This window comes from Canis lupus, chromosome 27 (genome assembly GCF_011100685.1).
Source record: "Canis lupus familiaris isolate Mischka breed German Shepherd chromosome 27, alternate assembly UU_Cfam_GSD_1.0, whole genome shotgun sequence".
Classification (NCBI taxonomy): domain Eukaryota; kingdom Metazoa; phylum Chordata; class Mammalia; order Carnivora; family Canidae; genus Canis; species Canis lupus.
Genome location: NC_049248.1, coordinates 45,645,797 through 45,699,597, shown reverse-complemented (window position 1 = coordinate 45,699,597; position 53,801 = coordinate 45,645,797). Strand labels below are relative to the sequence as shown.

General features: G+C 51.3%; 3 protein-coding genes, 3 long non-coding RNA genes and 1 other non-coding gene across 8 annotated transcripts; 3 read left to right on the top strand and 4 right to left on the bottom strand.

Annotated features, from left to right (window-relative positions):
• Positions 1-3,638: 3,638 nt before the first annotated feature.
• On the bottom strand, positions 3,639-23,387 carry COPZ1 (COPI coat complex subunit zeta 1). Its single transcript, XM_038577851.1, has 9 exons — positions 23,296-23,387; positions 12,776-12,844; positions 11,364-11,445; positions 10,650-10,741; positions 8,679-8,734; positions 7,292-7,369; positions 7,086-7,137; positions 5,857-5,895; positions 3,639-5,045 (listed from the first exon to the last, which is right to left on the bottom strand). The coding sequence occupies exons 1-9, from the start codon at positions 23,311-23,313 to the stop codon at positions 4,998-5,000; spliced, it is 534 nt and encodes a 177-aa protein (XP_038433779.1). The 5' UTR covers positions 23,314-23,387; the 3' UTR covers positions 3,639-4,997.
• On the top strand, positions 4,530-8,937 carry LOC119877655. The gene is made up of 2 exons (XR_005380199.1): positions 4,530-8,576; positions 8,657-8,937. It is a non-coding gene; the product is annotated as an uncharacterized LOC119877655 (long non-coding RNA).
• Positions 15,670-15,730, bottom strand: MIR148B (microRNA mir-148b). The gene has a single exon (NR_049296.1). It is a non-coding gene; the product is annotated as a microRNA mir-148b (primary transcript).
• LOC119866353 lies at positions 21,429-22,975 on the bottom strand. Its single transcript, XR_005380198.1, has 2 exons — positions 22,461-22,975; positions 21,429-21,681 (listed from the first exon to the last, which is right to left on the bottom strand). It is a non-coding gene; the product is annotated as an uncharacterized LOC119866353 (long non-coding RNA).
• A 1,863-nt stretch (positions 23,388-25,250) lies between the features above and the next one.
• Positions 25,251-26,161, bottom strand: LOC119866339 (elongin-C-like). Its single transcript, XM_038577932.1, has 2 exons — positions 26,032-26,161; positions 25,251-25,411 (listed from the first exon to the last, which is right to left on the bottom strand). Exons 1-2 carry the CDS (start codon positions 26,159-26,161, stop codon positions 25,251-25,253), a joined length of 291 nt encoding a protein of 96 aa, XP_038433860.1.
• Positions 26,162-29,363: 3,202 nt separating this feature from the next.
• On the top strand, positions 29,364-40,284 carry LOC111092795. 2 transcript variants are annotated; one of them, XR_005379683.1, is made up of 4 exons: positions 29,364-29,425; positions 39,180-39,271; positions 39,800-39,958; positions 40,084-40,284. It is a non-coding gene; the product is annotated as an uncharacterized LOC111092795 (long non-coding RNA). The 2 variants fall into 2 exon arrangements; XR_005379684.1 differs by lacking the exons at positions 29,364-29,425; positions 39,180-39,271 and adding an exon at positions 39,531-39,654.
• Positions 40,285-44,723: 4,439 nt separating this feature from the next.
• NFE2 (nuclear factor, erythroid 2) lies at positions 44,724-50,892 on the top strand. Its single transcript, XM_038577849.1, is given in 4 exon segments — positions 44,724-46,677; positions 48,135-48,302; positions 49,630-50,022; positions 50,024-50,892. Coding segments are annotated over 3 exon segments (1,122 nt in total). The 5' UTR covers positions 44,724-46,677; positions 48,135-48,188; the 3' UTR covers positions 50,639-50,892.
• The last annotated feature ends 2,909 nt before the right edge of the window (positions 50,893-53,801 follow it).

Here is a 53,801-nt window from a genome sequence, read left to right as displayed (position 1 = left end):
ACCTCCCTTCCCCAGGCTCCCTTCAGGACCCTGAAGTCACCTCGAGGCCGCCCTCCATCTCCTAAGTGTCTCCTAAGTGTCGGGGCCGGGGCCGGGTCCGGAGCGAGCGAGGTCGAGGTCACGGTGAGAAAAGTTGGGGACCCAGGCTTCCAGCTGCCCGGTGTCCGGCCCAGCGCCCCCCCCCCCCCCCGCCACCCCAGGGAGGTCAGCCAGGGCCCTCAGCCCCACTCCGACCATAAATCCTGTCTTTGTCTCCCCCTCGGAGCCGGCCCCAGGCGGCTGGGGGTCAGCGGCGGGGAGGGGTCAGGCCGCAGCGGGGAGGGGAGCCCGAGGGAGGGGAGCCCGAGGAGACGGGGGAGAGGACGGACAGGGGCAGCTGGTGGGCAGGGGGTGGGCAGGGGTGGGCAGGGGGTGGGCGGGCTCCGCATCCTTCAGATCCCCACTGCACATTCCTGCAGGGCGGCACTGCGGGGCGGGACTCCTAAGACCAGGACACCTTGGGAAGGACCTCTGGGAGTCAGGAATCCTGGGGGGTGGGTAGGGGTGGGGGTGCCGGAGGAAGGGAGCGCAGAAAGACATGGGGGAATGGGCCTATTCCGAGAATCAAACTCCTGCCCACCAGACCCCCTGTGCGTGTGCACGGGGACACACTCGGGCACGGGACACACTCGGGCCACATCCCAGGTTCGGGGAGGGCAGGAGGGAGCCCCGCAGAGCCCCTCCCCAGCGGCCTTCCTGCTGGGACGTCCCTTCTCCATCTCTCCGTCCTTTGCTGTCCCCAGGCTTGCGGCTCCCTCCTCCGAGTTTCTCTCCCTCTCCAGCCGCTTCTGGCGGCCTCTGCTAACCCTCGGCCTCGGTCTCTCGTCTCTTCTTCTCCCTCGGTTCCTCCATCTACGCCCCCCCCTTCCTTGAACTCTCCATCTCTCCTGCTCCTCAGCCCAACCACGTCCTGCTCCCTCGGCGGCCACCGGAGCCTCAGGGTGACACCCGGAGCCTCAGGGTGACAGGAAGGAGAAAGAGGCTCTGAATGGGCCCCTGCTTTGCTGGGCGGCCTGGGGCCATGCTGTGTTCCAGTATGGGCTGTAGGGGGGCAGGGGAGCCAGGCAACCAGGACAAAAGCTCAACCAAGGGAGGAGAGCTGAAGGGATGGAAGAGAAAAGACAGAAGAGCAAACAGTAGGGACGCCTGCGTGGCTCAGTGGTTGAGCCTTGGCCTTCGCCCTGGGCTGGTCCTGGGGTCCTGGGATCGAGTCCTGCGTCGGGCTCCCTGCATGGGGCCCGCTGCTCCCTCTTCTCCCTCTGCCTGTGTCTCTGCCTGTCTCTCTCTCTCTGTGTGTCTCTCATGAATAAATAACATCTTAAAAAAAAAAAGAAAAAGAAAAGAACAAGCAGTAAAGAGGGGAGGGTAAGGACTAAAGGTTCCCTTTAAGCATATTTTGGGTCGGCCTGAATGGGAGGAGCTGAGGGGCATCTCCTGAGTCAGAGAGAGAACCCTCCGGCAACAGGGCCCGGAGACTCAGCCAGAGAAACAGAGATGTGGTGCCCGCCAGGCAGCCGGTTCTGGGCTCTCTGGCTTACCGAGGGCTCACGGGCTCACGGACCTCTCTCCTGCCTGCAGGCCCGCAGGCCGTCGTCGTGGAGTGCCGGGTCCCTCCCCACTCTCCTCCTCCTCCCCCAACACCCGCCCTGCCACCAGTGCGAATGACATCAGCTCTGGCTGCCACTGTCCTCAGCCCTGCTGATGTACTCTTCCATGGGTGAAAGCGAGGCCCACCGGCCCTGCTCCACCCATTCATTCTCTCGTCCAGGAGCTGGGGCTTAGACATCCCAGCACCCCGGGGTGGAGTAGGACGGGCTGTACCAGGAAGCCATCTGCAGGACTTGGTGGGGAAAAAGGGGAGGGCCTGGGCACCAGGGGGAGGGATTGGGGCTGGAAGGGGGCACTTGGGGAAGAGGGGCTGCGGCACTAAATCACACTGTGGGGGGGCTCTCTCTGGCTGAGCTCAGTGGGGTGGGTAAAGGATAGACATTTGAGGAGGGGGAAAGAAGAATGGGGGATCGCCACATCTGGCAGGCAGGTGTCTGGCACCGTTCAGGCTGCAGTCACTTTCCCAGCCAAAGGGGAGGACGTGGAGACGGGAGGAGGGGCTTCCCAGGGCCCCCTGGGGAAGAGGGAAAAGCTTGCAAACACACACCCAGAGGCCCAGAGTCAGATGGAGACCGATGGAGGGAGATCATCAGACCCTGCTCCCCAGTCTGTGCTTCAGTCGGTCCCGGAGAAGGGAGAAGGGATTAGGGTTTGTCCCTAGTCCTGAAAGAAACCCGCTGGCCAGAGAGCTGGACAGGCCAGGGCACCCGAGTTCCCCTCCTCACGGGAAACAGAGGCAGGAAGGGCCAAAGCAGGCGAGGCCGAGGCCGGGGAAACCAGCTCAGAGGATTTCAAGTTTGAGAGCTGCTGAGAACTGGGCTCTCCACGCCGACCCCAGCCGCTCTCACGCGGACGTGCCCTCCCGCAACCGGGGTCGGGGCTGGGTGATGCAGGAAGACTAGGGTGGTGGGGCCGGACGCCGCTTCCCGTGGCCGGCAGGCTAAAACCGGGGTGCCTGGCCCTCCTCCAAACCCCTGCACCCCAACTTTCAGAGCAGACGACGGGGTGATAACCCAAGCGTCTTTTTTTTTCTACCTGCTAAGGGGGATTCCGGGCACAGGTTCCCCACAGGTGCTGAGCTCTACTGCCGGGTTCTCCTACAGCGGGGAGGGCTGGACAACCCGGGTTCGGTCTTGATGCTGGAGAGGCTCTTCCCAACCCCAGTACCTTCCTTCCCTCATCCTCTCCGGAGGCCCTAACATGGTGTCTCCTGCCTTCTCCCGGGACTGCGGCCCCATGCGGGGCCGGAGGGGGGCCGGGGAGGAGACCCTTGGCGACTGCAGCGCAGAGGAGGGCTCCCCGCACCGCCCCTCCTCCCCTCCTCCCCTCCTCCCTGCCGGGCCGGGCCGGGGCCGGGCCGGGCCGGGGAGAACGCCAAGGCCCTCCGGTCGCCGCGGCAACCACAAGCCCCGCGAAATCCATCTTGTGAGCTCAGCGCCCATTAGGATGCAGGGCCAGGCTCCGCGCCAGCCCAGCCACATTCATTTGCGCGCGCAGAGGGGAGGCGGGCGGGCGCCGGCCGCGGCGGGGGCGCTTATTTACACGCGGCCTGACCTTCCGCAGCGCGCCCGGCCCGGCCCGATAAATAACGGCCGCGCGGGGCGGAGGGGAGGCGGGGGGGGGGGGGGGCGCGGGGGGCGCGGGACGGGCAGGGCGCGGGCCCCACGCAGGTGCGCGTCTCCGGGTTACTAATGGCCGAGGCGGGAGCCGGCAGCTGGCTTTGGGGGCGGCGGGGGGCGGTCGGTTCCCCGGGACTCCCACCGCGCGAACGGCACCCCCGCCCCACCCCTGGCGCCGATTTCCAGGCGAGGGGACGGAGAGATGCCAAGGAGGCAAACAGCCCCGTAAATTAGGGACGGGGGTGGAATGCTGGGGAGTCTCCGAGGCAGGAGGGAAGAAATATTGTAAGACGGGGAGTGATGGGGGGGCAGAGGAGTGGAAGCAGCTGCCAAAAAGAGAGGAAGAGGAACAGAAACATCACACAAAGGCAGTTTGGAAAAAGAAATCGGTTTTATTCCTCTTTGCACAGAGCAGGATGTGAAGGTGGCTCTCTGCGGACTCCAGACCTCTCCCACCCAAAAATGCCCCCTCCAATATGCCCCGTTACTCGCCCCACCTCAGTCTTGGAGAACTGGCAGGTAGTGGGTGGGACGGAAGGCTGAAGTCTCAGGAAGGATTTTTTGAGACATTTTTGTGGGAAGTTTTGGGTCAAGGGGAAAGATTAGACCCAAGAGTGGGTGTTCCAGCCTCCATCTTCCCGGGGAAATCCAAATCCCAAAGGTTTTCTCAAGAAAGGCACCTCTCTCAGCGGCCTAGGGAGGGAAAGAGCCCAGACCTACTGCCTGGATGTAAGGCTGAGGCACAGAGGAGGAAGGCCCGAGGCAGGGGAAGTGCATGTGGGGAAGCCGGGGGCCAGAGCCCAGAGGCCAGAGGCCCAGTCATAAATCCGTCCCCCGCCCCAGCTCTGAGCAAAAACTCTCCTTCCCAAGACTAAAATGGAGTTTTAGGTCGGGGGACTGGCTTTGCTCCAGGGCACAGAGGGGATGAGCCAGGCCGGGATCCCACAGGTCAATCCCACGGGTCGTGACGCTGGAGAGTCGAGGGAGTGGGCCAGGGGACAGACACCGCAGTGAACACTCACAAACCACAGTGGCTCTGAAGCTATGAGCCAGGATCAGGGTAAAGAATGCAGCTGCGACTGAAATACAGAATTTTATAAGCCCTATCCAATAAAATGTAAATCCCTGCGTCTTCCACTCTGTCCCCTGCCCATGAGAAAACCAGCAATCTTTTTTTTTCCAAGGCTGGAGGACAGGGCAGTAAGAAGGAATGGGAGGAAATGCTGAGGCCACTAAGTGGGGCTGTGGCTGAGCTGGGATATGCCACCCCCCACTCATCCTATAGAAAAGAATTCTCTCTCCCCCTCCCCTTGCTAACATATGGGCTGCTGGGAAAAAGGCCCAGTAAAGGCAAAGGGAGGAAAACACTCAGCACATTCTTTCTCCTGCTTTGATCTCAAGTGTAACTGCAGCAAAGGGCACAGGAGTTGAGAAGAAAATATGGGGGGTAGGAGAGCATGAGAGCAAAATCTGGTGTAAAAAGGAAAAGGGTGCTTCCCTTACCCTACGCTTGAATCTGCTGGGAGCTTTACTCCCAGACTGCAAAAACAGTGAGACAGAAGAGGAAGTATACGTGGGGGTTTGGGGAGCAATCACAGACAGAATGGAGATTTAAGGATCCCTTGTGATCCCCGAGATGACCCTGAGAGCATCAGTTGGGGGACTGGATGAGAAGTCACAGCAGACGTGTGGATTTTTTGAGGGGGTGAGGAGCCGGGAACAGTGAGGTCTTCACCGAAGGAGTGACCACTTGATCTGTTCTTTGGCTGACTGCAGCACCTGCAGGGACAAGGGCGGCAGTGAGGGGCTTGCCTGGGGCAGGGCAAGGTCAGAGACCGGGGCTCTCCTTCCCCTCACTTGCCTTCCCTGTCCTTAGGAGAATGGCAAATACAAAATCCCCAAGGGTAGAGGGATGGGAAGAAGCTCTCTAAGGCCCTAGAGGGTTGTCAGTTTGGGAAATTCCAAAAAAACTCAAATCCACTGGGGGGATGAAGAGAGAAGAGGTATACCTGGGAGGAAAGAAAAAAACTGGGGGTTACTGGACATATGTTAGAAAGGAGGGGTTACCACATCCAGATGGACTTCTTGGTGAGAATTCCAAATAGATAGAAAACAGAATCCCTCCCTTGCCTCCCGCATCAGGTAGGCAATCTATCCATTAAGGAGCAGGATGGATCTGCAAACCTGCTTATTCTAGGATATGCATTTCCAGCTTAGCCTCATTTGAATAATAAGAAAAGAGAGAGAGAGAGAGTGTGTGTGTGTGTGTGTGCACGCGCGCACGCACACAGACCATCTGTTTAAGGCAAGCCTCTGCTGGGGAATAAATCACTGAATGAGGCATCAGGCAGGGAGGGTTTGAAGGGTACAGAGCAAGGCTGACAGCCACTGCTCACAGCAAAGTGGGATAGGAGTTGGGTGGGCAGGGCGTGTTGGCTGGATAAGGCCCAGTCCTCTGGAATACTAGGGAGCCAAGAAAGATGGATCTTCAGTCTCTAGACTCATTCAGACTTGGGCTGGGATGGAATGCTACTCCAGCCTCTTTAGTGGCCCCATCCATCCTGGAGAGGAAGAAAGGAGAAAGTCCTACCTGAGACACGGTCTGCTCCGTGAGGGGGACATCTTCACCCTACGGCACAGAGAGACAAACATTTAGCACGGGAGAAAGCTGGAGTAAGACCTGACCGGAGTCAGTAGTGGAGAAGGAAAAGGTGGTCCTTTCAACTGTAGCAGGAGGCAGATGCCTGACTTCTGAGTCCCTTCTAGGTAGTAGAGCCACAGTTTTCTTGGCCAGAGGGACTGTGAGCAGGAAAGGGTCATTTCATCCATCCTCTAAGGCAGGAGGACTTCTTAAAAGATTTATTCCATTCCAAGTAATCAGCAGGTTATCTGATCCTCAACTTGGGGGTGGGGGACCTGATTCCCTAGTCAGAGAAGACCTTCCCTGAATATCAATATCACCAGGGAAAGGATGAGGGGGAGCCAGGGGTAATTTAATGGATCCCGCAAGGCCTGATGGGTAACGACAGCATGTTAATTTGAAGAAATAAACTGCTGCAACAGCAGCCTGAGAAGGGGAAGGCGGGAGTGGGGGGGACCCTCTCTCTTGCCACATAGAGACATATGTTAGAGGAGAAGATTAAACTATGCAAATGGAGCCCACGGCAGTTAAGGGAGAAGATTTCCCATTACCCGGCACTGTCAGCCTTCACTCTGTGGAGGTCAGAGCTGGGACATTCCATGAATGGGGAGATTTGCTTTGCTCAAACACCTCTGCACCCCAAAATTTACTGGTGGGCTCTCCCTGTACCCACCATTATCTCCCCAGTGGACCTGGAGACGTCTGTGGTTAACTCAGAGGCCCCTTTTGGAGATTACTACTACCAGGAGAGGACTGAGGTTCTGGCAAATAAATGCTTCCTGAGAGAGAGGTGCTGTCCTCACTTACATAAGAGTTTAAGACAAGGAAGACACTCCTCTGCCTCACCTGACTGGGATCCGTCCCTAAAGGGAGCAGAAGTCAACCTCAAGCTCCTTTATAATTTCAGAAGTATTAATATCAAAGTTTCTTTTATTCATCATTGATTCACTTAAGGATATATTAAATGACCCTCTGTGCAAAGACTGTAAGGGACGCTAGGTATCAGGTAAAGCGGCAAAAGAATGCTGCTTCTGCTTCCTCTCTTTGAGACAATGAGAATTTGAATGGGAAGAAGAAGGCCATATGGATTCTATAAGCCCTGACCTTCGTAGGCATTTAGCAGGTCGGCCCTGGAGGGTGAGTAGATGGGGGAAGAAGGGGAGCACACTCCTGCTTACCCTTAATGCCACCCGGTGTACCACTTGCTGGGGATCACTCTCTAGGATCACCCTAAGAAGATAAAGAAGAGACCATCATTCATTCTGTCCTATAAGACAAACTCATTCACTGTAGGGAAACTCTGGTCACTCAGGCCACTCGCCTTAGGACAGAGGCAATTACTCCATCCCCTCACCCCAGATCCAAGGCAGGTCAGAAAACTCACCCTCCATCTACAATTTCATCCACGGCCAAGAAGAGCCCCTCCATGTTCTCCAGCAGAGCTCGCTTTTCTACATTTTTCCTGAGTCCCCAAGAGAAGAGAGAAAAACCAGCCTGTGTGTAAAAGGAACCCTAGGACATTGTTGAGTTGGAGATCCAAAACTAGACCTATAAAATGTCTCCACCAACCACACAGACTAAAAAGTAAATAAGAACTTTTTGGCTTATCCACTCTAAACCTCTTCTTACTCTTAGTTGCTAATAAGTAAGGATCAGGAATGTCAACAAAGAGATTCAAAGAATATAGGCAATTTCTGACTATTCAAGGGTTGATTATCCAGCTAGTTTCTTCCCTACCTACCGCGATGCTGCTAGTGACACTGCTCGTAAACACTGACATCACTGGGTGGAAAAAAGGAAATAAACAGCTAAACTCAATCTGGAGGTGGTGGGAGGGTGGAGAGGAGTTGAGTGCAAAGTCTATTTGTACTTCAGCTCTGACAACCCTTCTAAGCCTCGCTCCACTCCCCCCGCCTCCCCCTCCCTCACCAGCTCTTCTCAGGCCTTGAAAAGAAGCCCAACTAGGGGGCTGGGAACAGTCAGGGCCCTCGTCCACCAGCCTTAGATCCGGTGGTTGTGCATGTGGCCAGTCACATCCGTCAGTCTGACTCTTTCACTAGATCACTGAAATGAAGTCTATTCATTCACCTGGCTAAGAAATAAATCATCCCCTTCCTGAGGAAATCTGAGCCATTCGCCCTGCTGATTTTGTGGGGCTGAGAGCGCCTGCTGTTCTGCTCCGGATGGCGGATGGCTGTCTGTACTGGGTTCACTTGGGAGCTGCTAGGGGAATGAAGTTCAGAGCCCTGGATGTTTTCAGGAAAAGTATCTTATATCTCCTCTGTTGCCCGTCTACATGGGGAACAGGGCTGCTGGGGAGGTGGAAAGGGAGGGGAAGGTAAATGGCATATTCTTCCTGTTTTAAAGAAGGGAAAATCTAAGGGCTAAAGTTAAAAATTGGGAGCGCTGCCTCCTTTCCCAGGGTACTGATGTTACATCTGGGACATTCCCCTATGCTTGCCCTTTCCCTACCCTCTAATGAGGTCTAGGAAAGCACCATAAGGGTGCTCAGGACTCTGACAGAGCCACTGGGTAACATGAGAGTAGACAGACATTGCTCCTCCCCGTCCCCGTTCTTAGGAGAATTATCCCACAGGAGGGACATACTTTCCATCCAGTCCTCCCCATCAGTGCGAATTACTCTGAAATAATAAGCCTCACTTCTCAAGGTAAATCAATTCCCGGGAGCCCCTGCTAATTCCCCCCCAAATCCCTGGGCCTGATGAATATGACTTTCTCTCCCCAACAGATGTCAAGAATGGCCTGCTCACCTCAGCATCTGGCTCAATGAGTCAAAGAGGCAATTCAGAACAGCCATGAGCATCAGCTGTTGGGAGACAGAAGAAGCAGAAGGATAAGGTTCAAGGCCCTGAAAACTGCTACCTGAACACAAAACTCACTAATTCATTAAGCGTCAAAAGACACAGGCTTTCTTTCACAAAGGACCAAAAGCATAAGGTGAAGACCGAGCAAAACAGAAGAGGGCCAGTGAGTTCTCACAGAAATAAATTCTGCTATACGATCCCACAATTTGAGGTCTGTCTTTGGCCAGACTGTTCAAACTTTCCTATCATAGTCCCCAACACGTCTTTACCAACTCTGTATGTGTCACCCAGTATCTTAGGTAAAGAAGTCATTAACCAAACAATAGCTCAGCTCAGAGTCAGTGGAAGGAGCATGGCCTTTTGGAGTAAGATAGATCTGGGCTTAAATCCCAGCTGAGCCATTCCTAAATGTGTGACCCCAGGAAAGTTATTAGGTTGAACCATATGAAACTGCCACTTCTGTAGTTCAACAGTGGCCATATGCACGGAATTTCATTACATTCCTCATGGCTTGGTTTCCTCATCTATAAAATAAGGGCACAGGGCAGCCTGGGTGGCTGAGCGGTTGAGCGTCTGCCTTTGGCTCAAGGTGTGACCCCGGCATCCAGGGATCAGGTCCCGCATCAGGCTCCCCGCATGAAGCCTGCTTCTCCCTCTGCCTAAGTCTCTGCCTCTCTCTCTCTGTATCTCTTACGAATAAACAAATAAAATCTTTTTTTTAATATGTTAACCCCAATTTGACCCATCCTAGTAACTCATTTTTAAAAAATATTTTATTTATTTATTCAGGACAGAGAGAGGCAGAGACACAGGCAGAGGGAGACGCAGGCTCCACGCAGGGAGACTGATGTGGGACGATCCTGGGACCCCGGGATCACGCCCTGAGCTGAAGGCAGGTGCTCAACCACTGAGCCACCCAGGTGTCCCAAATAAAATCTTAAAAACAAAAAAGAAAGGGCACAAATGACCATAACCCAGAAGTGCCATAAGATAGAAGTAACAAAGCACTTAAAGTAGTAAGAGCTTCAAAAGAGTTGGTTCTCTCAAACTTTAACTTTTGCTTCAAATTATGTGGGGGCTTATTTCTACTTATCTACTCCTGTAGACGTTGCACCTGAGGTAAGTAGCCTTTCCTGCACAGGCAGCAGGTTAGGACTGTACCCACAGTCTTCTCAATTTGATCCATTCAGGATGTATGGCTTCATTCAACATGACCCCAAATATTGTCTAACTCATCCAAACTCAGTTAGGTGTGCACCCTACGTAGCAGGAAGAAGCATCCTTCCAACCTTGACCACACCTCAGAAATCCATCTTTTATGGATGCCTGGATGGTTCAGTCAGTTAAGTGTCCAATTCTCAATTTTGGCTCAGGTCATGATCTCAGGGTCATGAGATCAAGCCCGGTATTAGGCTCAGTGCTCAGCACAGAGTCTACTGGAGATTCTTTCTCCCTCTCTTTCTGCCTCTGCCCCCCACACCCCTACCATTTGCACTTGCTTTCTCTCTCTCTCAATAAATAAAATCTTTTTAAAAACCTCATATTAGCCCCCCACTGGGTGTAGACATTACTTAAATAACAAAACTTGAAAGAAAGAAAAAGAAAGAACGAAAAAGAGAAAAAGAAAGAGAAAAAGAAAAAAAAGAAAAAAAAGAGAAAAGAAAGAAACGAAAGAGAAACGAAAGAGAAAGGAAAGAGAAAGGAAAGGAAAGGAAAGGAAAGGAAGAGCGAGCAATTGGGGGAAACGACCACTCTAGGCTGATTTGCTAGGCCACATTTGTGAGGTCAACAGTGATCTCTGACAACTTTTTTAGCCCAGAGGGACGTGGCACTCCTGGGGTCCAGACCCAATGACTATGTCCTGCCTTTGGTTTAGGAAGTGGGATCAGAGCGAGCGAAGAGGAGTGGGATTCTCACCTCATTTTCATAGGAGCTGCCAATCACATAGAAATAGAGATCGATACTGCTCTTGTATACCACCGTCAGGCCTTCCAAGAGGGCGATTTCACCTGGGGAGGGGGAGAAAGGGAAGGCGCAAATAGTGGGTGGCCTGAGATAAGGAAGTAAGATAGAAGGAGTTGCCGCGAACTCCTGGTACCCAGCTCCTTGGGCTTAAGTAAGGTAAGTCATAATAACCCCCAAAGACCAAAGTTCGCCTGCTTTTTCCTTCTGAGTGGTAGCACAAGAAGGGAAGTACTAACTTGGGGGAATCAAAATGTATCTTCTCCTAACCACCTCCCCAACAACTACCCTTATTTCCCTCCTTGTATAGGAGACAGGATACTAGTCGATCCTTCGGAGGTGAAAATGCAGAGCGGTCACCTTTACAGACTTCCATTTACCTGCCCTAATGGATGCGGTACAATAAGCAGAGCTGCAGTTAAATTTGTCAAGTGAGGCTCATAAATCCAGGGACTAGACAGGTAGCTAACAGCCAACCTTCCAGCACGGTATTCCCACGTGAGGTACACTCACCTCCCCATTACATTCTGAAGAGTTTATTATATGAGGGGAGGAGGAAAAAAGAGAAAAAGGAGGCAGTCATTTTATCCTTTCTCTGCAGTCCTGCTGCCACCCCCTGCCCACTATGGTTCCCCCAGCACAGGGAGCAGCGAAAGGAAAATGACCTACTGTCAGTCCGATGGGTCTTGTTGAAAATGTTCTTCTCAAAGGCCTTTTGCTCCTTGACACTGGGGTAGGTGTCGTCATAGTACTGGTCGAGGGAAAGGAGATGGGTTGGGTCATTAGAGCTGGGAGCCCAGAATGATTAGTGACTGTGTTTTGCCCTGGATCTTGGATTTCTCGCCTTTAAGGCATGGGGTGAGGGAAAAATACTGGCACGAAGGAAGAACTACGGAGGTAGGGAATGGTCAGTGAGTAACTGAATATAAAAAAAAGAAAAAAAAAAAAAAAAAGCTCTTGTAAAGACCCTGCCATAAGCACGCCCACCTCACATCCCTAAGACCCTAAGGACGGAGGCCTGTGATGAAGCTCTACCCCTGTCTGCATTCTCGGAAAGCAACCCTGAGGCCACTCTCATCCAGTGCTTCCTAGGAGCTATCCCATGGCAGGGAGTAGGGAACACAAAAGGCACTAGGGCACAGAACACGCCTTTTAGACCCTCACTCACACTATGAAGCTGAGGAATGGGAATGGGGAAAGGCTGCAAGAACCTCCTCTAAAGAAAGGCAAACCCGACTCCATCTCTTGCAGATCTCAGCTCTCTTTTCTGCAAACTGAAAGAAGCAGGAGACAGCCGAGCACATTGTTGAGCCCACTCCCAAGCTCTCCCTGGCTGGCAAGGGGTAGAGATACAGGCTGCTAAATCGCTCTGCTCTTTAGGGGCTAATCCGTCGCAGTCAGCTGAAGACCTATGACAGGTCTGGCATTTAGTAACTGGATAACTGTTTCAAAAGGTGTCCTGCATAGTTACATCCAATTACAGGGAGGAACAGCTGGTGAATTCTAAACTAATCTCTACCTGCTGATTGATTTATGCTGTGCTCGCCCGGAGTGAATACACCAGGGACAGAAAAAATTTCCACAGGAGGGGGAGAATATGGAGGGAGAGGAGAGGGGTGTCCTTTCTCCTCTCTTTCAATAGATCCAAAGTTAGAAACATCACACTGGGGACGTCAGGAGGTAACAAGCCTGGTGGTGACTGCAGACCTAGGGCTGGAACCCTGGAACTGCCAGGAGAATTCCTGGAAAAACCCAGGCAGGGTGACAAGGCAGAAGGAAAGGGGACAGGAATAATGGGCCTGGGCAACCTGCTTCTCACATCCAAACACTGTATTGTTCAGAAACCAAGGTTCCCAAGCTTTTCCCTGCTCTGGTACAACAAAGGAGGTCAGAATCTGTGGGAGGCAAGTATGGAAGCAGGGCAACCAAGATACAGAAATGGTTTTATCTGGAGTAGGCACAAGAAAGAATTCTCAAAATTATAGTATCAAGGACTATGAAACAGGGGCAGTCCCAAATCCATCCAAATTTCAAAATAAGTCTTTGTCTTGCTCCTAAATGAATTTCAAAGGGAATCTCACCTTGGCAAAAAGTCGATCTCCATCATTGTCCAGAATCAGGATGGCTTTGACAGTATACAGGGAGGGTTCCTGAAGAGATATGAACATACCTTCAGTCCTGAAGGCTCCTGCCACCCCTGGCAAACCAGATATCTTCCCCTAGTCCCAGTGGGGCTGCAAGGGGATACAGAGGTGCCTCCGTATGTCCCCTATCCCGAATGGTTACATTTAGACAATCCCCACCGAGAACGATCAAGTGGTGAATGAACTGAATTGGGGGGGGGGGGGGGGGCTTTCAACAAAGGACTCTAAAGCAGCATCAGAGAAACAGTTTCTCTGAGCCAGACTCACAGAGGGTTTAATAAAGGTAGGTCATGCTCTTATTTTCAAATATTATGCTACAGTTATTTTCCAAATTACCCTCTCTCCCTGGTCTCCCATGTGCAGGTAGGTATGGAATGCGACCAGATTAATTAGTAGGCACCGCACGAGGCTATCTGAAAATAGGGCTGAATGCCCTAGTGTACTTGAAGTTTCTGCAGTCCCAATGCAGTAGCAATGCAGAGGCATAAAGCAAGCCTTCCCTAAACCACCCACACACCGAGCAGAGGGAAACGAGCACGCATGCGTGCACACACACTCATACACACAAACACACCAGTTCTGAATGCAGCCCAGTGAGACATCCATCTTCCAAGACTTCCCCTATGATCCCAATTCCTCTAGTACACCCCCAACCACTACCACTTAACCTGCCAAGACAAAAACCAATCTGAATTTTGGAGGAATTAAGTAGTAAGAAAAGGATCTACGAAGCCTGGAGCCTGGATATAATGAGCAAGAGGGGAGTGTTCTTTTACTACCAAAAATCAAATTTTGAGGATAATAGCTCTCATGAAGGAACTGCAGCCTCAGCCTTAATGGTTACACTCAAACAAATGCAAAACATAGCACTTTGCAAAAGCTCCTCTACTCCTGCAACTTCTAGGGAACCAGCTAACAGAAGAGGAAGAGGAAGGAAAGGGAGGCAGTGTGATGTGTATGGAAGGCTCTGCAGGCTCACATTCCTCGAATTTCTTTCTTTCTTTTTTTTTTTTTATATGTTTTTTAAGCAGGCTCCACGCCCAGTGTACTCACAACCCCAACATCAAGAGTCCCATGCTCTACCAACTGAGCCAGGTGGTGCCCCTCACATTCCTTGAATTTCTAATCAACATTACTTACCATTGCTATCCCTCCCCTGTGCTATGAGAAAGGGCTGTTGCTTTGCTGCCTCCCTTTCCTGGCCTTACTTAGGAAACCCGCAGTCCTCACAGGGGCTAAATATAATCTCCAAGCATGTGTTTAACAAAAACCCAAGAGTGAAGATGGAAGAATTATTGCCAAGGATCCTGAAACTGCAACCTCTACAAAGGTAAACTGTCCCATGAGGCTCCAGGAGGTTTATGGTTCCACGAAAAGAACCAACCCTACCTTGGGGAGTTAAGAATGAGAGTAAAGGGAACCCAGTCTTTTGACAACAGGGTGATGAAGAATGCGTGCTTTCCCCACTTGGAATTCTTGAGAATAGCAATTTTTGTGTTTTGCTCACTGATTTATTCCAAGTGTCCTGAACAATGTGTGACATACACTAAACTCTCAGTACTTGCTGAATGATTAAGAGAATTAATGAAGTTTGAGAATAAAGAAAAACTTCCTGAAGCAGTAAGCATCTCGGGGACCCTCTTATAAGTCGACTTCCAGATACAGGTAGACATTCTGCTGTGGCCATCTTGGGTGACATTACTACCAATTTCTCTCTCCTCTGATAAACACTCCTTAGAGACGCCCACCTATACACACTACCCCCTGGAATAAATACACTGTCTGACTAAGGAACTCTGCGTCTAGCAGAGGGCAGTCCCCCAGAGGATCATCTAAAGGGTCACAAGTAGAGAAGCTTTCCTAACTCTTAAACCCCACAGAAAGCTCTTCCCATAAAGCAGGCTCGATTCTATAGCAACTGGATCCTCAATTCATCAAAAAGGGAGACACCAATGGGAATGAGTGTCCTTAATAGGAAAAGAAGCCCACAGGGAAGGAAATTCACAAGAGATCATTTTCCCTACAACCTCTTCCCTGGAAATCCTTGGCTCTGTTCCTCTCTCCACATTCACAGGAACACTGGAGAGCTTCCTAAAGGTTTACGCTGGGCACTGATCTGGCATCGGTGACTGGTTCCTGCAGCCACAGACTCTGGCATCCCTAGAAAGAATGGGATGGATCCCAAAGAAAAGAAAGACTCTCTTAGCCAATGGGGTACGAGTGCCTACAACTGCTGGCAAAGGCAGAAACAGATCCCTGGGCTAACCCCAAAATAGGAACTGGATCTCTGTGGGAAGGATGAAAGACGGGCAAAGGCAGGCAGGGGAAGACCAGACCCAGCCTACCAGCGCTCTCAGGAGGGCAGACGCGCTAGAGAAAAGGCTGATCATTTCAAACTTCAAAGGAATAAGCACACTAAACACAGCCGAGAACTCAGCCCTGAGTGTAAAAGCTGCTTCAGTTCTCCACTGTGCACAGCGGGAGCCAGCAGCTTCTCCTTTCCTTGGGGGGGGGGGGAGGGGGGCTCCACCTCTCAGGGGTGGGGAGGCCACGAGTTCCTCTCCTACCATAAAACCAGCCAGTTTAAAGGCCCCAGAAGCCATTACTGATAATGTAATTTCATCTTAAGTTTTTGCAAAGGGCAAGTTTATAAATAACTCCTGGCTATTGAGAAATGGGCCTCCCGGACAAGGGACTAGGCCCGACCTTGTAACATATTAAATGCCGATGGCTGAAAAAGACCCTACAAGCTTAGGGCCATGTTCAAAGGATCTTAAAGGTCTATTCTTCCCTCCCATTCCCCAATGTGTAGCTGCTAGAAAGCTTTCGAGACAAAGTTCTGTGATGCACTGACTTTCAGAGAGCCACAGCCTGAGTGTATAACAGAACTTCACCTCAAATGCTAATTGTGCCTGGGAATGACATGCAGGCAGACTGGTTTGTGGGAGGTTGGGTGGCTCAGATACAGATTTCCTTGTATGTTTTTATTATCAAGAGAACTAGACCGGGCTCCTCAGGAGAGCTGAAACAACACGGAACAAGCAACCAGCCTGCTGCAAAGGAGTCTTTGATCTCAATCGGAGGCTTTCTGAAGCCTGGTGGAAAACATCATCTCCCAGCACCCCCGCCCCCGGCACAGAGGGGACAAGCTGGGGCCGCCGTTCCTAGTGCTGCCCCCTGTGGGCCTTCGAATGACCTGCAGCTTTCTCAGGATAACAGCAAAAATCTTAAAAGGCAGCTCTGCATAAAAGCTCTCTAATTGTGTGTCTCCTAAGTCAAACTAGGAGAGATGGGTCCTGAAAAAGCACCGAATTAAGTCAGTTCACAACGTACACAGTAAGAGGGCACTCTGGGATAAGATCACGAAACGCCACCAGAAGGGCCTGGGATTGCAGCAGGCAGACAGGATATTTGAGGGCTAAGCCTGATTATTTAATTCACCGGGCGGGGGGGGGGGGGGGGGAGGGGAAGGATACGACCCAGAAGCCTCTGTGGAGTTAGAGGAGGATGCCATCCACGCGGCTGAAAGGACACAAGTAAGAATCCGGTTGAGATTCCTAGAAAGTTCTTCATTTTCCACTTATAAAGAAATCTTTATGGCCATGCCAAAAGTAATACCCTGGCTTGGCAATAGGTCCTAAACAACAACAAACCAAGATGCTCTTCCCTCGACCCTATTTATAACGTAAAACCAAGACAGGATACCGCTCCCAGCTCCACAGAGCTAAGCAGGTATTGCTCCCTGATTCTGTGCCAACTTCTTTAAAATGAAAAGCTCCTCTGGGGTTGAGGGCTTCAATTTGCCAGCCACGACCCAAGGGACTTCAAACGAAAAGAATTAGCTCAAGGCTTCGACAAGGAAGCGCAGTGTTTACACACTACCCAAAGGTTCGCTTGGATTCAAGCACAACTCAGGAGAGACCAGGAGCCACAGGTACCAGAGAACGGAACCCAGATGCCATGAGACCAGGTATTGGCTATAAAGAGGAAACCGAACACGAGTCTTAGGAAGGAAGAAGTGATGTCAGGAAGAGACACCTGGAGAATCTTCCTACCTGACACAGATATAAAACGTGAAAGCGCAGCGACTGCCAACAACTCATGACCTACAGGAGAAAATGTCTCTCGACACTTAAAATCCTTTATTATAATCTGGGTCCGCCATTAACTCAAATTCTACCTTTCTTGGGACTCCACTGCTTCATCAGAGAAACGAGAGGCCTGACCCAGATCAATTAAAGTGAATACCTTAAGTTACAGCAGAACTCTTGGGTAAGCTGGTGAAATCTATGGACCCTGTTCCCAGAAAAATATACATTCGCAAATTTTTATGATTTCATGGAGCTCAGTAAGAATTAAATATGATACTTGGTGAGGATAATAAGATCATGTGGAGAGGGGAGGGGAAAAAAAGGGGAAATGAGTGATACTTTTGTAAATCACCCCCCCCTTTCCTCTGCCTGGCACCAAATCATGATTTCAACAAATATGTGTGTGGCCTTCATAAATTCATGAATATGACTGAGAAAACCTGCAGCCAGCAGGGGGAGCAAAGGTCAGCACCTTTCAATGACTAAATTTGGCGGCTATGAGACAGGAAGGACAAAGATAACCAAGCCCAAGCTCTTCAGGAATGCAAAATTTTTTTAAATATTTTATTTATTTATTCATGACAGAGGAAGAGAGAGAGAGAGAGAGAGGCAGAGACACAGGCAGAGGGAGGGACACAGGCAAGCTCCATGCAGGGAGCCCGACGTGGGACTCGATCCGGGGTCTCCAGGATCTCGCCCTGGGCTGCAGGCGGCGCTAAACCGCTGGGCCACCCGGGCTGCCCAGGAATGCAAAATCTTAAATCCTCTCTTAAAATTCAAAAAGCCGGGAGCCTGGCTGGCTCAGCTGGTTGAGCAGGCAACTCTTAGTGTCAGGGTTGTGACTCTGAGCCCCATATTAGGCCAAGAACTGATTAAAAAAAATTTTTCTTTAGAAAGTCGATCTGCAGGATTTTTCCCCGGGGGCCACACAGTAAAATCTCCAACTACTATGAAGGTGAAAGAATTACAGAAACGCAGCACTGGAAAGAGGAGGTGAACAAGCAGAAATCAAAGTACCCGCACCCGGGGCCTGACAGCAACACTGGAACTTCCTGCCTTCCCAGGTCTGTAACACAAGCGCCCTCATTTAAATACCATTCGGGGGATCCCTGGGTGGTGCAGCGGTTTGGCGCCTGCCTTTGGCCCAGGGCGCGATCCTGGAGACCCGGGATCGAATCCCACATCGGGCTCCCGGTGCATGGAGCCTGCTTCTCCCTCTGCCTGTGTCTCTGTGCCTCTCTCTCTATCTGTGACTATCATAAATAAAAAAATAAATAAATAAATAAAAAATAAATAAGTAAATAAATAAATACCATTCGGTAAAGGGAAAAATCAAGTGGAACTAGATCGACTTCTGCCGAGTCCTGGTTATGATCATGTCTAAGGCTATCCGTGCCCCCCGCCCCCCGTCTGCTGGTGTGAGAACGAGCTGACAGCCTCTGTGCTCACCTTACCGTCTACCAACCCAGAATTCCAAATCACACTCGGAGGGGTAACTGCTACCCTCTGCCCCAGTCTGTCACCCTCTGAGACGTCCACAAATAACAAACGCAGTTGAAGGAAGTTGGCAGAGCGACCCAAAGCTGTGGCTCTAGGTGGGGACTATCTGCCTTGACCGTGTGAAAACGAAACAGCCAGAGAGACGTGTGCTTCACCTGCAGCCTGTGATTTAGTTCCAGGGCAGAAAATACTTCTGAAGCGATGGGCGTGGTCTAACGCCAGAAAAACCCCGGAAGCTAGGAAATCTAAGGATAAGAGAACTTCTCTAATAATGTGACCTGAGAGAGAGCCTTCTTCTGTGGGGAATCAGGCAAGACAGATGTGAGAGGGCCTTTGCCAGGCCTGGCATCTCCTAACGCGCACGGCCTCCACGTCCGGCCCAGCGGGTCAGCCGCCCGCGGGCCCTCTGCTCGCCGTCCCCCTCATCACTCCCGCACAAGAGGATCGGCAGGCACAGATTCCTTATTCCTGTTCGACCCTTTATCTGCTTCTCGACTTCCCCTTTCCGTAACTAGTCGTCTTGTCAGTATCCTAACTCTAACCAAGTCGGGTCAGTGGAGTAAAAAACAGTAGCAAATATCTAGATGAAAAAGACCCTAAATCTGCCACTAGCCTCCCTCAAATAACGGGATAATTGCATTCATCCTCTGCCTCACAGGGAAGACCTGGCTTCTCAAAGACCTGGCTTTCTTCACATGGAGACCCCCTCCTCCTCTCTTGACCGTGTGACAGCTCCCCTAGACCTCTGATATAATTTATACCTTGCCAGGGACCAACTCTTTCCCACCACTGTGAAGGAGAGGGAAAAAATATATATAAATACGTCGGAAATCTATAACGAGGTCTTCTTGGAGGGCAAGACATGGAGAGAGTTAGAAGCAGCGTCAATTGCTCTTTGGGGGTTTTAGTTCAAGCCGAGGTCTGCTTCCAGCAATCAACCATTAAAACAAGCCGGCCAGAGTAACAGCACAGTTTATTCTGATCATTTAATTTGAAGTGTCAATAAATTAAACTTCAATCAATTAAACTAGGTGTGCAATAACCCAGATGGACACCCCGACACCAACATAATCACAATAAAAATTTTTATGGCTGCCAGGGACCTCACCGGGGGCAGTGCTGGCACTGCTTGCGCCCTCGCTGAGAAATATATCTCCACAGTGCAGGAACGAGGAGATTGCTTCTTCTAACGAAATGGAGGGGCCAGGCACCGGCAAGGACGCAGCTGGGAGAGGGGCACAGGGGACTGCCAGGAACGAGATGGGAGTGCTTTGGGGGCTTAATGTAATTGATACCTTTGCCCAGAGCAGGGGGAGGGGGCATTTAGGCCAAGTACCTCTACTGTTAGTGCCAAAGGAATTTAACAAAAGCCCCATTAAGATGATTCAGGAAGCGAAGGCCACAGAGCAATATCAACCTTTAAGTCATTGATGTATTCCGCATAGTTTCCTCCTCCATATATACGCACCCTCTTGTGCACTCTGGATGCCCTGATTTTTGAATGAGGCTTAGAATTCGGGATTTGGCCACTGTAGAATAAAAAAATGTTACTAAAGAGAGAGAAAAGGTAGAACTAAGTCTGGTCCTGAAAAACACTGGAAAAACACTCAAAGTGAATCCAGAGAGGATGAGGAAAAATGAAACCTCTGAGGAAAGATTTAAGGATCTAGACTGCTAGAGTAATTCATTGGAGAAAAAAAAAAGGTAGAGGAGGAAGGGGTAAGTCATTATCTTTAAGATTTCATTGGTTATTAATGGAGAATGGTGACCCGCAGAGATCCCTCTCCATTCACAGCGAAGAAAGGAAGAACCAGCAGAAAACAGCAGGAGAGAGGAAGCCGAGTCCGAAGATGCAGGCTGGGAGCACTATAAAGCACTGGGAAGAGAAGGCGATGAAAGGGTCTCTTTCCGTAGAGACCACGAGAGGACCTGAGAAAAGATCAGACAAATCTGCTTGAAACCTAGGGCCAGGTTACCTAATTCAAGAAAGAAACGTGACCCACTGTAAAGTACCTAAATGAAGGGCACCTACTGGTAATCAGAAATCCCCATAATCAGATCAAATTTCTGCAGATGTTTCTTCTTGACCCCCTCTAGATTTCCCTTCCCTTCTCAATATCCTATGGCTGTGAGCCTCGCAGAGGTGGGGAAAGAAGAATATAATTTGATGAGATTTCCCCAGAGGTCCAGAAACCGGGAAACAGAAATGTGAAAGGAGGAAGCCGACAAGAACTTTAGAAGGTGTCTGCCCTGTTTGAGTGGTTTGTTAAATATTATCACGTTACGGTAAACTCTAGTTCAGGAGAGACCTAAGGTAAGATCCATGGATTCCTCATACTTTTCACAATGAAGATGGGAATTTAAGTAATCAGATGCTGCTGGGTAAACAGAGGAGGGAGTGAGGTTTAAAAGGACCAATGCAGGAGGGTGATTCTGAGTCCAATGGGGCTCAATTTCTTGGGCCAATTCGTGAGTGTAAAGAGAAATAAAAATTTAGGAAGTATCACCTGATTTTCAACTAAGGTTCCTCATCTGAAGCACCGAATCCTAAAAACTATTTAAATGACTACTTTTTTCTAACTTCTCCCAAGGATGGTACAAACTAGTACCATTGTGGATACAGAGAAGTTGATTCATTACATTAATGAATGCCTTAGGGCTTCATTCTCTCCTAGAACTCTGGTTGAGAAAAGGCTGGAACAGTGAGAAAGATCTATAAATTATTAATTGGAGGCCAAAATTATAATGAGATTGTAAAGAGCCAAAAAAAAAAAAAAAAAAAAAAGTCTTGGAGAGAGGCTAACCCAGAGGAAGGAAAATACTGGCTTATTATCACAAGACCTCTGAAGACCAGCACACGTGTTGATACCTATTAGTACTTTGTCCCCAACAAAAGCTTTACGTAACTGACGTTTAAAAGTATGATTCTGCATACTAAAGAGGTAGAAAGTCCACGATGAGAACACCTACAGTAACATGAGAGAGACAGACAGACAGTCTGGGAGGATGAGGAATCAAAATTTAATCCCAGTTTTGACACGTGCTTCCCTGAGCAATCCCTTTCCCCTGTAATTCGGTTTCCCCTAACCCCATTACGTAGATTTCTCATGACGAAGCATCAGTGTGGTTTTAGAACCAAAGTTCTGGGATGCTTGATGAGGTTCGAAGGGATCTGTAAAGCGGCATCGTAGGTACAGATCAAAACGGATCTAAGGAAGCAGCAGATTGCAGACTTCACGGAGGAAGTGGAGGCTGAAAACCCAGGTAAGGGAAAACGTGAGGCTTTCACACATACCTCCTTCCACTCACCACTACACACCGATCCCTTGTTAAGAGGGCTCCCCAGGACCCTGTCCTCACTCTCGTACCTTTCAGCAGGCTCCCTTGTAAACAAATGTACGGAGCACATTTTAAATTTTTCTAAAGATTTCCGAAGAAATCAACTCCCTGGAGTATATCCTACTGTGTGTAAACAACACTGGCTCGGGGACGCCCGGGTGGCTCAGCGGTTGAGCACCCGCCCTGGGCCCAGGGTGTGATCCTGGAGACCCGGGATCGAGTCCCCCTATCAGGCTCCTGCATGGAGCCTGCTTCTCCCTCTGCCTGTGTCTCCGCCTCTGTCTCTCTCATGAATAAATAGATAAAATCTTTAAAAAAGTGGATACTGGCTAACTGGTGCAAAAAATATCTTATTTAAAAACTACTCAGGGACTGCCTGGGCTCCGTTGGTGGAGCCCGTGACTCTTGACCTGCAAGTCACAAGTTTGAGCCCCACACTGGGTGTGGAGATTACTTAAAAAAAAAAAAAAAAAAAGTTAAATCTAAGAATTTTGCAAGACTCAGATTTCAAGCCTGACCGATCCGTACAGTCAGAAGGAGTTATCCCTATCGTTGCCCTTTTTGGGGAGAAGAACTAAAGCCCGTCATTCCGGGCGTGTGCATGTGCTGGGGCTGAAGGAACAGACACGGGAGACACCGTCTCTGGGAAGCGGCTGGAATTCGGCTCCATCACGGGAGCACCCGGCGCTCACCCCAAATCCTAAGGGCGGAAGGAAGGCGCCCGCGGCCTCAAGAGGAGCCAGGGCATGACGTCCGGGTCGTGACGCGGAGCCCCCGCAGGAATCCTCCGGCCCAGTTCTCAGGAAGACGCAACGGTATTTTATTGGTTCTAAGAAGCAGAAGGGATCCTAGGGGCGAGGAACGCCCGCGCCCCTTTAGCCCCCGAGACCGTCCCGTACGCGGAGGGCGCGTGAGCACCGCGCACCCTGCCCCGGGGGCTCCTGAACTCTTGGTGGGGGCGGAAAACAAACAAAACAAACAAAACAAAACAAAAACACCCCAAAAGCGGAGAACAGAAGGAGGGCTCCGGGGTCACGCCCCCAGGCCGCGCGGGGCGCACCAGGCATTCCAGAGCTGCGGTGGGACGCGCCCGTGACGACACACCGACACCGCGGGGCCGGCGGGGGATGACGTCACAGGGAGGCGTCTCGGGGGCTGTGACGTAATCCGCCACGGAGGCCGAGCGTGGCGACCCCGAGGGCCCCAGAGGCGGGGCCCGCGCGCAGGGCCGCCGCCCAGAACGCCGAGGGGGCGCGCCCCGAGAGGCTGCGGCCCCGCGCGTGGACGGCGCCCGCGGCCCTCGACTTCCCACGGGCTCGCCCTCCCGGAAGGGCTCCCACCGCCCCCCGCGGCCTCAGCGCCTACGGCCCCTGGACTAGGCCGCGCGCTCAGCCCGCGGGCCGGCGGAAGCGTCGGTCCCCGAGGGCCACCCGGAGGTGCCCTGGCGACCCCCGCCCGCCGCGGGCGAACCCCAGCTCCCGGCCCCCGTGGACGCCGCAGCCGCTCGGCCGCCCCTCCGGCTCCTACCAAGATCAGCGCCTCCATCTTGCCCCGCAGCTGGTGCCGACGTGGAGCCGCAAAAGCAACGCCGCCGCTGATTGGCCCTGCTTCCCCGCTAGGCCCCGCCCATGGCGAGGACTATTGGATGGTGTCCTACCGGCGCTCGGCCCGCTGGCCAATCAGAGCGCTCGCTTGCTGAGCGGAAGCGGACTGTCCAACCAGAAGGCGCGGGCGTTTGACTGCCAGTCTAAACACTCAGTAGAACGCCACAACGTCACGGCTGGAGGGGGCGGGAGGGTCAGGGGGCGGGGTTGTTTCCATGGGGAGCGGAGGAAGCGATTGTGAATTTTCGATTGGCAGAGCGGGGAGCACGTGGTGTCGGCGGCCTGATTCCGCCACTTTGATCGCGCTGCCTTTAGGGGGCGCTGTGTCTCCTTGGCGCTCGGCGCGCGGCTCCTGACCCCCGGCGGCCCCGAGCATCGCTGCGAGAACCCGCTGGGGGCCCGGGAAGGACGGGAAGCCACGGGGCTTCCGAAAGCAGATTTTCAGGGGTCGCGGGGGCGGGGGGGGGGGGGGGGGGGGGGGCTCAGCGAGTGAGCACCTGCCCTCGGCCCAGGGCGTGACCCCGGGTCACGAGATCGAGGCCCGCATCAGGTCCCTGCACGGAGCCTGCTTCTCCCTCCGCCTGGGTCTCTGCCTCTCTCTGTGTCTCTCATGAATAAATAAATAAAATCTTTAAAAAAAAAATAATAATAATAATAAAAGCAGATTTTCTTTAACCAGACGTGAAACGGAAGGAATGTAGTTTGTTAGAGCTTGGAGGCTAGAGAGAGTAGGAGACAAAGGAGCAGAGGGTCCAGGACGAGGGAGGGTGTAGGGAACAGGGTCTGCGGTTTTCCAGTAGGGACGAGCTGTTGCAAAACGAGAAAAGAGAAGTTTACAGAATGCAGGGATTTCACAATATGGAAGGTTTTTTTTTTTTTTTTTTTTTTTTTTTTTTTTAATGAAGTTTAGCTTTCCCCTAATCTCCCCATCCCCCCAGGTTTGTTGGTCCCAAAACTCCTCTTAGGTCAGGGACACCTCTTTGCCATATATTGTCTGTAAAGGGTTTTTTTTTTTTTTCTCCCCCATTTCTGACAATTGCATCTTCAGAACTCTCCAAGAAGAGCATCCAAACCTACCCAGGAGTTCTTTTTGTTTTGTTTTTTTTGTTTTGTTTTTTTTTATTTTTTATTTTTTTTTTTTAATTTTTATTTTTTTATGATAGTCACAGAGAGAGAGAGAGAGGCAGAGACACAGGCAGAGGGAGAAGCAGGCTCCATGCACCGGGAGCCTGACGTGGGATTCAATCCTGGGTCTCCAGGATCGCGCCCTGGGCCAAAGGCAGGCGCTAAACCGCTGCGCCACCCAGGGATCCCTTTTTTGTTTTTTTTTAATGATTTCAGAGTAGAGTCAGAGGGCCTTAGAGAGGAGTATAGAACAATACAAACCAAACCAAAGAGTTAACTGGTATGAAGGAAGGTATGTGATTTTCTGGTAAAGTCCCAGGTGACAAGCCTTGTATTTGGAGGAAGTAAAGGCTCAGCCTTTATTTGTTCTGAATGGGAAGTTATTCAGACATTTAGCATTGTGTCAAGGTTGTCCTTGGCTTGGCAGCTTAATGATAAAGCTAACATTTAATGACAATCTGCTCTGTGCCAGGCACATGCTAAATCTTTGAATGGGTTGCTTAATATTTTTATTTATTTTTTAAATACTAAAAAAAGTTAATAGTCTATTATAATTTATTTTTTTAAAGATTTTATTTATTTATTCATGAGAGAGACACAGAGAGAGAGAGGCAGAGACACAGAGGGAGAAGTAGGCTCCATGCAGGGAGCCCCATGTGGGACTGGATCCCGGGTCTCCAGGATCACACCCTGGGCCAAAGGCAGGCGCCAAACCGCTGAGCCACCCAGGGATCTCCTTATAATTTATTTTATTTAACGATCTAGAAAGGTCGTAGTCATCAGCAGCTCCAGTGCAGTTTCAGGTGCAATTGGGAATTCAGGAATCACTGTGGAGCTGTTAGTGTAGCAAAACTTGTAGGTAAAATACGTGCATGCTTTTGATAGCACACATGAAGGGATCTCTCTATTTTTTATTTATTTTTTACTTATTTATTTTTATTTTTTTAAGGGATCTGTCTAAAACTGACTCCATTACTTTTTTTCTTTCTTTCTTTTCTCTTTTTAAAATAGGCTCCAGGCCCAGAGTAGAGCCCAACACAGGGCTTGAACTCACAACCCTGAGATCAGGACCTGAGCTGAGATCAAGAGTCAGAGGTTTGGGATCCCTGGGTGGCGCAGCGGTTTGGCGCCTGCCTTTGGCCCGGGGCGCGATCCTGGAGACCCGGGATCGAATCCCACGTCGGGCTCCCGGTGCATGGAGCCTGCTTCTCCCTCTGCCTGTGTCTCTGCCTCTCTCTCTCTCTGTGACTATCATGAATAAATAAATAAAATCTTTAAAAAAAAAAAAAAGAGTCAGAGGTTTAATCAACTGAACCACCCAGGTTCCCTCATTAGTTGTTTTTTTTTTTTTTTTAAGATTTTATTTATTTATTCATGAGAGACCCACACAGACACAGAGAGGCAGAGACCCAGGCAGAGGGAGAAGCAGGCTCCATGCAGGGAGCCCGACATTGGACTCGATCCAGGATCTCCAGGATCACGCCCTGAGCCAAAGTCAGGCACTAAACCACTGAGCCATCCAGGGATTCCCGCCCCTCATTAGTTTTGTTCTCTGCAAGCTGACCTGGGCCACTCAACATGGCTTTTCTTGTTCCCAACGTTAGTGCATGTTCTCTTTTTACAATAAATTCATGACCATCAGAAGATACCAATTTGATATACATGGTGGCAGAGCCTTCACAGCCACCATAGGTTTTCTCCAACCGTTATGTTCTTATTAAATTTGAATTTACTTCCACAGGAATGTTAGTTTCTCACCAGCCCTACAGCCACCACAGCCATCTACAGCTACCTCGCCAGGCCCCCATGCCCAGCCACAGCCCCTACTCCAGGGCCGCCCCCTCACCCCCAGCTGCCTGCCACCCCAGGGCCCGTTATTGAACATTTTTGGAAGACATTTACGAAGTAGATGGTTATTACGCCCACTTTATAGATGAGGAAAGTAGAGCTCACTGCAGTTAAATGATCTACTTAAGGCTATACAACAATTGGCAGCCATACATTCAAGCATAGGAGGTCTGGTTCTTCCCCAAAATCCACTCTTCTAACTTGTGGTCCAGCCTCTTGTGTGTTCCATTCCTACCTGAAGTACTCTACACCAGAGCCAGATGTTCCATGCGGACCACGAAGAGGAAAAATGTGTGAGGGGTGGGGCAGGGGGTGTTCTCTTTCTCTGATAGAATAACTAACAAATTTTAGCAGTCAGGTATTGTTGCAGAAAATGCCTCAATCTGAGCTCTCTGGCCTGTAGGTGACTGTGCTGTAGGGGGAAGAAAACTGGCTGTACCGAAACATTATTTCTTATTGTGACTTGGATTTAATAAGCAGGAGCCTCTGGAGCACCTGGCTGCCTCAGTTTAGAGCCTCTCGCTCTTGATCTCAGGGTCATATGTTTGAGCCCCATATTTGTGATAGACATTTCCTAAAAATAAAAAAAAAATTTTTTTAAATCAGACTAGCCCTATCTAAAGTTAAAGTCTTATCTTCCACCTCCCCTTCACCTGGAAAACCTTTAAGAATTGATCAAATGGGAATGCCTGGGGGGCTCAGTGGTTGAGCATCTGCCTTTTTTTTTTTTTTTTGTCTTTTTTTTTTTAAGATTTTATTCATTTATTCATGAGAGACACAGAGAGAGAGAGGCAGAGAAACAGGCAGAGGGAGAAGCAGGCTCTATGCAGGGAGCCCGACATGAGACTCGATCCCCGGCCTCCAGGATCAGGCCCTGGGCAAAGGCGGCACTAAGCTGCTGAGCCACCTGGGCTACCCGAGCCTCTGCCTTTGGCTCAGGGCGTGACCTCGGGGTCCTGGGGTCGAGTCCCACATGGGGCTCCCTGTGTGGAGCTTGCTTCTCCCTCTGCCTACATCTCTGCCTCTCTCTCTCTATGTCTCTCATGAATAAAGAATTGATCAAATGGAGACACCGGGTGGCTCAGTCGGTTGACGGTCTGACTCTTGATTTTGGCTCAGGTCATGAACTGAGGGTCCTGAGGTTGAACCCCCGCATGGGGGTCCCCGCTCATCAAGGAGTCTGCTCTAGATTGTTTCCCTCTGCCCCCCTCTCTCAAATACATAAATATTTGTAGAAATCCTAAAAGAATCGATCAAATGGGAAATGCATACGTGCCTCACTCCTCCCCATATATATATACACACAGATAATATAAAACCATGCATATATGATTACAATTTATTTAAAATGTATGCGGGGGGGGCACCTGGCTGGCTCAGTCAGTGGAGTCTGACTCTTGATCTTGGGGTTGTAAGTTCTAGCCCCACGTTGGATATAGAGATTTCTTAAAAATTAAATCTTAAAAATACATATATGTGGGGAAAAAATGGAGAAAAAGCCTAGAAAGAATATACCAAAATGTAACCAGTGTTTTGTTTTGTTTTGTTTTGTTTGAAGTGCTAGGATTTTTCTCAGTGTTTCTATATTTTCTGGGTGTTCCAAAATGTGCGAGTGCTATTTTAAAAGGAAAAAAATAAGCTATTTTTTAAAGGACAAAAGCCACTTATTCTCATGAAGCCTTCTCTGATGTCCACAGGTGGAGTTGAATGCTTTCCCCTTCGTTACCATCGTTGACTCTATTTAGAGCCATGTTGTACCACATAGACCTAACCCACTAGACTTGCCATCTATGTCCCATTCATTTTGTTTCTTCGGCCCCTAGCCCTCAAATGGGAACACTCAAACAGTAGTTACTGAATGGAATGAACATTTGTGAAAATGCAAGGTACAAAGAGGAGGGATCCCTGGGTGGCGCAGCGGTTTGGCGCCTGCCTTTGGCCCAGGGCGCGATCCTGGAGACCCAGGATCGAGTCCCACGTCGGGCTCCCAGTGCATGGAGCCTGCTTCTCCCTCTGCCTATGTCTCTGCCTCTCTCTCTCTCTCTCTCTCTCTGTGTGTGTGTGTGTGACTATCATAAATAAATAAAAAATTTTAAAAAATTACAAAGAGGAATGAACAGTGTCAAAGGGAAGCTTAGGATGAAAAGACTAATAAGGAGCACAGATACTGAAAAGGGAGTGATCCCTCAAGATTGGGGCATGGGGTCGTCCAGGTCTGGGAGAAGAGGAGGTGTTGAGTTAGGCGTTAACTCATTCACGCACTGATGAAATGCCAGGTAGAGTTCGGTTAGAATGAAAGTACGGGGGTCTGAATGTGTAAGAGATTTTTACTTTTTAATTTTAAAGTAAAATAATTTATTTTATACATAACAAACATCTTACCATTTTTATGTGTACAGTCTGTGACATTACATTGACGTTGTTGTGCAACCATCACCCACTATCAGTCTACACAACTTTTTCATCATCCGAAACTGAAACTCTGTACCCATTAAACAATAACTCCCCACTCTCCTCTTCCCTCCAGCAGACTTTGGTAACCACTATTGTACTTTCTATCTGGATGAATTTGACTATTCCAGTACCTTCTATAAGTAGAATTCTATAATATCTGTCCTTTTGTGTCTGGCTTATTTCATGCAGCAAAGCAAAAATGTCCTCATGGTTGCGTAAGAAATGTTTGAGGGATTGACTTGATGGCACAAAGGATTCAAATAAAGAAATACAGAAGAGGATGGAGATAAAACTGGAAAAGTACTTTGTGGCCAGATTGGGAAATGCCTTGAATGCAAGCTTAGGTAGCTGCTGTAGTGGGACCAGATGATTGTGGGAGATGGAACTGTTACAGTCTCTTGGAAAGTATTACAGCAATATCCTGTAAAATTATTTTTTTAAAATTTTTATTTATTTATGATAGTCAGAGAGAGAGAGGCAGAGACATAGGCAGAGGGAGAAGCAGGCTCCATGCACTGGGAGCCCGACGTGGGATTCGATCCCGGGTCTCCAGGATCGCGCCCTGGGCCAAAGGCAGGCGCTAAACCACTGTGCCACCCAGGGATCCCTATCCTGTAAAATTAAATGTAAGTACATCCTCACCTAGAGAAATAAACACATAACCCGGTACATAATGATAATACAAGAATGCTTATTGCAACATTGTTTACAATGACAAAAAATAATATTGTGTATAAGTAAGGGAATAGTTAAATAAATTACTGTACATCCAGATTGGGGAATAACTTGCAACTAAAGAAAAAGTATGTTCTAGCTATATATATTAACCTGGAGAAGTAGTAGAGTGGCATGTTAAGTGAAAAATTACATTACAGAGGAATTTATGAGGTATGATCGCATTTTATTTATTTAAGAGGGAGTGAAGGGCAGAGGGAGAGAGAGGGGGAGAGAGAGAGGATCCCAGCAGGCTACACGCCCAGCACGGAGCTGGACGCAACCCTGAGATCATGACCTGAACCAAAGAGTTGGACGCTTAACCAACTGAGCCACTCAGGCGCCCCTGCATTTTTAAGATTTAAAACAATGTAAGACTCTAATTATGAATAACTATATTTGTAAATGTTTCTATTCTACTCAACAAATATGTATTGAATTCCACCTGTGGGTCAGCCACTCTAAGCACCGGTTATATAGCAATGAACAAAACAGGTAAGTCTCCCTACCCTCACGGAACTTGCCTTCTAGTTGGAGAGCAGGAGCAGATAATAACTAAAGGAACAAATAAACTATATAGGAGTTTAGGTAGGGAGAAAATTAAATTGTTAGGGAGAAAATTAAAATTGAAGACACTGGGGGCAATTCTGGTATGTTGCACAATTTGAAGTGATACCATTCATCTTGGGGAGAAGTGAGGGACAGAGAGGAAATTCAGTAGGGTGATCAAGGAAGACCTTACTAAAAAGGGGATATTTATTTATTTATTTATAAATTTTATTTATTTATTTATTTATTTATTTATTTATTTATTTATTTATGAGAGAGAGAGAGAGAGGCAGAGACACAGGCAGAGGGAGAAGCAGGCTCCATGCAGGGATCCCGACGTGGGACTCCCTCCCGGGATTCCAGGATCAAGCCCTGGGCCAAAGGCAGGCACTAAACCACTGAGCCACCCAGGGATCCCCAAAAGGGGATATTTAATAAAAGATCTGAAAGGAGTAAGAGAATAAATGATGTAGATATCTGGGGGAAGAGCACTCTAGGCAAAGAGAACATAGAAGAGGGGATGACTGACTGGTTTGGTCCTAGAGCATGTGACTCTTGATCTTGGTGTTGTAAAGTGTATGTTGGATATAGAGATTACTTAAAAATAAAATCTTAAAAGAAAGAAAAAAAACGGGCAGCCCAGGTGGCTCAGTTGGTTAAGCATCTACCTAAGCTCAGGTCCTGGGATTGAGCTGAGCCCCACATCGGGCTCCCTGGCTTCTCCCTCTGCCCTTCTCCCTGGCTCATGGTCTTTTTTTCCTCTCAAATAAATAAAACCTTTAAAAATATATATAAAAAATTAAAAATTAAGTTTAAAAAAAGAGAGAAAGCATATAAGGGGAAATGTGGAAGAAAAGTATGAATATGGGGGCACCATATAGGGCACCTGGCTGGCTCAGTTAGTAGAGCATGTGACTCTTGATCTCTGGCTCATGAGTTCGAGCCCCATCTTGGGTGCAGAGATTACATACATACATACATACATAAAGAAAGCTATATTCTTTAAAAAAAAGAAAAAATCTAAATATATATATGTTACCCTAAAGGGTGAGATGGAAAGAGTGGATTATTAAATAGTTTTCCTTTATGTATGTCAGTATATTTGACTTTGTTACAACAAGCATGTGTTTATAATTAAAAACTAATAAAGAAAAAGGTGAACATCAAAATGAGGATAAATGTGTAAGATTAAATGACATAATAAAAATATGTAAAAACTGTTAAATGTTCTACCATTGTTATTCATTACCTCATACAAAGTTGGAACCCGTTGAACACTTCTGAGCAGAGGCATGAGATTATGGAGGCAATTTTTTTTTTAACTGGAGCAATATCATATACCAAAAAATTAGCCATTTTATTATTTTTTTAAGATCGTGTTTATTTCAGAGAGAGAGCATGAGCAGGGCAGAGGGCAGGCAGGAGAGGGAGAAGCCGACCGCTCCCTGAGCAGGGAGCCGAATGCTCCTCTTGATCCCAGGACCCTGGGCTCATGACTTGAGCCAAAGGCAGATGCTTAACCAGCTGAGCCCCCAGGTGCCCTTAGCCATTTTAAAGCGTACAATTCAGTGGTATTAAGTACATTCACGACGTTGTGCAACCACTTCTATCTAGGTCCAAAACATTTTCGTTGCCACCCCTAAAATATGTGGCGCCCCAAAAGCAGTTGCTCCCAATTTTCCTCTCCCTCCAGCCCCGGGCAACCACTAATTTGCTTTCTATCTCTATGGATATTTCAGATAAATGGAGTCATACCATATGTGACTTTATTTTTAAGATTTTATTTATTCATGAGAGACGCAGAGAGAGGCAGAGACACAGGCAGATGGAGATGCAGGCTCCCTGCAAGGAGCGGGACTCGATCCTGGGACCCTGGGATCACGCCCTGAGCAGAAGACAGAAGCTCCACCACTGAGCCACCCGGGCGTCCTAAAACGTGACCTTCTGTATCTGGCTCCTTTCACTTAACATTTTCAAGATGCATACATTTCTCAGCAAGTATCAGTATTTCATTTCTTTTCATGGCCGTGTAATGATCCATTGCTTACTGTGCCCTGTTTCGTGTATCCATTCAGTGGAGGAACATCTGGGTTGTTTCCACCTTCTGGCCCTTGTATATAGAATAGTACCGCTAGGGAAGCCCGGTGGCTCAGCGCTTGGATCCCGGAGTCCTTGGATCGAGTCCACGTCGTCGGGCCCCCTGCAGGGAGCCTGCTTCTCCCTCTGCCTGTGTCTCTGCCTCTCTGTGTCTCTCATGAATAAACAAACAAAATCTTTAAGAAAAAAAGAATAGTACTGCTATGCACATTCATGTCATGTAACAAACATTTGAGTACCTGTTTTCAGTTCTTTTGCTTAAATGCCTAGGAGTGGAATTGCTAGGTCATATGTTAATAGTATGTGTGACTTTTTGAGGACGCGCCAAGCTATTTTCCACAGCAGCTGTACCGAAGTACTTTCCAAAGTACAGGGGTTCTAATTTCTCCACATTATAACTAACATTTGTTGTTTGCCTTTTTTTTTAAATGACCATCCTAGTTAATGTGAAGTGGTGTTTCATTGTGGTTTTGATTTGCATTTCCTTAATGACTAATGATCTGAGCATCTTTTTATGTACTTGTTGGCCATTTGTAAATCTTTTTTGGAGAAATTTCTATTCAAGTCATTTACCCATTCTTTTTAAAGATTTTATTTATTTATTCATGAGAGACACACAGAGAGAGAAGTAGAGACACAGGCAGAGGGAGAAGCAGGCTCCCTGCAGGGAGCCCGACGTGGGACTCGATTCCAGGTCTCCAGGATCACACCCTGGGCTGAAGGTGGTACTAAACCACTGAGCCACCCAAGCCCCCATTTACCCATTTTTTTATTTTTTTATTTTTTTTAAAGATTTAATTTATTTATTCATGAGAGACACACACACACAGAGACAGAGAGGCAGAGACACAGGCAGAGGGAGAAGCAGGCTCCATGCAGGGAGCCTGATGGGGACTCGATCCCGGGACTCCAGGATCACGCCCTGGGGTGAAGGCAGGCGCTAAACCGCTGAGCCACCCAGGGATCCCCATTTACCCACTTTTTAAATTGGACTGTTGGTCTTTTTGTTGTTGACCTCTAAGAGTTCTTATATACTCTAGATACTAGGCCATTATCAGACATATGAGTCGCAATTATTTTCTCCTATTTTGTAGGTTGTATGGAAGAAATTTTAAGATAATTAATTTGAAAACCGTGTGTATAGGAAGGATTCCCAGAGCAATGCAGGGCAGAAAGACCAACTAGGAAGCCATTGTAGTTCTTCACGTTGCAGTGGACACAGAATAGTAATAATGGCAAAGTACCCCCAAAAGATGATGTACCACAAGTGACCGAAATTAGGAAAAGTCAAAGTGTAATGGATAAAATTAGCCATCTGTAAAAGTAGCCAATGACCTGGTGTAGTTTCAGGAAAGCATAATTCTATCAATATTCCTGAAGCCCTAGCAGCCTAATCACTTAAAGTAGAATGGCTGGAGCCCTAACACAATCAAACTCTAACCTAATCAATTATGATAAAATGGCTGAAGTGAACATAAACAGAATCAATTATATTAACTTGGCTGGAGCTGAGACCCAATCAATTGAATTGTACCTTGTGTTCACAAAAAGGGGAGATCATCTGAATAGAATTCCCCCTCCCCAGCCAACCAAAACTAGCTTGCCAGCCTCTCCCCAGTGACCTTTAGAGAAGAAGACTCCTTGTTTGGCCTACGTAAGTATCATCTTTGTTTATTTATAAAGAAGATGGATGTAGTTCTATTAGCCATTAAAATCATCTAACTAAAAAATAATTAAATAAAATAAAATAAAATAAAATAAATAAAATCATCCAACTAATTCTCGCTTGTTCACTGAGTAGCCTTCTATTTGTAATATTTGACTTCCAAAATTGTCAAGTGTTTTGGTTGGTCGATAGGATTGTCTAGGCCACCGTAAGTTATATGTGGAACATTAAATCAACCATATAGCTTATATTTCATGCTCTTTTGAGTTTGGTCAGCATAAATGAGTTCTCCTAAGATGAATTAATTTGACAAAATCAACTTCTGGGCATTCAAGCTGAGCCTCAGATCCTCCTAAAGAAGAAAACTCAACCGTGTTTCTGTCTCTTGTCACTCTCACATCAACCCAGGCACGGAAGGAGCCTTACTTATTTCACATAGTCAGAGAGGTAGTGGGGGGGGGGGGTGTTGTTTTGTTTTTCCATTTTAAGAGTGGAAGAAAACCTAGAAAGTGCTTCAGGTCCCCTAGGGCCACACATGGCTCACGTAGATTAGGTGCTGAATGTTCCAGCTCCCAGCCCAGGGCTTGCTCTGCCTCTTGCTACAGCAATCACTGATTGTTCCTACAGAATGGGAAACAGCACAAACAGTGGGATTTGCAGACAGGAGGGGGACAGCAGCTGTAGCTGATGACCTGGAGATGTGGGCACATCCCCTCCACAAGATGACAAGTAAGGACACCTCAATCTTGAGTGCTCCGTAGGGGCACTTTCGGACAGTGAGGCAGGTCCTGGGGAGACAAGAGAAGGTCGCATCTTTCTGCCCCAACAGCAGTCTGGCTTTGTCTCTGAAGTGTGGGAAGTGTCTCCCCAACCACCCATGACTATGATGACATTTAAGACCACAAAGAGGAAGCTTTCTGGGATTATATAGCTGCGCTTGCATCCAAGAGAATGGGGTGGGACTTCTACCTGGATGAACTCTCAGGGCTGCTATTTTGCAGTTCAGCACCACCACCACCACCCCTGAATTAGCCTCCTCCTCACGACTGGGTCCACATAGTCAGCTGTGCAGAGAGCAGCCTTGCTGTGTGTGGTGCAGAACTGAATGTCAGCTATGCTTTCAGAGCTGACAGGGAATGGCCTTAGTTAGGAGCAGAGATACTCTTTTTTTTTTTAATACTTTATTTATTTATGAGAGAGAGAGGCAGAGACACAGGCAGAGGGAGAAGCAGGCTCCATGCAGGGAGCCGGACGTGGGACTCAATCCCAGGACCCCAGGATCACGCCCTGAGCCAAAGGCAGACGCTCAACCGCTGACCCCCCCAGGCGTCCCAAATAAATAAAATCTTAAAAAGAAAGAAAGAAAGAAAGAAATATGAGGCGAGGTCATCTGCTGAGAGGGAAGTGGAAGGGGTGTTGGAGATTTCAGAAGAGAGAAATGGTGAAGCGATTATTGAGGAGAGTAGAAATGAGAACTTACCAGGGAAATGTAGTACTAGGCAGTGATGAATTTGGGGGGCATGCATTTAAAGTGATATTAGTCAGCAAGAATCTGAGACTTTTTCTCTAGCAAGATTTAGCTGCCCAGGTATAGATGTGGAGAAGCTAAATTGTTGGATTTAACCAGAATTGATTTTTTTTTAAGTTTCCTTAAGCAATCTCTACACCCAACAAGGGCTTAAACCAACAACCCCAAGATCAATAATCACATGCTCTACCAACTGAGCCAGCCAGATGCCCCAGAATTGATTTTTTTTTCCCCTCAGGAAAATATAATGGAGGGGGAAAGGGGCAAGGAAGTTAACAGTATTTGCAAATTTATAGTTCTGGATATGAAGGGGAGTGGATGGATCATTTAAAGAATAAAATAACAAAATAGCATCAATAGTTTAGGGTCCTTGAAGGAAAAGGGGTAATTGGATGGGAGGAGTGGCGTAGGGTGTGAGAAGAAATGGTGAACAGAAGTTAAGGTCCTTGGGACATTTCGGAGGATTTCATCTGGATTAAATTGTTCCAACTTTCTTTTCTATGCCAACCCTTGGTCTTTCCTTATTTCTTCTTTCCACCTCTCCTCCCACCAGAGAGTAAGAAACAATGAAGCCTGCTTTTCATTTCTCGCCTGGGTAACTGAGCTGCTGGCTCTCCACCAATCCTCTATATGGATCTCTGTCTCTTCACTCTGGAGAAGGAAAGCTGATAGTTGGGGGAAGATGAGGTCAGGAGATCGGCACCTTCCTTCTTGTGGGTGTCTCATTCTCTGCCAAGTGATCTCTTTGGGGAAAACATTGCCAGCGGAGCAGCAACCAGTTCATGAGCGTGGTTTCAGCTGCAGCCAGAGAGAACCGGACAAGGATAGCCGACAGGGAGTGTGTGAGGCCCTGGTGTAGACATGGGCTTTTTGGAAGAAGGTTTACACACACGAGAATTTGGGAAGGGGCCCAGAGGCACTTAGAAAATTAGACAACCTTTGGGATACCTCGGTGGCTCAGCAGTTTGGCGCCGCCTTCGGCCCAGGTCATGATCCTGGAGACCCGGGAACGAGTCCCGCGTCAGGCTCCCTGCATGGAGCCTGCTTCTCCCTCTGCCTGTGTCTCTGCTTCTCTCTCTCTGTCTCTCTCTGTGTATGTCTCTCATGAGTAAATAAATAAAATATTAAAAAAAAAAGAAAGAAAATTAGACAACCTCTATAGGTGTCTCTATGCTACACAGAGGTGGGGCCCAGCTCGCCACAGTGAGGAGAGCCCCCTTGTCAGCTCTGGCCAACATGGTCACTCCTAGAGACTGGAAGAAGCTCATCAAAGCCCTGCTAAGGTTTCCCAGCATAGGTCATCCGAGTTTACCCCAGTGCACTTGGAGGGACCGACCTACCCAGGAACTTTGATGGGCAACTCGACTCTAGGCAGGGAGTGGACCCTGAGCCTCCTCACCAAGACCTGCTCTGCTGTATCAGGAAACTTCAGGAAACCTCCTCTCCACCCAAACCCCTCTTAACGACATTGGGATTCCCATACACTGTAACTGGTCAAATCTTACAGGTTTTCCCCCCACAACGATGCATTTATAGATATTGCTTCCTCTGCTTAGAATGTTGTCTTCCATTTTCCTTCCTGGAAAATTCAGATTTTTTCATCTTTCAAGACTAGTTGAAAGTGTACCTCCTCTCCGAGGCCTTCCTTGAGACAGTTCCTCCTTTTCCTTTGTTACCCCCAAAACGAATTTATCTATTCTCACATCACTGTCCATATTCACTTACCGGTTTATACATGTGTCTGCACCATTAGACTGTGAATGCCCAAAGGTAAAAGATCACAACTTAGCTATCTTGCTGTCCTTCAAACTTAGCAATTTGGCAAATACTCTATAAGTATTTGTTGATAGTGACAGTATCTATACTCAGAACTAGACACCTCAAGGTATGTATACAAAAGACAAAACAGGGCAGCCCGGGGGGCTCAGCGGTTTAGCGCCTGCCTTAGGCCCAGGGCGCAATCCTGGAGACCCCGGATGGAGTCCCACATCGGGCTCCCGGTGCATGGAGCCTGCTTCTCCCTCTGCCTGTGTCTCTGCCTCTCTCTCTCTGTGTCTTTCATGAATAAATAAATAAAATATTAAAAAAAAAGACAAAACATAAAATGCAATTCTTTTCAATAAGTTTATATATTAGTTAACAACAATTTAATACTTTAATATATTTAATTATTTATTTAATAATAATATTAGATGTGCCACTCGATAGTGCTTACTATATCTCAGGCGATGATTCACTGAATTAAACATACATATCTGGCTTTTAACTCATTTACTTTTCTCTCTCTCTCTCTCTCTCTCTCTCTCTCTCTCTCTCTTTTAAGATTTTATTTATTTATTCATGAGAGACACAGAGAGAGAGGCAGAGAGAAGCAGGCTCCATGCAGGGAGCCCGATATGGGAATTGACCCCTGGACTCCAGGATCATGACCTGAGCCGAAGGCAGACGCTCAACCACTGAGCCACCCAGGCGTCCCTCATTTACTTCTCACAGTAATATAAAGTATTGTTATTATCCTCAAATTGCTGGGTGGGTAAAATTAGGCTTGGAGAGATTAAAGAATTTGCTTGAAACCTCAATGTGATTATCAGAGTACAGGCATTTCTTTTTTTTTTTTTTTTTTTAAGATTTTATTTATTTACTCATGAGAGACACAGAGAGAGAGAGGCAGAGACACAGGCGGAGGGAGAAGCAGGCTCCCCGCAGGGAGCCTCATGGGGGACTCGATCCCAGAACCCGGGATCACGCCCTGGGCTGAAGGCAGGCAGGCGCTCAACCACTGAGCCACCCAGGCGTCCCAGTACAGGCATTTCCAACTCCAAAATTCATGCTTTCAAAAAAATTTTTTAAAGATTTTTAAAATTTATTTAAGTAATCTCTATACCCACTATAAGGCTTGAACTCAGGACACCAAAATCAAAAATCTCATGCTCTTCCAACTGAGCCAGCCAGGGCCCCCCCCCAAATTCATGCTCTTAGCCTTTGTGCTATAGCAGTGCCTGAGTCAAGTTTTTTTTTTATTTCCGAGTCGAGTTTTATACCATCACGAATACAAAACAAATAATAATCATCACTAATAATAAAACAAAATCGTATGGTTCGATTTGTAAATAAAACATTTAAATCAGGTTACTAATTATTTGGTACATATAAGGAACTCATGGACTACACACTACATACATTGTCTCGTCATAATTATCCCTCATAATCACCTGTGTGGGGAGTTCTAGTCTCCCCATTTAAGAGTCTAGAGGAGTTTAAATAATTTTTAAAATTTTTTAAAATTTATTTATGATAGTCACAGAGAGAGAGAGAGAGAGAGAGAGGCAGAGACACAGGCAGAGGGAGAAGCAGGCTCCATGCACCGGGAGCCCGACGTGGGATTCGATCCCGGGTCTCCAGGATCGCGCCCTGGGCCAAAGGCAGGCGCCAAACCGCTGCGCCACCCAGGGATCCCAAGTTTAAATAATTTGCCTAAATGCCCAGTGCTGGGTTGAGCTGACACTCAAACCCCATCTCTCTTCCACTCCACACCGCCTCAGGTTGGAAGGAAGGGCCCAGCAGAGCATCCTGGTGGAGGGGAGGGCAGGAGCAAAGATAAGGAGGCTTGAACGAGGGCAGCCGGGTGGCTCAGGGGCGAGCGTCTCCCTCCGGCTCAGGGCGTGACCCCAGGGTCCCGGGATTGAGTCCTGCACCCGGCTTCCTGCATGGAGCCTGCTTCTCCCTCTGCCTGGGTCTCTGCCTCTCTCTCTCCCTGTGTCTCTCATGAATAAATAAATAATATGTGTATATATATATATATATATATTTTTTTTTTTTTTTAAAGGAGGCTGGAATGAGCAGGATGGCTGTGAAAATCAATAAATAGGCATCTGGCTGGCTTGGCTGATGGAGCATGCGGCTCTTGGTCTCAGGGTGGTGAGTTCAAACCCCACATTGGGTATTGGGTACAGAGCTTACTTAATAATAAATAAATAAATAAAAATAAAGTAGGCATCAGGTCTCCTCCTCTAAGGAGCAGAGGGTGAGGCTTCCTCGGCAGCTCCACCCCTGCAGAGGATTGCAACACAGTGAGGTGGGGGTAGGGGTTTGGGGTTCCTGGAAGGTGGCTGAAGCCCCATAAGGCTGGCCCTGTGCCACTGTGCGGCTAAAGGTGGCCCCGCCCATCAGTGCTGGTGGGAGAGCCATGGCCTGAGGGCTGGTTCCTGGAAGTCTAGCTGCCACCTGCCCCGCAAACTGCTGCATCCTAGGCCTGATGCCTCCAGAGTCAGGCTGCCCTGCTGGCTGCAGTTCTGTGCCAGGTGCCTCGCACACGGGCGTGTGGCCTCCAGGGGTGTTGTTCTTGTTCCTCAAGCCCCTGAGGCGCTCTGGTCCCCAGGCTTTGAAGCTTCCATCTCCTAATAATAACAGACTCACTTTCCTTTTTTTTTTTTCTTTTTTTTTAAGATTTTATTTATTCACCTGACAGAGAGAACACAAGCAGGGGGAGCGGCAGGCAGAGGCTGAGGGAGAAGCAGACCCCCACAGAGCAGGAGGCCCAATGCATGGGAGGCTGATCCCAGGACCTCAGGATCATGACCTGAGCCGAAGGCAGATGCTAACCAGGTGCTTAACCAGACGCTTAACCGACCGAGCCACCCAGGCGCTTCCAGACTCACTTTCCTATTGACTTCTTTTCATCTTCTCAACACCGCTAAATAGGTATTATCATTACCGTCTCTATTTTTCAGGTGAGGAGAGAAAGCTCGGGAAGGTTGGGCTGCCCAAGCCACATAGCCAGGAAATGCTGAGACTCAAGCCTAGGCTTCAGGATTCAGGATCCAGGATCCAGGATCCAGGGGCAGCCCGGGTGGCTCAGCAGTTTAGCGCCGCCTTCAGCCCAGGGCCTGATCCTGGAGTCCTGGGATCGAGTCCCACATCAGGCTCCCTGCATGGAGCCTGCTTCTACCCCTGCCTGTGTCTCTGCCTCTCTGTGTCTCTCATGAATAAATAAATAAAATCTTAAAAAAAAAAAAAAAAAGGATTGAGGATCCGGTCCTCCCTCATTCTGCTCTAACCATGCCCATGTCCCTTTCGAGGTTTAGAATGAAGCCCTGGGGCGGTTTCTTCGGGCTACTCTGGACTCCTCTAGTAGCCTTCGTCCTTTCGGGTACAGCGCTAGGCTCTGCTAGCAGGGCGTAGCTCTCGGATGTCAGAGTCTGGGAACCTCAGTCTTACCCACATCCCTGGACCTCTAAGCCCCAAGCTCTTTTGGCCTCAGTGTGGGGCTCAGGCTCCCCTCAACTCCTCAGTCAATCCTCTAAGAATTTTTTTTAAAGATTTTATTTATTTATTCATGAGAGATCCAGAGAGAGGGAGAGAGAGGGGCAGAGGCCCAGGCAGAGGGAGAAGCAGGTCCCTGCGGGGAGCCCGATGCTGACTCGATCCTGGGACCCCGGGGTCACGCCCTGGGCCCAAGGCAGCCGCTCAACCGCTGAGCCCCCAGGCGTCCAAATCCTCTAAGAATTCTTATCCCTGGAAAGCAACCCCCTCAAAGACTTTTTTTTGTCCTCTCCTTGCGCAAACTAGAGCACAAGGAACCCCCGGTGGATGGCTCGGGAGAGCTGGCTCTAACACCGGGGCCTCAGTTGGCTTTAGGAAGAGGGGCCTCAAGTATTCCCAGGTCCCGCCGGCCTCTACCTCCCCCAGCCATCGGGGCAACCGCCAGGCCCTGGTGCCCAGGATAACGCCCGGCCCTCCCCTGGCCTCCTGTGGCTGCCTCCCCTTTCCGTCTGTTGGGAGAGGAAGCCAGGGGGTGGCAGGGGCCAGCCTGCAGGGCACTGATAAAGGGCCAGGCCCGCCCCCGCCCCCGGGCCGCTGCGGTCAGAGCAGCGGGGAGCAGGCCAGGGGCGGCCCTGCCCTGGGGACCGGGACGGGCCGCCGGTTCCACCTTTACCCGCCCCGCCCTGCTCGGGAAGCCGCTTGCGTAACCGGGGGCGTTTGGCAACAGGCTTGCGGCCTGGCCTGGCCTGGTGGTGTGCGCCCCAGGGGTGAGGGGACGGATCGGGCCCGCAGGCCAGCGTCTTGGGGCGCGGGAGCCGCGTGGAGGGGACATGTGGCCGCGTGGTCCCCCCCCCCCCGCCTGCTGCCCGGCGGGGGGAGACTTGGGAGAAGGTGGGGGCCCGGCCGTCCAGGCTCCCCGCCCCTGCTGACCACGCCGGCCAGGGAGGGAGGGAGGGACGGAGAAGGCCGCTGCCTCTGCACAGCAGCAACCCAGGGGAGGCTGAGGGCCCAGCCCGCGCCCAGGGGCCCAGGGGCTGCAGGTGTCCCCGAGGCAGGTGTCGCGGAGGCAGGTGTCACGGAGGCAGGCCCCTCCTGGGGCAGGTGGGAGAGACAGCGCTGGCCTGCGAAGGCCCTCCTCCCCCGGCCCAGCCCGCACCATCCCGATCCGTGTGTCCCCCCAAACAAGCAGTGAACCCCTGCGAATGCTTCCATGAGCCCGGTGCTCCAGGGTGCAAACCCGCACCACCCCCCCCCCACTCTTGGGTAGCTCCCCCACCCAGCCCGGGCCTCCCCGCCTCACCTGCCCCCGTCGTCCTCCACAGCCCAGCCCAGTTGCCGCCTCCTCCGGGAAGCCTTTCCTCAACCTCCGGAAATTCACCTGCGAAGCTGCTAGTGTAGACCTTGCCCGGCGCAACTCCCCAACGAGGCTGTGAGTGGGGACGTGCGTGGCCTGTGGCACTCATCCCTGTGTCCCTGTAGTAGGCGACATCGTGGGCTCTCGATAAGCCCCCGTTGAACGGACTGATGACTATGGAGGCTCGTTACCCACCGTGGCGTCTGCGGCCACACCAGGGGCCTGAGCCAGTTTTCACTCCGCGTGTGTCCACTAGCTGCAACCTGATATCACTACTTCATCAGCCACAGGCGTGACTATCACCACCCCTCGCCCCCGCCACGCCACTGAGAGCTACATCTGGGCGCCCAGGTGCCAGGTGTGCGGCCCACGTTCACGCCCAGCTCATCAGGGGGTTCTGCGGCCCCACCTGCAGCGCGCCCTGAAGCCACGCGTCCCCTCCGGCTCTCCGTGCATCATGCGAGCAGGACCATGGTCTCCTGGGACAGAGCTGGAGCCCCAAGCACTTGACCTTGGGGTTGGGTGGCTGTTGACCGGTCCTCCTCCCCTCGCCAAGGCTTCAAGGAGGCCTCTTGGGTCGCTCGGTTGTGTTGCTGGTTGTGGAAGGTCCTGAGGGAGAACTGGGGTGCTGATGTGGAGGCGGCGGGAGGGGGGAACACTCGGAGGAGCTCTTATTTATCAACCAGGACAGAAAAATTTTGTCATTTTAACAGTGAGCACGATCCTTTCGGAGAATCCTGGCTGGGGGCAGCGCCGCCCATCTGCCTCCCAGTCTTTAACTGTTTCCAATGGAACTTGAACATTCTTTTTTTTTTTTTTTTTAATTTTTATTTATTTATGATAGTCACAGAGAGAGAGAGAGAGAGGCGCAGAGACATAGGCAGAGGGAGAAGCAGGCTCCATGCACCGGGAGCCTAATGTGGGATTCGATCCCGGGTCTCCAGGATCGCGCCCTGGGCCAAAGGCAGGCGCCAAACCGCTGCAAACTTGAACATTCTAAGAAGAAAAAATAGAGAAAACGTCTAAGCTGCAGCTGTAAGGCCTGAAGCTAGACCTGGGAAGGACTTTCCTTACAGCTGAGAGCCACTGAAAGGAAGCTAGGAGGAAGCAAGCCTCCTCCAGTCTCTGGAGAGAGATGTTTGGCCTGGGCCTAGGGTGCGTGTTGGAGGCCCAGGGGTGATGGAGTGACTTCTGGGGATCCTTGCTGGCCTGAGACGGAGCCGCTCCGGGTGCTGGGGATGAACCTGATATCCCGCACACATGTGCCGGCCGGCCCGGAGGGTGTGTGGCAGCCATGCGTTTGGGGTGCCCCGCCTGGGAGAAAGGAGGACAGAGGGCACCCAGGGCCCCTGTAAGAGGGGTGCATAATGTCCCTGCTGGGCGCCCCCGGCACACCTAACTCCCCTCACACACTGGCAACAAACGGGGCCAAGAAAGAGGCCTTTGTCCCAGGACATCTGAGGCTGCTGGGGGAGGGGACAAGCTGCAGGTGAAAGGACACATCAAAGCAGCACTGCCCCTCCTCCCCAAAACAGCTCCCTCACCTCTCTCCCGGAACCCAGGCTTTCCTCAAATGAAAGCAATGCCCTAAATGCCCAGCTGCCCAAACAGCTGGGACGCGACACACTGGGTCCCTATCTCCAGCTGCCATTCACCTTGCCATGACTCAGTTTCCCTGCCCCGAAGAGAGTCAAGGGGGCAGAAGGAAGGAGGTTACGACTTGCATAAAGTCGAGAGGTCACCCGGGAGAGGGCCACCGGGTTGGGATTCATCATGTGCCCGGGAGAAATGCAGGCCTGGCGGGCCTCCTGGGCTCCTCAGGGCCGGGGCGCTGGAGCCCCGAGTGCCCCCGCTGGCCCGAGCACCGTGGGGGCGGGGTGTGGGCAGAAACCACACCGGGCTCAAGTTTCCTCTCTTGGCCAGAAGGGGCAGGAGGAGAGGAGGGCCACGGGGAGAGGGGAGGAGGGTTGGAGGAAGGACGGAGAGCTCAGGCCCAGGTCTTCAGAGCGGAGGCTGGGGCACCGCCGCGCTCCCCGTGCTCAGTGCTCAGGCCGGGCCTCGGCACCCAGCGCTCAGTGATGGCCCGGGGGCGGGGCGCAGCCCTCCCCTGTTTCCAGAGGTAGCGGGGATCGTCACCCTGGAGGTGTCAGCGCAGGCCCAGCCTCCCCAGCCTCCGCGCCGGAGCCACGGCTCTCTCCTCACCCGGCTCGGACCCTGCCACAGGTGCCTGCGGGGTGGGGCGGGAGGCGGGTGCCCGGGGGCCAGGGACAAGCTGGGGACGTGGAGGTGGCGGCCCAGAGAATCAGCAGCTCCCCGCACACCCCCGAGGGCCGAGGGCCTCCCCGGCGGCCCCCCTTAGGAGTGGACATCCAGGAATTCATCTGGGGGAAGAAGACCCAGATGGCTTCTTGAGCGCCCGGGGCCCCTCAGGGTGACTGGCTGCGGGGGCGGCACGGTGGTCCTCTGGGCCACGGTCACGGGGCTGGGACACCCGGAGCCAGCCCATGGCACGGCCGCCCTGGGGGAGCGATGCTCAGGTGCGTGGTACCCATCCTGCTGCCCCATGTGGCCGCTGGGAAGCTCGGGAGGCGAGGAGCTGGGGCCGCCGCTGGCCTGGGGGGTGAGAGGCGCCAGGATGGGCAGGATGCGCGGTGGGCGCGGGGCTGTTGGGGTTTGGCCGCCCGTGGCCTTCCTGCCCCCGCCCCCCGCTGCAGCCGGCAGGGCAGCCCTTCACCCTGGAGGTCCAGCAGCTCGGGAAGGAGGAGGCCGGTGGCAGCCGAAGAGAGAGGGGGGCGGCCGGTCTGGGGGCTGGGATTCTCTACATCTTGGCCCCCAAACAGCTGGAGCTTGGTTTCTAGGGACCGAACGGGGATGGCACACACTTGTCCCTTTCTCCCTCGTTCCTATACACCTGTTCGAGTCTGGATCTCCCACTGATGATCTCTCTCTCTCTCTCTCTCTCTCTCTCCCCTTTTCCTCTGTTCTGTTTCTCTATTTTACCTTCATGTGCCTCCCCCTCTTTTGGGATTGTTCCTAATATTTCTGAACAGCTTGCTCACCTGCCACTCCACGCCCCAGGTTTCGCCGATCCCTCCCCATCCTTCCATGGCTTCTATTGATGCCCGGAGAGGTGGGTGGTCTAATAAACCTCAGAGCAGGATCCCAGAGGCCAGCACCCTCTCTGTCCCCTTCTCCCCGTCAAGGCGTCCCCTCGCAGGTGGTCCTCCTCTGGGATCCTTGGGTATAAGGCTCTGTGTCACTCTGTGAGTGCCCGGACCCTGCGTTACGAGCCGTCCGGGTGGGACCATCGGGGGGAGTATAGTCCCTGTAAATGGCTCCCGTCCTGCCTGGAACATGTTGGTGGGGAGGAAGAGGGCTGTGTGACCTCAAAGTGCAGGTCACACTGCAAAGTGGGAACAGTTTACTGTAAAGCTAAAGGGACGCAGGGAGGCCCGCTCGCTTTCCCGGGAGCCGTCATGCGTGCGTCCCGGTGGTGGTCTGTCTGAGCAGTTCTGACTAAGCCTCCTCCCTGCTGTGTACCTGCCAGCCCCTGTGCCCCGGCCCCTTCCTTAGACAGGGAGGCTCCCAAGAGCCGGAGAGGCCTGTGCTGGTGGAGAGACCACCACCAAGCCCTGAGTGGCTGGGGAAGAGCACACGCTCCCCTGGGGCTGGTCCATGGCCTGCACCACACAGGCCGTTAGAGCTAATCCGGAGATTCTCATCAACTCCCTCCTTCCCGACCTTCCTGCCTCCAGGTCCCCCTGGGGACCCTTGTGGATTCTCATTTCCTTGTCCCAAAGGTTCAGGGGAGATTGAGCTCCTGGTCTCCATGAGAAGGGGCTGATACGGAGTCTCGGAGACCGGGGCAGCCCTGAGGGCAGCCTGCCTGGGTCATGGGTTTGAAGCTAGGAGGCGTCTAGGGTTAATTTGCCAGGCTCTTTTCTGGCTTCGTGTTCTTCCCTGTAAACACAGAAGGTTGGACTAGTTCAGCGTTTTTCAAGGTGGGGTGGGGCTGCGCATCAGAAGCACCAGGCGCTTGTTAAGGTGCCCGCCACTGGGTACCTGCACCTATGAATTCCATTCAGTAGGTCTGGGGTGCCTTGCGGGAGCCCGAGTTCCCACAAGCACAACAGGTGAGTGTGGTGCACAATCAAACTGGTGACTGCCCGAGCTGGGTGCCGCGGACCGGACCGCCTCCCACAGCTAGGGACGCCTCTGGTCCCCTCGGGGAAGAGGTGAATGGGGAAGTGATTTGCCCCAAGGCACGCCTTCGCCTTCGGGAGGCGCGAGAACCTGGTCTCCTGCCTCCTAGGGCAGGCTCCTGGTACTGCAGCTACGGGTCAGATCCAGGAAGACCCGAGGAGGGACCAAGGGAGGGGTGCAGGGTGAAGGGCTGTGAGGCAAGAGTCATTGTCCCTGCCCCCTGAGCCCCTTCTCCATTCACTTTGCCTTTGGGCAATTTCCTCCAGAACCTGGGTGGGGGAGGGCGGGGTTCCGGTGTTGAAATGGCATCCTGGGCAGACATAAACACCCCACCCACTTTGCCCACTGCGGGGCGTGCCACACGGCTCCCAGCTCTGGGGGCAGTAGAGCAGGGGGGCGGGGGGCGGCCTCCTCCTCAGGATAGCTTCTCTGCCTGAGTTTGCGGGAAACCAAGGAGCCGGTTGCACAGCAGATTCGGGGATGGGCCATCCTAGTGGCGATCAAGGTCCTGCAGCTTGGGGTGATCCCGCCCCCCAGCCTGCCTGCCCTTCCTCTGGGGCAGCGATGGGTGCCGTGTCTGGCCCTAAGATCCGAGGAGGCCCCGTGAAAGCCCCTTGGATCCCTCCCGGGGGCAGGGAGAGCGGGCCGGGAGGTGGGTGACGGCGGGTCGGCGGGTCGGGTGGGGAGGTGGGCTGAGAAGGGCCCGGAGGGAGGCGACGTGGAGAGGGCTGAGGGCGCCTGAGAGCAGCAAGCTGCAGAAAAGGACGCGGAGCTCAAGCTACGCAACCCCAGGGTTTATGGATGCGGAGACAAGCTGAGAGCAGTGCCCGGCCTGGGCTGCCGGCCTCAGGCCCGGGGCCGCGGCAGCTCGAGCCCAGGTCAGGGAAGGTCGGCGGGGACGAGCCGAAGGGAAAGTGCTTTTGAGGCTCTAGAGAGGCCTTTCTGAGAAGAGGAGAGAAGAGGTTCTGCGGAAAGAACTGCGTGAGGAGGAGGGCCGGAGCCGGAGCCGGCAGTGTGGGCCGGGCGGGGGGCGGCGGGGCGGCGGGGCACAGGCGGTGGCCCGGCTTCTCGGCTGCGGCTGCATTTCGGCTGCGGCTGCATTTCGGGCCGACCTCCTGGGACGGGTGTGGAAGCCGGCGGCAGACTCAGGCCTGCGGGACACCCGCCGCTCTTGAACTCTTGACAGCGCGTCTAGGCCTTCGCGACGATTGTCCTATTACCTTAGGAACCCCGGCCGCCTGGCTGTGTGGGTTGGGGTATGGCCGAGATGACCCTGCAGGGACAGAGGACAGAGGTCCAGTGTCTCCAGAGACCATTCCTCCTCTGCTGCCTCCAGCTGATAAACCTCTTATCAGGCCCAAGCAGGGGAGCCCAGAGCCAGGAGAGGAGGAGAAGGCAGGGCTGCTATCAGCCACCAGGCCCGGGCCATATCTCGGAGCAGAGGAGGGGCTGTCTACTTGGCTCTTCCCACAACATGCTCCTTGGGGATCCCCAAGCGCTCATTCTCATCTTGGGAAGATGAGACAGAGGAGGAAAACTGAGGACAGAGGAGGAAAGCAGGAGTGATCCCTGATGTCGCCCCGGAAAATAGGGAAAAAAGTCCCCCAGAAGATCTGACTTCTGCCCTGGCCAGTGATACAGTTTTAGGGAGTAAGAAGAAGGGGAAAGAGAGGGCACCTTGCCTGCAAAAGAAGGTACAGACCTGCTGTGCTCGCAAGGACCTGTCTGCAGCCATAGCAGGTGAGGTGGAGATCACACCACACGGACAGCCTCTGCAGCCCAAGGGGCTGGTCGGCGAGGACAGCGTAACTGGGGGACAGGGCGCGCCTTCTCTCCCGCGAGGCTGCGGGAGCTCTCCGTGGAGCCAGGACAAAGTGGCTGGTCCCTAGCACGAGAGGCCTTAACCTGTTTCTCCTTTTTAAAACTTACTTATTCTTTACCCTGTTTTCTCCTTTGACACAGGTTCCTGGGGACTTTGGGCTTTAAGGACGCTGGACCAGGCCCTGGCCCAGTAGGATGCCCCCGTGTCCTCCCCAGCAGAGCAGGGACAGGGGGACACAGTTGCCCACTCCAGAGCTGGGCGAGATGGAGCTGACTTGGCAAGAGATCATGTCCATCACTGAGCTGCAGGTGAGCGGGACTGGGGGGACCCAGGGGAGGGGAGAGCTGAGGAGCAGGGAGTCTGGCTGGGGCTGAGCAGGGGGCTGGAGCGAGCGGGGAATGTTCCAGACACTGGAAAAGGAAGGGCTGGTGCAGGAGGGCGATCTGGATGGAAGACCAGAATATTAAGGGGTGAGCGGTGCGGAAGAGCAGGGGAAGGAGTGGTGGCGAAGGAAGGACCTGATTGGCCGCGTAGGCTCTCAGCAGCCCCTCCCCTCCCATCTCTCTAGCCCACCTGGGCCGCCTGCCTTCGCTCACCTTCTTCCCTTCTGAACTCCCTCTCCTCCAGCCCTGCCCATCTTCTCCCCTCATTGCCTCCCCCTGCCCTCAGATGCTGGGCCCCTTTCCCTCAGGTAGCAGAGCAGTAGTTCAGGGGCCTGGGGAAGGAGGGGGTCAGACTATGACAGGGTCCTTGCCTCCTGCCAGTTGGACAAAGGGGTGTCTGTTGGCCTAACAATGATGCCTTTGTCCCCGGCTGGGCTGGAGCACGGTGGCTCCTCGATGTGAGTTGGGGGCCCTGTTTCCAGCATGTTCCCTCCTTCTCTCTGCACCTGGGCGGGGACAGAGGGCCTGGGGAGGAGAGGGTACTGCGAGTGCCGGCTCCCCAAGGTGCCTCTCAGCCCCCAGACCTAGCCCTCTGCCCTAAGCCCTCCTCGCGCTCAGCAGCTCCCTCTGCCGGGTGCCAAGGGCATGGCCAGCGTCTGAACTTGACCCTTTGACCCTAGATAACCACAGCAGGAAAGGGTTCTGGGGGGGTCATCACAGATAACAACTTCTTGTCTTCTTGAAGGAAAGAAAGGAAGACGAGCCTTTTCAAACTTGGGTGAGAGCTTCCCCTGAAGAGGGGGAGATTCCATAATGTTGCAGCGTTAGGTAGTCCTTCCCGGAGTCTGACCTCGGGGACTGCCGCTCCTGTTTAAGCTTTTTTTTTTTTTTTTTTTAATTTTTTTTAATTTATTTATGATAGTCACACAGAGAGAGAGAGAGAGGCAGAGACATAGGCAGAGGGAGAAGCAGGCTCCATGCACCGGGAGCCCGATGTGGGATTCAATCCCGGGTCTCCAGGATCGCGCCCTGGGCCAAAGGCAGGCGCCAAACCGCTGCGCCACCCAGGGATCCCCCTGTTTAAGCTTTTTAAAGCTGCTTTCTACTTGGAATAGCGGCACAGCAACCTTACGAGAGGCTTCGCGTGGTGTTTTGCACCTCTCTGTTCCCGTTATGTCACCGTACCTTTCAGAAGGACCCAGCTGGTTCTCTTCCTCAGCCTGTCTTCAAACCTCTGTGTGTTTTCTTGCAGGGCCTAAATGCTCCAAGTGAGCCGTCGTTTGAGACCCCAGCCCCAGCCCCATACCCTGGGCCCCCGCCGCCCCCGACTTACTGCCCCTGCTCGATCCATCCAGATGCTGGCTTCCCCCTTCCTCCAACACCTTACGAGCTCCCAGCAGCCGCATCTCATGTCCCAGACCCGTCGTACTCCTACGGCAACATGGCCATACCGGTTTCCAAGCCCCTGACCCTCTCAGGCCTGCTCAGTGAGACCCTCCCAGATCCCTTGGCTCTCCTGGACATCGGCCTGCCAGCGGGGCCCCCGAAGCCCCAAGAAGACCCAGAATCTGACTCAGGATTATCCCTCAACTATAGTGACGCTGAATCTCTTGAGCTGGAGGGGACGGAGGCTGGTCGGCGGCGCAGGCGAGTATGTAGAGATGTACCCAGTGGAGTATCCCTACTCACTCATGCCCAACTCTTTGGCTCACCCCAACTATGCCTTGCCACCTGCAGAGACCCCCTTAGCCCTAGAACCCTCCGCAGGCCCCGTGAGGGCCAAGTCCACGGCGCGGGGGGAGGCGGGGAGTCGGGATGAGCGTCGGGCCCTGGCCATGAAGATTCCCTTCCCGACGGACAAGATCGTCAACTTGCCGGTGGATGACTTTAACGAGCTATTGGCACGGTACCCGCTGACGGAGAGCCAGCTGGCCTTAGTGCGGGACATCCGACGGCGGGGCAAGAACAAGGTGGCGGCCCAGAACTGTCGCAAGAGAAAGCTGGAGACCATCGTACAGTTGGAGCGGGAGCTGGAGCGGCTGGGCAACGAGCGGGAACGGCTGCTCCGCGCCAGAGGGGAGGCCGACCGGACCCTGGAGGTCATGCGCCAGCAGCTGACGGAGCTGTACTGTGACATCTTCCAGCACCTGCGGGACGAGGCAGGCAACAGCTACTCCCCCGAAGAGTACGCCCTGCAGCAGGCCGCCGATGGGGCCATCTTCCTGGTGCCCCGGGGGACCAAGGTGGAGGCCGAGGACTGAAGGGCGGGGCTGGCCCCGGAGAGGTCTTAATTCCCTTCTGATAAGGGTGCTCCCTAGCAGGAGCGAGTTCTCTAGAGCAGAAGGGGACAAGGGGAACCTAGCATTTGGAGGTCCGAGGCGGATCGGTAAGGCTTGCCTTAGGGGAAGTGATTGCGGGGAGCTGGAATCTCTTTTCCATGATCCGGCTTCCTGGATCTCCAGCCTCCACCTCCTGTTTGAGCTTCGGTATATAAAGCGCTCTACACACACACAAAGCCTTCCACTGTGTCTTCCTTCTCAGGAGAGGGCGATGAGACGGAGCACCCCTCAGAGCTCAGCGCTGGGCAGTGGAGAGGGAACCCTGCCAGGCTCTTTTCTGCCCCTACAGCTCTGGGAGACATTTGGGCTTGAGCAGCACGGTCCACCCCCTCATCTCCTTCTTCAGAGCCAGGGGTCACGGATGATCTGAGGGGCCCCCTCCCTGGTGACCCACTATTTAGGGGGTGGGGGCTGCTGCCAAAGCTGGCTATACCCCCTGTGCAAGATCCTGAAGCTCAGGCCTCTCCTTTCCCAATCTCCGGAGCACAGAGAAGTCCAGGATACCGCGGGCCTTCTTCCTGTTCCCTCCCGCCCACTTCTGTAGGACTTGCTCGTCCTCATGTACTAGAGCTCTCGGAAGACTGAGATGCTCTTTAAGCAGAATGCATTTTTTTTAAATAAAGATTTTATTTATTCATTCATGAGGGACACCGAGAGAGGCAGAGACACAGGCAGAGGGAGAAGCAGGCTCCACCCAGGGAGCCCGACGTGGGACTCGATTCCAGGACCCCGGGGTCATGCCATGAGCGGAGCCAAAAGCAGACGCTTAATAGACTGAGCCACCCAGGTGCCCCTCAAGGGATTTCAAACCCGAGTCTGGGCAAGCCCTGCTCCCTGGTGTAGGATATGCCTTTTGGTGAACTTTTCTCCTTGGTTGTAGTAGATGCACTACCCCATTGTTTGGGGGCCTCCCTTTCCTAGAGCCTCAAAGAACTAGGGCATTTTTTCCTTGAAGCAGAACATGAATAAGTTCCAAAATCCAAGTCCAATCAAACTTCTCGGACACTACACTTTAATCTTCCGGGTTGGCGTTGGGTGGTTCCTGATCTTTCCAGTCACTGCAATAGGTCTTTGGGGTATCTTACTTCTATTTACACTTCAATTTTACTAGCTCCATTCCAATGGGGAAAACGTCCAAGTTCTGGTAGTTTTGAGACATGAAAGCAGACATCAAAGGTGTGGAATTGTTATGCTTAGATTCTCAAAATGGGGCAGCCCGGGTGGCTCAGCGGTTTAGTGCCGCCTTCAGCCCAAGGCGTGATCGAGTCCCACGTTGGGCTCCCTGCATGGAGCCTGCTTCTCCCTCTGCCTGTCTCTTGTGGATAAATAAAATCTTAAAAAAAAAAAAAAAAAAAAAAAAGGTTCTCAAAATGTGGTCTCCTAGGTTAGGGAATGAAAGCAACAGAAAGCCTCAGATTCCTAATAGATCTGCTAAGTTCAACTTATCAACCTTACTTTCTTAAAAAATTGAAAATGCAGGATCAAGTTGCAAAGGGCAGTGCCTGGGTTAGCGGTTTAGCAACTCAGTTTACTTAGGGATGCCAAGCAATTTTTTCACTTCTAGGCAAGCTCACAAGAGGGTAGTTCAGACCACTATTCAGTGCTTCCTGAGCACCTATTCTAGAATTGTTCTAGGCACTGGAGATACAAAAGGGGAAAATGCTCCATTCTAAAGATACATCGAAGCAGGTAAGACCACCATATACACAGAACCTACATAACCTAAAGTTAAAGGTGAACACGGGTTTTGTAGAACCTGGGTTATGTTCCGGAGGTTGCAAGAACTGGAGCCAGGTCACCTTCATTTAAAAAGTACAGAACCTGGGACGCCTGGGTGGCTCAGCAGTGGTGTCTGCCTCACTCAGGGTATGATCCAAGCTCCAGGATTGAATCCCACATCGGGCTTCCCGCAGGGAGCCTGCTTCGCCCTCTGCCTGTGTCTCCCATTAATAAACTTACTAACATCCTGTATTTACTTGTAAAGCACGTAGTACATGGAATGTAACCGAAGCATAACCTTTTTATTCTAGTGGTCCTGTCCTTCTAAACCATGATTATGAGAAACTTAGTAACTTCAAGTCACAAAGGGAATTAGATTCTTACAGTGGTAGATCACCTACACATTCACACCTAAGTTGAAAATTGAAGCTGGATGATCTTTTTTTGAAGACAGAAGGGTTAAGCATTCACTAGGTGGTTGAATTACTGCTTCATAATTTTTGGGTTACTCTTAAGAAACTTAAAAACTGGGCAGCCCGGGGGGGGGGGGCTCAGTGGTTTTGCGCTGCCTTCAGCCCAGGGTGTGATCCTGGAAACCCAGGATCGAGTCCTGTGTTAGGTCCCCTGCATGGAGCCTGCTTGTCCCTCTGCCTCTCAAATAAAAATATCTTTCAAAAAAAACCCCCAAAACCTTAAAACTTCCTGCTCTCCCCAGATTCACCTTTAACTTTCAGATTTTTTTGAACTCAGAGATAGCTGGCCAATAAATACTTGTGGAGGGCAGCCCTGGTGGCTTAGTGGTTTGGCAGTGCCTTTGGCCCAGGGTGTGATCCTGGAGCCCCGGGATTGAGTCCCACACTGGGCTCCCTGCATGGAGCCTGCTTCTCCCTCTGCCTGTGTCTCTGCCTCTCTCAGGTGTCCCTCATGAATGAATAAATAAAATCTTAAAAAATAAATGAATAGAACCACTTTGGGACACCCGGGTGGGCTCAGGCGGGGATCCTGGGATCGAGTCCCACACTGGGTTCCCCTGCAGGAAGCTCACTTCTCCCTCTGCCGGTCTCTCTCATGAATAAATAAAATCTCGGGGGGGGGGGGGGGGGGCGGGGGCGGAAGGAACCACTGCCATTCCAAAAAGCTGAATACTACTTATTTTTTTCGTTTGGAAAAAGGACCACTCCCAACAACTCAAGTTCCTCCCTAATCTCAACTTCAACCTGATTAAGGAATTTATGTTGTCCCACCTTTCTTTACACACCCAAGATCTTAGTAGTTCCTTTAGGTTTAAAAGGGTCCAAGGAAGCATTAGTAAGGTATAAAGGAGAAAGATCTTCCATTCTAAAAAAATTTGATTTATCATATTATG

What these genes read in the sequence shown, in the direction of transcription:
- COPZ1 (XM_038577851.1), bottom strand. An exon ending in CAAGACCCATCGGACTGACA is followed by an intron (nt 10,742 to 11,363) that starts GTAGGTCATTTT and finishes CCCCCTCCCCAG; the next exon opens with GTGAAATCGCCCTCTTGGAA. An exon ending in TCATTGAGCCAGATGCTGAG is followed by an intron (nt 7,370 to 8,678) that starts GTGAGCAGGCCA and finishes TTGGGGACTCAG; the next exon opens with GAAAAATGTAGAAAAGCGAG.
- LOC119866339 (XM_038577932.1), bottom strand. Translation starts at nt 26,161, where the DNA reads ATGTATATCAAATTGGTATCTTCTGATGGTCATGAATTTATTGTAAAA. An exon ending in AGAGAACAAAACTAATGAGG is followed by an intron (nt 25,412 to 26,031) that starts GGCGGGAATCCC and finishes GTAAAAAATAAA; the next exon opens with TAAAAAATAGAGAGATCCCT.